The sequence below is a fragment of the Epargyreus clarus genome, unplaced genomic scaffold (genome assembly GCF_041222505.1).
Source record: "Epargyreus clarus isolate Ecla_fem2 unplaced genomic scaffold, WU_Ecla_fem_2.2 ptg000035l, whole genome shotgun sequence".
Taxonomy (NCBI): domain Eukaryota; kingdom Metazoa; phylum Arthropoda; class Insecta; order Lepidoptera; family Hesperiidae; genus Epargyreus; species Epargyreus clarus.
In genome coordinates, this window is record NW_027332240.1 from 8,687,956 (window position 1) to 8,758,798 (window position 70,843).

The window sequence follows — 70,843 nt, forward strand, 5'->3', positions numbered from 1 at the left end:
AATGGAGCAACAAAAAAAGTTACCATAATTGTGCAGTGGACGGTTGTTTAAATTCAACATTAAACTGAATTTTTATTTTCATGAGCTACCAATTTTTTAGAGAGATAAGTCGGTTTTTGCTGTTGAACCGAGCCACTAGGAGTTGATGTTTTCGGTGATCATGGCAAGAATATATTTTAAAGTGGCTATCTAAGCTCGATTATTGCAAAAATAATTGTATAATTAGGGTAATCCGTTTAGAAGTTATTAGGTATTTTCCATTGTGAACATTGTGTGTGAAAATGTAAAATATTGTTTTAAAATTTTTGTAATTTTTTGTTGTGTAAACTGTTTGTATTGTAAAACTATGTTTTAATATTGTACAATAAGTTTTTTTTTGCTTTGTTTGGAGTATGAGTGTATCTGTTAAAGTGTGAACCCTAGCGCGGTCCCCGAGCGTAGGTATCAGAAATAAGGTACATACATGAGTTTGACTTCTGTCCTTTTTTATTTTGTTTTTAATATAAAGGAGTAGCAGACGAGCATGCAGTCCACCTGATGGTAAGTGGCCACTGACGCCCAAAGACATCTGTAATCAACCCCAGATAGGATTAGATATTCCTACCTGAGATCGGCCACAGATGCGCCGGACTAAGCCGGAACGCCTCGGAAAAGTATGTCTCCCTTACCACACCCTTCAAAACGGAACACAACAGCGCCCAACACTGCTGTTATTAGGCAGAAATAGGTGTGGCGGTGGTGTCACCGGTGTCAAACCACAAAGGGTTCTACCACCTTCAAATGGTTACTCCCGAAATTCAGTCAATTTCAACGACAGCTTTCGAAAACCACGGGCACTGACAAATTTGTCGGACTGTAAATAAGAATAAAGGACCACCACGTGATCCTTGTCAAAAATTGCCTTATAGCCTTAAAACAAAATGCGAGAATGTGAGATTAACTGGGTATATTGCGCGACTATGAATCGTTTCTTATATACATCTCCCAGCGACCATTCGTTAGCGTGATTCAGAAATTGTACAGCGACATCTAGTGATACTGGCTGTGTTTATTTTCATGCTTACGTCACAGGTCTCCACTCCCTAAAGCCGTTTAGTTCGTAACAACAATCACTAGATGTCGCAAGAGGTTTGGTGGTATTTAAGTGGGTGAGGAGTGTTCGAAGCAATGCCAAAATAGCCTAGACATTTGAAATTCTTTCGTGCAGGTCTGGAATTCGAATCCCAAGTCGCAGCTCAGATGTTGCGAAGTCATGAGCGAATATGTAAATAAATGAACATTTAAAGGACGTATGAAATCTTTATGCCGTTTGGTTTGTCATCATCATCATCCCATTACAGTCCCACTGCTGGGCACAGGTCTCCTCTCAGAATGAGAAGGATTAGGCCATAGTCCACCGCGCTGGCCAAGTGCGTATTGGTAGACTTCACATACCTTTGAAAACATTTTTCTAAAGCTTTCTTAGGTATGCAGGTTTCCTCACGATGTTTTCCTTCACCGTTTAAGCAAGTAATAATTAATTTGTAATAAATATACGATTTTAATATTTTTATCCTATTCTCATCAGGATCGTCAGGAATCAGGATTTACGATTTTCCTAGTGCGATTTAAGCGTGTTTTTTAGTTTTTAAACTAAACTATTAACTTTTTTCATCATTGTTTACCTGTCATCATCAGCTTCGGAGGGCGGTCGGTCCGAGGGCGGGCGGTCCGAGGGCGGGCGGTCGGAGGGCGGCCCGCGGGCCGGGTCCGGCGCCCGCTGGTTCGCGGGCCGCACCGTTATGATCAGGTTCGACGAGTTCGCTACCATCATGTCTGTCACCTGAATATCGTGATTTGAAAGTTAGTAAGCAACCAAAAAGTTAGAACGCAAATTCAAAACTATAGGGATAGTTTATGAAGTTCCCAACTTGAATGTACAGTTGAACATATCCTATACAATAATCGATAAATTAATCGATATTTATGAATGCCATTATTGTAGCGCGGTCGTCTAATAATTAAATTTTTAAATTATTGATGATTTAAAAGGACAAATTACAAAATAATGAAAAAGAAAGGGCTGGTTAAAGTTGGAAATAAGATTTTTTTACATTCATAATATATGTAAGTACTAGTACTAGTAATAAGTAACTATACTTTAAGTACACAATTTCCCTATATTATACTTATTTATTTCAACATGTATACACGTAAATTTACTGAATATCATAACATTTTCATAAATAAACAATAAACATGACGAACCAGAATAATGTTGGTCCTTCGAGTCGGATACTCTATATATCCATACCTGATCCAGGGTCTTGTTGGAGACATCGATGCCGTTGACTTCCAACACCTCGTCGTTGACGCCCAGCAGCCCGGTGGACTCGGCCAGCCCGCCCGGCACCAGCCGCGATATGAATATACCCGGGGAGCGCTCCACACCGTTCGGTGTCACCCTTACTGATGTGCCGTCTCTGGAACGTACACAATAAATATGTTTAGTACGGCATATAGATTTTAAATATAAGCGTCGGAAGGTCCTTGTTAGGAGTTATCACACCACTCTCCTCAGGAATCTACACTATCTATCTACACTATTGACCAGTTAATCAGTGTCGTGGGTGAACCGGGAATGGGATAGATGACCGCTGGTGCTTTTTCAAGAGCGTTTCTTATGCAACATTAAGCTTAGAAGTAGGTAAATCCTTGTTGTTATTATTTGACAGCCTTCTTCAAACTGTAACTTATGCCTTTTGAACAGTTTATAAATATACAATATAGCTTGACCGCTAACTTGTATCCCTCTTAACTAATTCGCATTAAACCAACATAGTGGTGTATGCTTCAGGCATTTCCCAGTTGTGACGGCCATGCTCAACAGTAGAACATATAAAAAATAAATAGGTATATTAAAATATGTTCTTATTTGCATTTATTATAATAGCAGTTATAATAGTAAACGGATTGTAAAATTTCAAGTGTCTTCCTAGTACGGTTTAAGAGTAAGATCGAAAAATACCGATTTGTTGTATGGAGTCCCCCTTTAATATTCAACTTTATATTATTTTTAGTATTTGTTGTTATAGCGGCTACCATTATGCATCCTCTGTAAAAATTTCAAGTGTATATTTATTACGGTTCCGGAGATAGAGCCCTGTGACCCTGAGACGGACAGACAGCGAAGTATTAATAATAGGGTTCCGTTTTTATCTTTTGTGTAAGGAACCCTAAAACTAGCATTTCTAGCGATACTTCGTGACGTCACTTGCCTATGAAGAAAATAAGAAACCGATTTTCGACTTATTTATTGGGAATCTGACTGAATTTGAGTCCAGCAGTTCGTGCTTACCTAATAAAAAATCCTAGCGGTCTATCTGATCCGTGCTTTAGTAACTTCACTCTTCTGCACGTTTCTGGCACTATGTCCACGTCTATGATGGCTGACACCTGTAAAGTTACAAAAAAATATTAGTACCAAGGTTTGAATGTGGTAGAACCCTTTGTGGTTGCACTCCGGCACCACCACCGCCACACCTATTTCTGCCTCATAACAGCAGTGTTAAGCGCTGTTGTGTTCTGGTTTGAAGGGTGTAGTAAGGGAGACATACTTTTCCGAGGCGTTCCAGCTTAGTCCTCAGAGGTAGCGGCGCATCTGTGGCCAACCTCAGGTAGGAATAACTAATCCTATCTGGGGCTGATTACAGATGTCCATGGGCGGTAGTTGCCACTTACCATCAGGTGGACTGTATGGTCGACTATAGCCTACAATCCTACATTATAAAAAAATCGATCCTTGGTAGGCAAAACATTGCATAGATTGATTATTAAACTAACGGACGATAAGTATTTGCATTTTACCATAAAGTAATACAATTCAATTTAAAAATCCATCTCTAAATTTTATTGAATTTTAGATTTTTTTTACATTTGCAATAAATGTTCGCCTGACTTTATCACATGAAATAAAATGGCAGCTCACCATCCTAAAGTCGTGTGGGTTGGAGATAGCCAGCCCCTTGTTCTTGGCCGGCGTTCCGCTCAGGATGGAAGATATTATGTTCTTGGGCCGCATCGTGCCATACCCGTTGAGCTCCTCCAGGCTGTCTCCTGAAACGAAAGATATAAAAAGATAAGATATTGTACATTGTTTCCATATCATGCGACATTATCACGTCATCAACCCATTACTGTCCCACTGCTGGGCACGGGTCTCCTCTCATAATGAGAAGGATTAGTCCATAGTCCACCGCGCTGGCTAAGTGCGTATTGGTAGACTTCACATACCTTTGAGATTTTTTTTTAATATAAATCTCTCAGGTATGCAGGTTTCCTCACGATGTTTTTCCTTCACCGTTTAGCAAGTGATAATTAATTTGTAATACGCACATAACTTTGAAAAATCAGAGGTGTGTGACTGGGATTTGAACCTCGGACCCCTCGATGAAGAGGCTGAGTCTTAACCACTAGGCTATCACTGCCGCGGACATTCATCAGCAACTTATTCACCTGTCGCACGTATATTAGAGCCCTTGGATTATGTGATACTATATCGGTGTAAGCCAGCAATAGTCAGCGATAATCGTTAGCGACTGCTACAAACTATCGGCACCTGGTTTCGTACCACGACCTCCTTAAAAAAGTATTGTTTTATTCCTGCCGAGTGATGTAAAAGAATATCTTTCGCACCACGGTCTTGATTGTATGCCGTCATACACAGTTAACAAATTTAAACCCTTATTCATTTTTCGCTTATCCATTGTATAAAACCAACTGAAATTGTCATATTTTGCTTAAAAAGTTGAATTTCCTGCAAAAAAAGAATGAATAATTTCGACTGACATAATATAAAACTGCTTATTGTAATATTATAAAACCAATCTTACTTAACGAGGCCGTGGTACGAAATTTCAATGTATGATTAAAATAATATTGTTTGAAGAGACGGTAGTAACCCCCTGTTGTGGGCGCGGACTACCGTGCATGTATTACCCTGTCACTCGTATGTTACTTCCCTTATTAATTAATTGTGTCGGAATATGTATTAGTAGTATGTGTAACTTTTGTTTGGACTAATCAATTGAATGACCAAGAATTACGCTTTGGATTCCGCCCACTATATTTGGGAACTGGCTTTGATGAATGAAATCAACAAACTATTACCTATAATAAGTAATGGGCCAGTTGCAAACCGTGGAAATTCTTTGTTTGTTTATAGTCGACTAGCTTTTTCCCGCGGCTTCGATCGCGGTCAGAGGTCGATGTAAATAGTTATTTTTATCTATGTTTCGAGAAAAGTACTCTTTTTCCGGACCGTACCTTATGTTTTATCTGGGCCCCTGAGAATGTATGTACAAAATTTCATGATAATCATAGTGTAGTGTAGTATAGGGTTCATAGTAAGGGCTTGAGAGCGTAACAAGCAAACTAACTTTCGCATTTATAATGTTAATTTTTATTTTGTCACTGTCGCTCATATGTTACATGTTACGTCCTTTAGATTCATTATTTGAGCCCGTACCTATATGTAGTAGTAATATGTGTAGCTTTTGTTTAGATTAATCAATTGAATGACCAAGAAACCCACAGTAGGTAATGAGTAACCAGGCATTACGCGTTGGATTCCGCCCACTATATTCGGAAACTGACTCCGATGAATGAAATCAACAAACCATTACCTTATAGTAAGTACTGGGCCAGTTGCAAACCGTGGGATTTCTTTGTTTGGACTTGTTACTATTATGATACAGCATAGATTAATTTTTAAGCGATAGATTACAGCCGTTATTGATATTCAATCTCTCCATATTTTACTTCCCAAAAATAGGAAATTGCCAATGTCTGGTACGAAGAAATTGTCAAAATAAATTTGGCAGGCAAATCCTTGGATAGATTGATTATTAATAACACGTGTTAATGGTTTCAAGTTCACTGAAGGTGCGGTGGAGGATCGGGGTTGAAACTAATGCCTGTTTTTTATCAGTACGAATTAGGACTTGATTATCAAATTTTATCGTTGGGAAAAATACTGCGATAAAATCTACACGCCTGAGTTTTTTAAAGGGTGTCAAAAGTGTGTGACTCGCTTGGTGAACGTGTTTAACTCTGGCTAAAACCTATTCACTCTGAGAGGAGACCTATATACTCATCAGTGCGACATAAAACTGGTTACAATTACAAGTATGTCGCAACCTTCCAAACTACCAAACCAGTCCATTTTTAGGGTTCCGTACACAAAGGGTAAAAACTGAACCCTATTACTATGACTCTGTCTGACTTTGACTCTGCTGTCTGTCCGTCCATCACAGGGCTCTATTTAAATAGTTGGTCAAGTACAAGTCGAACTAGCACACGGAGGGTTCCGTACCATCTTTTTTATATTTAGTATAAAAAGTAGTTATCATATTATCCATAGAAGTAAATGAATTATTACAATTTTACTGTCGACTTATTACGGTGCAAAAGCGAAAATGCCGAAAAATAACGGTTTCTCGAATTTATTTTGAATATATATTTTTATTTTTAGTAGTTGTTGTTATAAAGGCCACCGTTATACATACCTACTCTGTAAATAATCAAGTATCTATTACGATTCAAAAGATACAGCTCTGTGACAGACGGACAGACAGTGAAGGCTTAGTAATAGGGTTCTGTGTTTACCGTTTTGGGTAGGGAACCCTAAAAAGGTACACATTTATCGAAATTTATTTAGAGAGATAGACATAAACAATTCGGTAACTTAGGAGCTATCGTCTTTGAAAAACAGTTAGGTAACCTAGGAACGTCTTTGAAGACTATAATATCGATTCTGAAGCTCTTCACCTTGAACTTGCAGAAACGTCTCAAAAACAGACAAAAACAAAAACCTCTTCGAAAACAAAGACACAGAAGTGATGAGTCACTTCAGAGCCATTGTTATAAAATTTCTAACTGGAGTATGTTGTGGTAAGAGGAAAATTATTTGTATCAGCGCCGCGCTGGGTCAACGGAGCGTGAGTAACGAACAACATCGTCAGTTTTAGTAATTAATTAAAACTGTTTATTTTCCAAGCTCTGTTAATAGTGTTAATATTCCCGAGTATTCATAGAATATTTTTTCAGCATAGCATGCTTTCGGATAGTGGTTTGTTTCGTCTGTAATCAATTAGATTCCCGCCTGAGATCGGTCACAGATGCGTTGAGAGTTGAGACCCTTAGGACAAAGTTGAAATGCCTGGGAGAAGTGTGTCTCTTTTATCACATCCTTCGAAGCGGAATACAGCAGCGCTAAACACTACTATTATTCGACAAAAATCAGTGTGGCGGTGCCTCCGTATTCGAACCACTACTTTTCAAAATTTAAAACATATTAACAAGAATACGCAAAATGAGTATTGTCTCTACAATTTCTATTTTCATATCTACCGCGTTCAATTTTGAAAGTAAAATAAAAATAACAGGTAAAATTTTGAAAAATATAAATTAGTACAAACTCTGCAATTCTTTTAGCTTCGGACCAGTTATGTAGAATGCATTATTTATCGCCCTTATCTGCTATAATATCAAACTATGCACGTAATAGCAGGTGCATCGCGTATGACCACTGATGCGCGGTGGTTACGTAGCTGGTTTTAGATGACAATGTGGTGCATTTTATTTTAAGTCTATAGGCAATGCATGATTTTCCGACTTTCGTACTGAAATTCTAAATGTAATCAAATAAAAATTATATTTAACGATGACACTTTATGTAAATTTCTTTATCTTTGTAAAAGTCCTATTTTCTTCTCTTGTCAATAGTCAATGAAATATATGTTCAGCCATTCCAAAGGTACAATTTACCCACACAACTGATCACTGACACACTTTAAATAAACAAATTGTGCGCAATTCTGCGTTAATCCGCCTGTCTAGTTGGTTTTATAACCAGACAAGTACCTCATATTATTATGAGGATACTACTAACCATCGTACTGATAATCTCAGGGGTATATCTACTAACCATGGGTATCTACTATCTACTAACCATCTATATCTATGGTTGTTTGAAAGTGGCAAGGTTAACACATAATCGTAGCGTGGCTGTCGGACACGGTTCGGTAGTTACGAACGTAGTGGGTATAGCAGTATAGCACGTATAATGTCTATAGGTACAAAATCCCATGACTACTGTTATTGACAAGTAGTAGTGTCATAGGGGATAAATGTATTTTTATTGTCGTGTTAAGCGATGATGTGCTATGTGTGTACGACGTTGTGGATACACGAGGCTAACCATGGTCGTCAAGAGTAGCAACTCATTTGTAACCACATATAGGACTCGTTTGTTTGGTATTGGCAAGATCAACCAGTCTAGCAGTCCATCTAATGGTGCTTTATTTAAAAAAGGGGTTCAACTTGATGTAAGTCGATCACAATTGAGTTCCCGCTCCTGGGGATTAAGATGGATTAAGCTTATGATATGTTTTAATACAGAAATAGGTGTGAAAGTGACGCCTTCAAAGGCTTCCAACGCCCACTATGCAAATAGCCTATATGCCCCATAATAAGTCTATCAAATACAAACTTTGACAAGTGACAAGGAGTGCGGACCGTATTGTCTACAATGGTCGACACTTCGTATGGGAGTGTCGCATTCTATGCTAATTCACTTCCGTAGGCCGTGTGCACACGTGGCGGTTGTATTTTGTATGTTTCGCCGTGGTCATGATCCATGCATAGTATTTGAATATGCATGTTTCACTGCGGCTACGATCCATGCATTTTATTTGAATATGCATGTTTCGCCGTGAACACGATCCATGCAACTGGGTTTAAATATCGTTAGTAAAGATTATAACAGAGTGAGCATCGTGAGCACCCGTTACATATCAAAATGTATCAATTCCACGAGTCTAAAATCATATATTTCGAATCAACTTACTATGTATCAACATTTTTATAAACTTTATTTTTTTTTACTTTTAAATGGTCACCACCGCCACACGATACCTGCTATTAACTAAAAATAAAATTAGATTCTTACTTGCCGCGTTACTAAGACACTTAAAACACAGAATTAGTCAAGTCATCGCTCGCTTAACTCACTCAAAATGATGTCATTAATTATTATTGTTTCTCCCTACCGTAAAATCAAACAGTATCTTCTTGGAATTTAAAACACTTAAAATTACAATTTCATTGCGGTTCAAGGTTGATGTAATTTTGTACTTCTACGGGTACAATTTTGATACAAGTTTCCTCAACTTACTACTTATTTCTTTTAAGACACAAGTTAATTTTTTAACATAAAAGCTAAACAAAATTCGGTGATCGAGTGCTATTTATTAAACATCTATTAGTTATTTCAGAAAGGTAGTATTTCTGTCTATTAGACAAAATAGGTCTGTCTGTTGGTAGGCAAAATAGTGGATAGATTAATTATTAATAATACCGGGCTTAATGTTACGTTATATTGGAAATTCTTGTGAAAAATTTGACGCTTCAATTAATTTAGACCCATCAGTTTTAATCTTGCCATGCTTGTGAATCACCTTACATTAATCCACCGTTGGTTTTCCGAAGACACGTTATTTGATAGTCAGTGAATATTTTAATGAGTAAATTATGTTGGGTATGATTCGTATGTTGGGTTGAAAAAAAACCTGCAACGCTAATGTGTATCAAGCCTTATATTTACAATGGTCTGCCGTAGGTGGTGATGTGCGCAAGAGCACGTCATTCAAAACACGTATTATCATAGGGTATGGTTTTAATTGTGCGTCAGAATATTATGGACTGTGGTTGCAGGTCAGTAGCTTCAAAGATGTTTATGTTTTGGGAGTTCCACAGGGAAGTACTCTATGTCCACTGTTTTTTATTTATGCCTAAATGTAGACAAGTAATCTAGATATTATTAGAGTAAGACAAAAATCATACACTTAATGCTAAAATACTACTTTTATTTCTACTGACCCAATTCTTAATTCATTCGACGTTCGGATAAATTGCAAATTTTGTAGCACAAACTAGTAATATAACATTATAATCTGCTTAAGGATCTATATCTTACTGTTTATTTTAAAAAAAAATGTATAGACGAATGAACAGAGTAGACTCCTACAGTATCATTTTGCTTATGAATAATTCCGAACTGCTGAATGAATAATTCAAATAATACGCTGTATAATGAGAACAAATACGTAAGAACGCACAAATAAGATCAATTTGACTAATACAAAACCACTAATATCAAAAAGTCTTGTAGTAGGAGTCTATTCATTTACTCGTCTAAGGTCCACATAGACATTGAAAAAATCGTTAGAACATAGAAAGTTGAACACGGCAACGCTTTCTATGATTTATATGAATTTTAATAGAAAGGATGTGCAAATAAGAATTAATTTTTGCCGATTTCGAAAAAGGAGGTGGTTCTGTGTACGGCTGTGTGTATTACTTTTTTGCTTAGCGCAATAATAATAACGGGTTGCTCAAAAACGTAAACTTTGTATATGATGCTTGTGATCAAGGTTTGAATCTATAAATAGTTCAAAATGCAGTTCACCTGATGGTAAGTGATCATTAGCTACCAACTTCTGGCGGCATTTGCTGGCGAGCTTTGCTGCACATAATTTCGAAAAATTAAGCCTGGCATTGGAACTTTGGACCTCCCGATTGAGAGTCAGTTTTAACTATTCGTTTTTAATCACTGCTTTTGATTTATGTTTTTTTTTACTTTAATCAAAAGGGTTAAGAGTACAACAAAAAGACAATATAAGATACGAGATAATAAAGATACTAAGTCAAATTATTTCATACAGTATAGAATGTTAATTCTACAGCATTTACGCATTTGCACTACATCCGAGCGGTCAAGGCCTGTACTGTAGGCTTACTGTAGTTAACACAGATAGTTCTCTGTTTAGCTTGGAATCAATTATAACTTGCAACTGGAGTATTTACGTTCTAATGTTCGTGTCTTCTTGTACTATGAATCCTAATGTCCTTGTGTTCTGTATAGATTGATGGATCGATAGGATTGATTGATTGGATTGATGGATTGATCGGGCGCTAAACACACCTACGCCTATATTTGTAGGTTGTAGAACCATTCGTGGTTCGACTCCGGCGGCACCACCGTCACACCTATTTCTGCCTAATAACAGCAGTGTTAAGCCCTTCTATGTTATGATTTGAAGGGTGTGGTAAGGGAGACAAACTTTTCCGAAGTTTAGTCCTCTGGGGAAGCGGCGCATCTTTGGCCGACCTCAAGTAGGAATATCTAATCCTATCTGGAGTTGATTACAGATGTCCATGGGCAGCAGTAGCCACTTACCATCAGGTAGATCACATGCTCGTTTGCTATTGTTTCGGTCGACATTATAAAATAAAAACGGTTAGACAACCCCTCGCGGATCGGTCACCATACCGGTCTGACGCGCAGAGGGTACCAGGTTCGATCCCCGGCCAGACCGATATCTAAATTATGAATTTGGAAATTCTAAATTTTATATTCTAAATTTTGAATTCCTGATCTGGATGCGTGTGTATTCGTCTATGTGCGTGTCCAAGGTACCAACGATACAGGGAATCCTATTGTAGGGCTATGAGTGTGGAAATCATCATTAAAGTTTTAAAGGTACAATATTATATAACAATCCCTTACCTTTCCTTTGTATAATAACCCTTAACAAGGGTCTGGCCGTGAGCAGTGCCCTAGCGAGGTTGTCATCATTGTTGATCGGCAGGAGGTCCCCATCTCTAGGGTCGGTGTAGCTGATGAGGAAGGCCACATCGTGGAGCCTGTGCAGCTTCTCTATCAGGTCCTTGAAGTCATCGTACTTCAGCTTTTCCGTTCTACTCAGTGAGAATCTTCTGAACTCTGCATCAAACTGTGTGGAATAAACGAAAACTTAAAATAAAACCGTGTTAAAAGCAAGACTATGTATAATTTTCCTTATAACACTAACCTTAACTAAGCAGTCCATCTGTGGACATCTGTAATCAATTCCATATGAGACTGGTTCTACCTAAAGCTGATCATGAAAGCATTTTGACTCCTACTAAGGACTAAGATAGTTGCCTCATAATATGTAAGTTACCCCTTTTTGTTTTTTGTTTTCGAGGGGGAAACCTTCAAAACCCGTTGGTTGGCTGCTTTGAAGGTGGTAGAACCCTTAGTGGTTCGACTCCGGCGGCGCCACCGCCACACCTATTTCTACCTAATAACAGCAGTGTTAGGCGCTGCTGTGTTTCGGTTTGAAGGGTGTGGTAAGGAAGACAGACTTTTCCGAGGCGTTAGCTTAGTCCTCAGGGGTAGCGGCGCATCTGTGCCTGACCTCAGGTAGGAATATCTAATCCTATTTGGGGTTGATTACAGATGTCCATGGGCGGCAGTAGCCACTTACCGTCAGGTGGACTGCATGCTCGTCTGTTACCCATATATTATATAAAAAAAAAACTTTATTATTCAGATATACTCAAAATGTTTGCATAACATATTATGCTTATCAGTAAGCTTAACCGATGGTATTATACTTTGCTTAGCCATTAACAGCTATTAAGTTGTGTATCTATTTTAACTAAAGTAAAGATTGCTGACTTCATAAGTAATATGCAATATATTTACATAATTACATTTTATTTACATTTTAAATAACTATCCATGGTTTTACTATGGAAACACTGTTGTAAGTAATTTATTTATTGCAGACGTCATTTAGCTTCTGTGTTCTGCTTATACATTCTATTTGAAGATTTTGTCTAACCCAACTCATTCACCAATGATCAAACAGGGGTGCATTTTCTTCATTGAACATATTTCTGAGACTACTTGTTCCAGATTTCCTTGGCATATCGTCTATAAATTTTAGAGAACAGCCGATATATTTTTTTTGCATACTATGCCATTTCTCTTGGGCCCTCCACTAGCCCTTAATAAAGCTGAACAGCTTTTCGGCGCTGAGTAGAGGACTCCTGGATCTCCAAAGGAATGCAACCGGAGTCCTCTTAGTGCCCAGGTGAGCATGACGCTCGCCACACCGTCTGGTGTGCACGACAATTTGCAACCACACATACCGCCGTCCTTCCCAGTTCAAGCCCACTCTTACCACCTGCTACCCCGAAAGCACCCTTTTAGTCGCCTCTTATGACAAGCAGTGGATACCATAACCCTATTCTGGTCCCAGAACTACAGGGACATCATATCACCTACCCTGCCATTACCCTATGATACAAACACTATTTAGTAGTTAAAAATAGATACAAAAACTATTTTTCAACAAGATTTTGATCTAGAAAATAATATCTATGCTTAGATTCTTTATATTATCACACAAGAGATAAGCATGGTATGAATGTTGACATTGAAATTTTTTTCACTATCTATAAAGCAAACATTACGACATGATGCTGTTAAATTCTTTGTAAACTTCTTGCAATAGTTAGTTACTTAATTGACATAAACAATGGAAGTGGGAATTCTTGATACTAAAGTTAGAATAACGGAAAACAGCCTAATTCTGAAAAAAGGCCAAATTTTAGAAAATCAAAACTCTGACAAGTTAAAACTAGAAGTAATGAAATGTCTATAATAGTAAATGATAGTACAATTGTAGTAACAAATTCTCATGTTATGTACAAACTTTAAGTTCAAAATTAGGTCGATATTATAACATCTTTGGATCTGTCTACATCTTTGTGTTTACTAAGAATTATCTCTGATTTATCAAGCAGAGGATAATCTCATATGGTTTATCAGCGGAGAATTCAAGATCAGTCAAGTTTGGAGTATTGTAGGGCTAACTCCTACCTATTTAATTATTAAAAAATTGTGCCCAGCAGTGGGACGGTGATATAACAATAGGAATTATCAGGATAACATCATGATAGTTACTACAATTTACTTCAAATCTCACGATTTATAAAAAAAAAAACGGGTATTGACTTCTCAAATAGATAGATCTTTCTAATTGAGAGCTAAAATCAACTCATTAGCGTATAATTATACTGTTGTTTCGTATCACAAAAACGACTTTATTACCTGCACTTACTATGGACATTATCTATCGTTTGTGTCATTTAATTCACATATAAAGGGTCTTGAGTAAGTATATAGGAATTTAACAACAATAAAGGGCTTTGTTACTTTACAAATATGTACAGGAATTAGAAATTCTTTCACATACCTTAGTCTTCACTTCCACACTCTGACTATCTATACGAGCCGCAATTTTGTTTTTCGACATCTCGAAAGCATTTAAAACATTAACACTAGCACAATAAAACTATATTTAAACTATTTAGGCACTTGATTCGCGGAATAACATTGTAAAATATCAAAAAATTTAAATAAATGTTCTGTTCAATCGACACCAACTCTCGCGTCGTAATTTTAATAAGTTCTATTTATTTTACGAAATTACTGAAGCATTAGTAATAAGTGACCAATAGTGGACATCGTTCTTTTTAAGGAAAATCATTTCATTGGTTATTATAAAACTTATAAATAATTGAGCAATAGAGAACTGTCCTAAGGCTTTTTCATTTTACGCATTATTTCGTCGTAAAAATTACGTTGCAAAATATTTAAAAAACTTTTTTTAGGTGTGGCTAAACGAAATAATAATATATTAATTAATTACTTGTAAACATTTGTATTTAAAATATATAATATGTAAAATATGCTGCTATTTTATTAAAGCAGCTGTTTTAAATAAAAGTATAATAGTCTGTGCACTTACCAATGTCATTATTAGTGACAAGTGACAACTGACAGGGAAAAATTGACATTTGACAATAACCGCAAATGTCAAATGTCAATCAATCATATTTATTCTAATAATATTACTATAAGAAATATTCAGAAATAAATATGAGAACCAAATCTCAGAATTACGATGCGGAACGAGCTAATCCTTGTTTAAAGGTAAATTTTGAAAACTTTAAAGAATACGTCATAAATATTTAAAAACAAAACTTATATAACCTTTTTATTTTTAAGGAACAAAACCAATCGTATGAATGTCTGAATAAGAATAATTTTGACCATGAAAAATGTGAAAAATACTTTGAAAATTATAATACATGTAAGAAGTTTTGGGTAAGTTTTATATGCAACTAACTAACTAGGAGTTTTCAATACAGCAAAAGTTTTAGAGTTACTGTTATCAAAATAGCAGTATATTATGAAGTATTGCATTTTTAAATTATTAGTGACAGATTTCTAAAATGTTTTATTATTTATTTCACCGCTTCGGCGAGTTACCTTAAGTATTTGAAAACATTTTTAATATTAAAAAGTACCAGGGTACCAGGAACTGCTGTAGTCAATTGTCACCGTTTGCAATTTTGTATTGAATTAGAATAAAAAAAATAGAGAATTATGCTATAAGTTTGTAATTTTTCAATTTAATTTTAATTATGGAAAATAATTTTTCAGGGAAAAGTCTACACGGATAGAAAAAGGAAAGGATTATACCCGTACTTACCCGATGTGGAAGAAAGGGACAAGATTAAGAAGGAATACCTTGAAAATGTTAGATTTACCTAATAGCACGGTTACTTAGTTATAAGGCATAAGTCTAGTGTCCACCAAAGTAAAGATAGATAGATATATTTGACGAAACAATCATAGCACATATTGTAGTCTTTGCAAAAATATGTCTTATATTACATATAGCTACATACAAATCATCATGTCATCACCACACTGCTCCTCAGCCCATCTTTGCTTTGGTGGATTCATGTCTTAACCCCAAGATGTATATATTTTGTAATTAGAAGAAATATGATATAGATGTAAACTAAACCTTGTTACAATTAATATTATTGTATCATGTTCCTAAATATGTTGAGTTTGGGGAACAATCCATAAAAATGATACTAAGTGGCAGTGGCAGGACTATTTTTTTCAAAAACAGTTTTTCACAGTGACCATTTTGGGAAATAAAATAGTTAATGTAAGTTGGTGCTACATGGAGTGGGTTAAAATATTTATTTGTACTAACAAGACCAACATAACAATATTGTCTTATTTCTAATGTTTTTATAACTACAAAATGTATGAAGTCTATATTTTGTTGTGTAATTTATACTCATCAGCATTTATTTTTTAATGAATAAACTTTGTTGTAAATAGTAACTGTTAGAAATAAATGAATGAGTTAAGATTTCTTCTTTTATAAATACTACCTTTTTACAAAATATTTCCAACTACCGTCGCCGGAGGCCCGGAGCGGAGTTGAATGGAGGCCCCCAGTGGATAGATTTTTGTAGCTGTCTCATACACATTTCATAGATTGTTTGGTTCTGATGACCTTATTTTAGCAACTGTGTTTGGAGGCCTCCCAGGATCGGGAGCCTGGGGCGAACCGCCCCGCCCCTTAAGCTGCTAGAGCGTGTAGGCCCTATGTTAATCCGGGTCATAAAATACCTGCATGCCAAATTTAATTTAAATCTGATCAGTATTTTTATGTGAAAGGGTAACATCCACATGAACGTTCTTATTCATACTATTAGTATAAATATGAAGTAAGATAGTGTAACTCTATAATGTTGATTGAATACCACTTTCAAAACAGTAACGAAGTATACCTACACCACCACCACACCTATTTCTGCCTCGTAACAGCAGTGTTAAGCGCAGCTGTGTTTTGGTTTGTGGCGTGTGGTAAGGAGATATACTTTCTCGTTGTAGCTTAGTCCTCAGGCGGAGCGGCGCATCTGGCCGACCTCAGGTAGGAATATCTAATCCTATCTGGGGTTGATTACGGATGTCCATGTGCGGCAGTAGCCACTTACAATCACGTCGACTGCTCGTTTGCTACTCCCATATTATAAAAAATATATAAATAAAAAAATATGACAGAAATAGATTAGGTGCCTTCACACTGAAATCAAGAAATTTAACCTTTCAATTTTGCTTGAAATTCCCTGTACCTTTAAAAAGGGTTATTTTAATAAAACTCAGATTAGCGTAAACCATTTATTCTCTGGTGTTACATATGAGAAGCGATGTGTCGTGTAAAGCATTAGTCTAGCTATTCGCTACACTATCACAATGAAGGCAATCGGGAAGAACACGTTCTTTGTCAATTTATAACAATAATATATTGGAATAGAAATATTTTTATGAATTTACTTGAAGCAGTATCCACGCCGAGACTTGTGCCAAAAAGCAGAACAAAGCTGGCAGGAATTTGGGAGTATTCGTTATACTGATGGTAACCCTAAAGTAATAATGTATTACAACAAAATTTCTCTTTTTTGTTATTAGATCTATCAAATGAGGTAATTACCAGTCAAATATTAAAAGATTTTAGAGTAGGTGGAGTTGAGGTTGAGTAGGTGTTGTAATATCAAAAAATATAAGTATGGTCTGTTTCTCAAATTGTCACTAAACATTTCTCATAGAAATAGGTCTATTCCAATATATTTATCATCAATATTTGGACACAAGGTATTAATTTTTACCAAAATATTGTTTTGATTTTTGACTATTAGAATTCAGTATTGCCAACTCCAGCTATTTCGGGAATAACTACAGATCAAAAGAATATAGTCTTTAGATAAAGAAAAACGAGGCGTCATCTAGTTACGGTAAATTTTAATTTAGTTTCACTTGTAATTGTTATGGGCAAATTTTACAACATTGTTGGCAACACTGAGCATGACACTGTCACCATAAGTTGTCAAGCAAGATGGGATTTCATACCCACCGGTCTCTCATATGCCGCGTCTGCGTTTGCAATATGGGGGTGGGTAGGGATCATTCGGGTCTCGAGGGTGCCCTCTTTGCCCGGGCAAATTCTCAAGGGGGTGAATACCCCCCGGTTTTTTTTAAATATTCTTTCATAATAATATAATATTATTAATAATATCATAATATAATGAAACAACATTAAAATTATACCAACACCGCTGTTTAGCGGGGGGTACGGGACTCGGTCAAATTACCAAGCTGGCAGTCCCCCTCCTGATGGTCGGAGGGAGGAACCAACCGTGGGAGCTCCCGCGGAAGCGGCCCCCTTTAGGTGGGAGTGTGGTCCGGCCACAGCCTGCTCGTACATCGAGCGAGCGAGGCGGACTACACCATAAGTTGTAGTAAGTGCAAAAAGATCAAAATACCTTGCGTCCCATTACACAATACAGACACCACATTTCCAAACCAGTACGTACAAATACACTTAAAATATATAAATTGTTGATGAAAAGCTCAAATGGGCGTGTATATTTGAAATGCAAAAATATACTTTTATTTATTTTATTGTATGTCTTAATATATTAACTGTTTTTTTTCTATTTTAATGCTGTGTCAGAAACACGGTTGACAATTTATAGATGTAGAATGAATGATCAAGCAGTTGGTAAAAAAAAATCTAAAAGGTGTGTGAACTCTACCAATACGCACTTGGCCAGCGCGGTGGACTATGACCTAATCCTTCTCATTCTGAGAAGGATTAGGTCATAGGTCATAGGTCTCATTCTGAGAAGGATTAGGTCATAGTCATAGTCATATATTCAGCGCCCCAAGCAGACTGTATCAGAACTGATTGGAAATGTGTGGGAAATACGTAAATAAATACAAAAAAAAGTCATTTTTGAAATAATGTAAAAACTCATACTAGGGGTACAGGAGACCTAATGTCTGCCACAAGTGCGTCACCACTGAGGACTCGGTAGTACAGTGATTCCATTTTCAAAACCAGACCTCAACCGAGCTATGCTTCTATAGGTATTGAATTTTACAATCAAAGCTTTGACTCCATATCTTACACCCATTCGTAATAATCAATTTTAACCAATATTTGCCTACAAAATTTCGAAAATTGACGTTTCTAAGTACTAATTGTTCAATTTTTTGAACTTTTGTAGACAAAAATGGTTCAAATTAATTATTATTTAACCTTAGATCAATTGTCGACCGTGTTTGTGGCTAATATTTTTTTTCTAATTTACATATTTTACAATGGCAACCCATAAGTTTTTCATCAACAACCCCGTTGTATAGTACAGACAATCGATCAGTCTATGTCGTAACTAGCGGCCGATGGGACGAATATGACTAACATGTCTCCGTTGGAAAATTCAAAATTTAGAATTTTAAACACATTTACCATCAACGCGTAAGTCACAACCAATAATAATAATACGCAGTTGAAAATACTTTTTGTAAAAATAATTAAATTAATAAATAATTACAAGTAATGTTTATTTTAATATTTTAAGCACTTATGTAATTTTGAATCACTTAAATCTCAAGAGACAATCCATAATATGCTTGTAGCTCAATTAAAATAAGAAGTTAAAAAGCACAACCAAAATGTAAATTAAAATAATTGTCACATTCAAAGTTTTACGCGTTGATGGTGTTAAACGGACATAATATAAAGCTCCGTCCAAACCACTAATTTTACGAGCGCGATAGACGCCTTAGATTGGACAGAGCTTTATCTTGTAACGATTTGGCAAACATACATACATACTATTCACTACCAGATCTATTATTTCAACTACATAACAGACTATTTCTAGATCAAAAGGAACTGTTATTTTTAATTCGATTGTATTTGCTGCAAAAATGCATGTACTGCAATTGTACGCATAGTTTTTATCTCACGAAAACAACAATCTAATCTAAGCATGGATCGAAGTTTAAAAATCCGAAATAAAAATATAATGTATTTTAAATGTAATTTAACTTTGGCAAATATACCACTTGTGAAGATCTGCCAGCGAAGGCGATCATGCATAGGTAGCAGACGTGCTTTTCTACTCTTAGTTGGCACTCTTTATATATGAGAGTTTAAAAAACTTCGATAGCGCAATGCAGGATACACGTGGCGCCATCTCTTATCAATTTGGGACTGCAATTTTTACAGCAAACATTAGCAAAGCAAACATTAGCAAAGTACTTTTGCCAAATCGCAACAAGTGGCTACATAACATTACTAGAACGAGGCACTTGACTTTGTATGTATTCGTGATTCGATTCTTAAATGGAAATAAACATAATATAATTATAATTAAATCAATTATAATTCACAATGTCACATAAGAAATATAATATTTTATCGTCACACACCACTTGAAAACTAAAATATATTTTTAGTGAAAATAATGCAGTAAATGCACATGGGATCTTCAAATGCAAAAAGCATTGAAATATACATTTTTTTCTAAATTATACAGAAGGTGTGACCGCATCTTAAAGTAATTAAACATCGAAAACACAAACGACAAACAGATTATACATTACACTTAAAAGTCAACAACGATGGGATAGTTGTTAATATACACTTAACTTATACGGTAAGTTATACACAAGTATACATTTAAATTATACAGGGCTGGCCAAATTATACAGATTGATTTTAAATGTATATCAATAAAATGTATAATAATATTATAAATAGTTATATATTATATAACATGATCATAATGATGAATGTATTGGGTAAGGTGTATCGATACCTTAATCTTAATCAGCCAAGTCCACTTTGAAAATAAATGGCGTTGAACGAAATCAAAATAAATAAAAAAACATTTTGAAAAAAAGTGGAGTTGACTGATTTGCGAATTAAGGTATCGATATGTATATCGGTAAAGAATAATTAAGACCTTCCGCATCGGTCATGTTTATTTTTTTGACGTCATATCAAGAACGCCATATCTGTACTAAGACGGGCCTATAGCAGAGTTTCTTCTTCAAAGTTTATTATGAAATTGAATAGACTAAGACTAATCGCGCGACTGCAGCGACTGATTCGGTGTTTTCTAAAAATATATGCTAAAAATATTGATATATGTTTGGCGGATATGATGTCATAAAAAATGAACGAATGTTATGAGAGAAAAACAGCCGCATGAGATAGCAGAATACGAGATGTGGTAGAGACAGAGTTTTATATTTAGGTAAATTTAAATATGGATTTTCTTTCGAAAAGTCATACATTTAACATAAGTCACGATAAGTTGGCCCACCCTGTATAAATACCAAGTTAAATAATTGTATGATATAATAATGGTACAATAACATTAATAATGCAATGGACTTTAATGAAAACTTGAGATTCTCATTAAAAATATAAATTATAATATAATTTTTACAATTCTTCTTAAATGTGACATTTCTATAGGTGACGTTTTTGTATAATTAACTAAAAATAAGAATAGGATTATTACTTAAAATATAACTCAATTTAAAGTTTTTGTATAACTAATCTCCTATTTTTTTTATTTAATAATCTCATTAATTGAATTAAAATAAATTCAGACGTCAATGTTAAGTCTTACATCGAATAAATCAAATTTTCATCAATTAAAACTGAATTATTTTTTGTTTTAAATAAAGTGGATTTAAAATATAACATCTGACGTGTATATAATATAAATAATTGTCACAATAGTGTTGTCACTTAAATAATGACAAAATTATCGCATCAACATTTGTCATATTATAAAACAATATTATTTTTTTATTTTTGTAATGTTACGACAAATATGTTACAAAATTTTAAAAATGTGATGTTTAAATGAAATTTGTAACTGTTATAACTCGACAAAATGTGTCAATATTATCGGTCACCGACAAAATATACATTAAAATTTAATTTAATAAAATTGTCACAGTTAATATGTGACAAAATGTGACAAATTTGTCGGTAGATAACAATGTATGTTAACATATTAAATTTGTTATTAAAATTAAACATTAACGTTACTGGTAATAAAATCACTGTACATGAATGTTCTAACATTCTGTGTTTAAAATTAAAACTGGCTGCATTGATATAACGTGAAATCAAATATCTAACAAAAATAGTATACTTAATACAAAAAGAAATGCATTGTATATTAAATTTTACTTTGAATAATTCATTTTCTCAATTAGCAAGAAATAAATAAAATAAACGAAAACTAAAAGTATTTAGTCTGTGATTCAACAGATTTGTGATTTTACTAAAACTTAACTAAAATAATGATTGATTCTATACAACATAAAATCGTTTTCAGAATATAATAATTATAATGGGATATTACATTACATTTATTTTGCACAGTAGTGAAGTCTAGCTTATGACTGTGTCTATTCTAAATAAAACATAAGCTGTGGACGGTCACATATATTTTACTTCTTTATCTTTTAATTTTAATAAAATGGTATTATTTGACAAATAGGTATAGTCCGCATCGAAATGCTAGTCCGCTCTGAAGTTGTTGCGAGCAGGTGTATTTATACAATTTGCTATGGCGACGCGATTCATTTCTATATTCAGAGCGGACTAGTAGTTTTAAGCGGGCTATAACACTGAGTAATCATGACAATGTCGTCACGTATTGACAAATAAATAACATTATTTTTATAATTACTTACGGTCAATTTTGTTAAATTTAAAATAGGGCAAAACAAATTATTTTTATAAATTATTATGTGATCTAAAAAAATATATGACACAAATCTTCGTCCACAGCCTATAAGGGCAAACTTAAAAATAAGATTAACATTAAAATAAAAAGCATTAATTATTAATTTAAAATTAAAAATAAAACTTAGACAATGCGTGCTAAGATTCCTTTAAAATAAAGATGTGTACAGATTTAATGGGATTTGTTTTAATTTCAAATGTCAATATTTTATTAATGAAATACAATTTTTAATTAACATTATTTTTGGTGACTTTAATAGTTCACAAAATAATCAAATGTTATAAAACAATACGTTAACAATACGTTTATAACGTTAAAGAGAATGTGCTGGAAAATAATTATAAAAATATATATATTTCTTCAAAAGTGAAAGAGAAAAAGTTTTCGAAAATTTTGATTACAAATAAAATTTCAAATAATTTATTATTGCGTACACAATCTTTAAAAACATAACATAACATTTAACAAAACAAACATGATTGGGTGCTAGTGTGTTATAAAAAAAGAAATATAAATTGACAATATAAACAATTTTTCAAAAATATATAATAAGTTTTGTTTATTTTTTTTTTCATTTCATATCATATTAGTTTTATGAATTGATTTGCAAGTATCAATTAGAACAGTTATCACATGGCGAATTTACAATAATGATAGTTAAATAAAACCCCAATAGACTGATATTATATATCTAAGAATTGGATAGGTTAGTTTAGGTTAGGATTTAATATTACGAAAAAAATTATGTTTTAAAGTTGTGGGTGCAAATTCGCCATACAATATGTTGCGGGTATAATGTATTGGTATACGCATGTGGTATATGCCATTTGATATATGATATTGGTATGAAGTATGCCAAATATTCCAGAGCCTCATACCAAATGACATTATTGTTATGGTATATGCTATTCGGTATACAGATGGGTTCGAATAGTTCAAATGTCATACGGGCTAGCACTTCAATGTTTCAATGTTGTTACCGTAGGTCATAATTAACCTTATCACAAAATAATACAAGAGTAATATAAGAATAAGACGAGAACTATTAATTTGTTCAATATATCATTTTTGAAAAAAAAAAGAAATCCTTGACTGATATTTAATAATTGTCTTCGGTGATATTTATTTTATTTCAACATAAGTGGTTCTATATAAATTTGGTAGACAATTATTCTTTTTTAATAATGTTGTGTCGCCGATTTTCTATTGAATTTAATATTGTAAATAATATTATCTAAAAAAAAAAACGCTTTCTACACTCACAGCCCCACACTAGGATTCCCTATATTGTGGGTTCTATGGACACACACAGAGACAAATACACAAACACCCAGACCCAGAAACAAAGATCTAAATTTATCATTAGATATCGGGACCCTCTGCGCGTTATTTATTGAGATACTTTATTTCATATCAGATAAAATCACTGGTAAAAAAAATGTGAGCCGTCACGGGACGCCTGGCAGATGTGAAACATCGACATTATTTTGTAAAAGTAATATACAGAAAAGAACATATTGTGATAGGAACTAAATATGTCATAATGATAAAATAAAATATTACGATTTTTTTCCAGATAACGATGACTATTTATTGAATAAACATTTATTTTCATTAAATACAAAAAATTACGAATTTATTTCAAATCGTGACTACTTAATTCGTTTAATCAGTGACTTCGGTAATAGTTATTGCGCATGGCCACACCGTACACACTACTGCATATAGACTGTATATATATACCATCGTATAGCGGCATGCGTCGCCACGCCAGAAATCGGTTTTACGTGCGGCTATAGATGTTTCACATCAAAAATTACTCATATTTTTACGATAAGGTTAATTATTTTATACATAATAAAATCATGTTGTCTACGGTTTAGTGTTATGTTATTTAGCACGCATTGTCATCTAAGAGTCAATCGGAGCGCTGCTTTATGTGGAAACAGCTTATTCGGAAGTGATCGCACATTTGACGTACCTGGAGAGAAATGGAAACGATTTTAAGTTTATATCTTCATATTGAATAGAATATAGTAACCTGCTACTAGCATTATAAGTGTAATTTTACCACGCTTTTATTAGCTTGACTTGTATGTAGGTATGTAACAGAATCTTTGAACTTAATTTTTAACCACTTTGTACGGTGATTAACTTAAAATTTTGAACAATCATCAAGAACCGATTATAACACACGATTTTAATAGTTTTGTCCCATTTTTGTCGTCAGGATTGTTAGGATTAACGGTTTTCCTTGTGCGAATTTTACGTGGTTTTTAGTTTTCAAACTATTTATTTTGTAATATATTATTGTTATATTTAAGTACATTTAATTATTTACAATATTAACGTAATAAAAAAAGTACAAAATAATATATGAAACAGGCTATAAAAATACTTATAATAAAATAGTTAAATATAATAAGCTTCATCCAAATTGTTGTCTCTTGGAAGAGTCCCCAAAACGCTGGCGACATTACCTCGCTGAATAGCAAAGCTAATTCTTTGCCCGAGGTAAGCGCCAGCCCTTTGGTCGTGGGTGCACTCGATCAAACGCCTTGAAAGGTGTTTAAAAAAAGATCGAGCGTCAGAACCCCACGGCCCCATCGTCTCTACACCAAACGGCAGAAATATATAGTCTCGACTGAGACTAGCATATTTCTGCAGTTTGCGTATTTCCGCATCGGTAGCCACAACACCAGCTGCCCTAGAAGATAGTTGAAGATGGGATGGTGCCATTGTGTCGACACACGTTGCATCCCACACAAGACACCTCCCATTCTTCCAAGGAATTAAAGTCAAGCCGTCAGGCCTCCTACCATCGTCTCGTACAACACCGTTCGGCTCTAATTGTGCCGGTACGTTGACGGTAGCAAGAGCCCTGCGGATGACATCATTGAGGGCAGCATGGCGCGATTGGCGACCGGCGCTACGACGACAAGATAGGCCGTGGTGTCCCAAATGGTCTACCTGAACGCCACAAGGGCAACAATGTGGATGAATTAAAGGTAAACCTAGTCGCAAGCCGATAGCAATGGTAAATGATGTATTATCTAACACTGACCCTAAGTTGTTGGACGGTGTTGCATGAAGCCAAAATCCTGATTCCTTAACAGAAACGGCCAGGAGACGAGCACGCTCAGCAGAACTGACACTTGAGTTTACCAATGAGGTGTGTGTTATTCTGCAAAGCGGCTCGTCCCAAATTATTTTGTCCCAATTATTTTGTGCTATAAATTATCCATGTGAAGCCGTCGTGTTGTGCTATGTAGGTTCCCTAGTGCTTATCAATGTACCAGGCGATCATAAATCCATAAGAGGTTATCCCATACCTTGCCAGGTGAAAAATACAAGTATGTTGGACTAATCGATGTACCAGGTGATCATAACCCTGCAAAAGATCACTCCATACCTTGTGCAACCCAAATGAGCCATCCTTTCAGCGATCAGAGTATTGAATGCGGGCACCAGGTACCAGGCGATCATAACCGTAGAGGAGGTGACTCACCACATAAGCTCCATAGTGTAGATGCGCCGCTACGCACACAGCGGTGACGGCGTAGAGCGAGGCCACCTCATACCGCGAGAATTGTACCTCGTGCCGAGTAACTATGGGTTATCTATTTATGATTGCAGGCAACTAGTACTAATATTATTTTACCACGCGACTGTCCTATAAGGTTACTCCGCATTGTGCACTGTAATTTTTATTATTCAAACCCATGCACCGCCATTATGGAGAATAAAGTTGGCATCTCGTACTAACAACGTACCAGGCGATCATAAATCCATGAGAGGTTATCCCGTATCTTGTCAGGTGAAAAATACAGGTACGTTGGACTAATCCATGTACCAGGCGATCATAAGCCTGCAAAAGATCACTCCATACCTTGGGCAACCCAAATCAGCCATTCGTTCAGCGACCAGAGTATTAAATGCGAGCACCAAGTACCAGGCGATCATAACCCTAGAGGAGGTGACTCACCACACAAGCCCCGTAGTGTAGATGCGCCGCTACGCACACAGCGGTGACGGCGTAGAGCGAGGCCACCTCGTACCGCGGGAAGGCCAACGCGTGGCCCATCGCGGCCAACAGGGGCCATAGCTAAAAGTTGACATTTTAAGCGTCGTCCGACTAACTATTTATGAGTGCAGGCACCTAGCACTAATAAAATTTTACCACGCGACTATATAATAAGGAAGTTATCGTGCACAATGCAATGTAATTTTATTGCTATTCATGCCCAAAACACAGCCATTATGGAGAATAAAGTTGGCATCTCGTACTAACAACTTACCAGGCGATCATACATCCATTAGAGGTTATCCTGTACCTTGTCAGGTGAAAAATACAGGTACGTAGCACTAATCGATGTACCAGGCGATCATAAGCCTGCAAGAGAATCTCCATTCTTTGCGCAGCCATTCTTTCAGCGATCAGAGTTTGCAATTCGGGCATCAAGTACCAGGCGCTTATAATCCTAGAGGAGTTGACTCACCACACAAGCTGCATAGTGCAGATGCATCGCCACACACACAGCGGTGACAGCGTAGAGTGAGGCTACCTCGTACCGCGAGTATTGTACCGCGATTAACTATGGGTTCTATTTATGATTGCAGGCAACTAGTACTCATATTATTTTACCACGCGACTGTCCTATAGGTTACTCCGCAGTGAGCACTGTATTTTTTTTATATTCATACCCATGCACAGCCATTATGGAGAATAAGGTTGGCATTTCGTACTAACAACGTACCAGGCGATCATAAATCCATAAGAGGTTATGCCGTACCTTGCCAGGTGAAAAATACAGGTACGTTGGACTGATCGATGTACCAGGCCATTATAATCCTGCAAGAGATTACTCCATCCATACCTTGTGCAACTCAAATCAGCCCTTCTTTCAGCGAACAGAGCATGCGATTCGGGCATCAAGTACCAGGCGATCATAACCCTAGAGGAGGTGACTCACCACACAAGCTCCGTAGTGTAGATGCGCCGCTACGCACACAGCGGTGACGGCGTAGAGCGAGGCCACCTCGTATCGCGGGAAGGCCAGTGCGAGGCCCATCGCGGCCGACAGCGGCCATAGCAACCAGTTGATAACCTCGCAACGCTGGTTGCTCATCTGGCTCACTATTAAGCGGCACTGGAATTAATTGAAAGATAATAAATCGTTAAAAAAATATAAAATCCCATTAAAAAGACCGCAGCAACTACCGTACCGTACCGGGAACTAGGACAACACAACTGGCAAGAAATTGCACAGGATCTGGAGAAATGGCGACTTTTCGTATCGGAGGCCAAGACTCACTTCGGGTCGACGAGCCACCGTAGTAAGTAAGTAAGTAAGTGTTAAAAAGACCGTAAACAATGTTAAGTATTGAAAACAAAAAAATAATAAAATATAAGCAAAGTTTAACAAATTACTTCCGTTTAACAATAGCTTTTATGAGCTTACAACATAAGTTGTGTTTTAAGTTAATTGTTAATGTCTGCATTAAGTTTAGTAGCAGTAGCGGAACCCATTACACAATGAAGAAGAGCCTAATTTTCAGTTTATAATTTGTAATAGGCTTTAAATTTGGCTTTAAATGAGGCTTTTTGCTTCAATTTAGTCCTCAGGGTAGCAATAAGACTTCAATATTATTTAGAGTCGACTACACAGTAGCCAGAGTTGAAAAAGCATTGATAGTGGTTAAGAAACTCGGTCTCTTTATCCGGGGGTATTTCTAGAGGCATGTCCGAGAAATCTTAAAATATATTTTCAAAGATATGTCTACCAATTCGAATCCTTCTCACTCTGAGAGTTGTTCATGGGCTACGGTTGCCGCTTACCATCCGATTTGCTTGCTCATTTGGTACTCAATGGCTATAAAATACTGGTCAGTAGATAGATAGAATACTCTTGATTGCACACTTACAGTTGAATTTAAATAATAGCAAAATACATACACAGGTCAAACAATATGCAATATCGCTACTTAGCGATAAGACTGCCTTATCGCTAAGTAGCGATCTCTTCCAGACAACCTATGCATGAAAAAGAAAAGAGATACAAGCGGAGGAAGAAGGTTAGTGTGCGCGAAGTTAGAGAAGGAATAGGTTATGAAGGACAGGATACATGTAGTATATTTAGTGTTAAAACAATAATATGTGAAACATTAAATACCAGCAACAGAAAATGATAAAAGCACACATACAAAACTGTGACAAAGTACATATGAAAACGACGAAAACAAGGTGGAAATCATAATTTTGATTAATATTTAAACAGCTGGTTTTTAAATGAATCAAGTGATTCAGCACGACGTATGGCCATGGGTAATTTGTTCCATAAACCAACAGCAGCTGTAGAGAAAGAGTTTTTGTAAAAGGACGAAGAATGAGCGGGAGTTTGGAGGGAGAGATTTACAGAGGAGCGAAGACGACCCGCGTGGCGGAGCGGTCACCATGCCGGTCTGACGCGCAGAGGGTCCCGGGTTCGATCCCCGGCCAGACAGATTTCTAAATGATGAATTTAGATTTCTGGGTCTGGATGTTTGTGTATTCGTCTTTGTGTGTGTCCATGGCACCCACGATACAGGGAATCCTAGTGTGGGGCTATGAGTATAGAAAGCGTGCATAAAGCGTGTACTGGTCAGTAAGGCCCACTCACCGCCACGTTACTGAACAGCGTGCCAACAAGCAGGAACAACACTCTCGGGTCGTGGTCCGCGAGCGACGAGCGGTGCGCCCATAGAGAGCTGGTCGCGAACACGGTCAACAGCGACCATAGCGGCCGCATCGCCTCTAGCGGTGGTCGCATTTTACCCGTTCGCTCCTTGTACGATCTGCAAATTCCAATGTATTAATTTATTTATTAAATAATATCACTTACATATTATACATTTAGACTGTAACTTAAGATGTAACATTGCTTGATATTTATTTTATATTTAAATATATTTTATAATAATTCTAGTAATTATAAGAACAGTGAACCAGCAGGTACAAAACTAAGGTAATTAGAATTAAATAGGTAAGATTATTACAATAGGTAACATCAAAACAATCTATAAGAACGTCTTAGCCAATTTATATTGAATTTATCTTGATTTTAATTCAAATATTAAGTATATCTACTTGCTTTTTAACTGAATTTAGGCTTATTCTTAACTAAAAAATACTGCCTATACTTATGAACAGTTTGATAATAGTTGATACAGCAATGTCAACAATATTTACGTGTTTTAAATTATTAATAATAAGATATGAAGTGTACAATGACATAATCAATTAACACTACCCTCCGTACTAGTGATAACTGTATGACGGTCGGATAGCATTCCTCAACTCCGCACGGTTATACCCTCTTGTTTCGTGTTTACTACATAGTATAAGAAAAAACTTCCGATTATTTGCACTATTACTATTATCTTAATAATTGAAGTTAAAATAAAACAACAAATGTAAAACAATTAAGTAAAAAAAAAATACGTAAGTAAAATATAACTTTAAAAAGAAAAGCGAAAAAAAAACAAACACTGAAACAATACCTATAGTGACTTATAAATAAAATAAGAAAATAATAATTAAGCAAATAATTATATGATTTTAAAAAAATACAATTTTCATGGTGGTAGAACTTTGTGTTTCGACTCCAGCGGCACCACAGCCACACCCATTTCTGGCTCATAACAGCAGCGGTAAGCGCTGCTGTGTTCTGGTTTGAAGGGTGATAAGTGAGATACTTTTCCGAGGCGTTCCTGCTTAGTGCTCAGAGCACTAAGCTAGAACACCGCATCTGTGGCCGACCTCAGGTAGGCATGTAATATTATCTTGGGTTGAATACAGATGTCCGTGGAGGAAAACGGAGGAAAGAAAGAGGAACCTAAAGAATTATTACAATAGGCTTAAAAATGCCTATATCACTCCCACAAGTTAGAAGATTCCAACGACACTTCATATGTGAAACATACATACACACATACACTCGATAAACATTACGCTCCATAGACGGTGTTACAGACGCATATAATAGCATTATGTGCTTTTTTTGCAAATACTCGCTCACGTTCGAAATATTTACTACATAAAATGTCTGAAACAAACATGTACATACGCTCGATAAGCATTACCCTCCAAAAACGAATAAAAAATATGGACGCATATAACAACATTATGTATCTTGTCTCAGCAATTATTCGCTCCTATTTGAAATGTGTATTAAAATAATCTCTCATAAAAACACGAAAAAAATAAAAAAAGTATACTCACAAATAGGTATTGTACAACGCGACGGGCAAGTTGGTGAAGACACCAGTGCCGTAAATAAGCCACTCGAACCCATTAGCAAGGGTATACCCCCCGAACAGTTGTCTCTTATAGAACCCTGTACCATTCAACCCTGTCCAGATGAAGAAGAAAGTGGAAGCCTGGAATAGAGCGAAAAGAACTTCATCATCATCATCATCATCATCAACTCGTTACTGTCCCACTGCTGGGGACGGGTCTCTTCTCAGAATGAGAAGGATTAGGCCATAGTCCACCGCGCTGGCCAAGTGTGCATTAGTAGACTTCACATACCTTTGAGATATTTTTTTTTATCTCTCAGGTATGCAGGTTTCCTCACGATGTTATCCTTCACCGTTTAAGCAATTGATAATTAATTTGTAACACATAACTTTGATAATCAGAGGTGCGTGCCTGAGATTTAAATGTCGGTCCCCTCGATTAAGAGGCAGAGTTTAAAAAGAGTTAAAAAGAATAATAATTGATTATCCGGACTTACCCACATACTAAAATCGTAACCCCAAGGCAAGAACAATACGCCCGTATTGTATTTCTCCCAATGACTCAAGTAGAAGTTGAACAAAAGGTTCCACATTACATAATACATTCTGGAACAAGTGATAATAAGCATAATTAATATTTGTAGGAATTTATATGAAATTTGTATTTTACCACCACGGCTGAGCAAATCTGACTACTGAGCTGAGAGTGTGAGTATGCGATGTGGTAAATGACAATTATATGAGGCAATATACCCTATAATAATAATAAAACCAGTGTTAAGCGCTGCTGTGTTCTGGTTTGAAAGGAAGTGGTAAGAGAGACGAACTATTCCGAAGCATTCCAGCTTAGTCTTCGGGAGTAGCGGCGCATCTGTGGCAGTAGCTACTTGTCACTTTCGAGTATAGTCTGTACAGTATAAAGTTTCATGACTTAAATAGAGAGCGAAATTATTATCTTACCGTATTGGCGAAATGGAGTAATCCAATCTACCGAATATGGAGTAAAGGCAAGCTGGTATGAAGAAAACTGAGTAGGAGTCCAGGCCGTGATCGAAGAGCTCGCCCAATGGTCCGGAGGTCTGCGTTCGCCGCGCTTGCTTACCATCTATGCCATCTGGAAATTAAAAAGTTTAATAAATAAAAAAGGTGTTACTTATTTTCATTACGGAATTTCTCGATTCGGTCGCCGCGCTCAAAGCCCGCGATAAAAGCTATGCAATAGCTTGTGCGTATTAGAAATTAATTATCACTTGCGGTGAAGGAAAACATCGTGAGGAAACCTGCATACCTGAGAAATGTTAAAAAAAAGTTTTCAAAGGTATGTGAAGTCTACCACCAGTAAGGTAAGTGCCCAGCGCGGTGGACTATGGCTTAATCCTTCTTAGAGATGGGCAAAGAACCCGGTTTTAACCCTGTGCAGGGTTTAAACCCAATAAATACCCGTTTATTTCCTCCCACTGGGTATTTATTTGGGTGTTTATAAAATGAGTTAATAAAATCTACACAAAGCTTTTAAAATAGTTTAAATGTTTATTTAATAGGTTTTTACCGTATTTCTAATGTTTTTACATTTTTAAATATTACATTTTTAGGGGTTCATCTATTTTTATTACATTTTTAATTATTATTTGTTTGACGAAACAAATAGCGCACAACTAAAACAAATAAATATACCTCTCGTATACTATTGCACAGGTGGTGTGGGAATATGGGCATATAATGTAAAATGTAATTCTTACGTAATATCTTAATAATTATAGCTTTAAGAAAAAAATATATAAACATTATTTTATAGAAAATTTTAAGTGCTACAACTTTGGTCCAAGGTACTTTTCGATAAAATTTACCGTTTTCGAGAAAAATCCAGAAACCCGAAAATTTTGACGTTTGATCCCGAATAAGTGCCGACACACACATCGATGAGGACTTTTGGAACTTTACTTGTGATGGTAAACCCAAGGTCTCTACGGAAATTTAGCTTTATGTTATTTGATTACTATTTTTATGTCTAAATTGACCGGACTATAAAAACTCCTCTATCAAAATGTTTCGATGTCATTTTCTGTAAATTAAGTAGAAAAAAGTTAAAAAAAGTCTTCCCAAAGTTTAATCTATTATTGTTATTATCTTTGTTATTTTTGGGTTAACGACAAAAAGTTATAGAACTAAAATTATAGATAAATCAATTTGAAACCATAATTGTTTTTACTAAATTTCTGTGCGACAAATAGTTTGCCTGGTAGAGCGTAAAAACGCTTTGTGCCCCTTTTTTCAAGATGGCGGTCGAAGGACAACAGTTGGGACTCCACAAATTAGGATTTAACTGTACACTAAGCCCTTTACACTAATCATTGACATCTATAAAATAAAATTGGGTCTTCGAAAATTGCAACCCAAATGTAACACATCCGAATGGACTATAACATGACTATAACAGCGTAGTTAAATGAAATATGTGCTTTTAGAGTGCATATTTAGTGAATTGTTTACAATATTATTTTAAAAATGATATTACACGAAGAAAATAAAAATATGAATGACAATAGTTTACACCCGCTGTTTGGGTGTTTATTTGGGTTTAAACCCTATTTCACCCAAAATACCCGGTTTAAACCCGTATCCACCCATTGGGTTTAAACCCTCTGCCCATCTCTAATCCTTCTCATTCTGAGAGGAAACCTGTGCCCAGCAGTGGGACAGTAATGGGTTGATGATGATGATGAATAAATAGATACAATTATTTCAAAAAGAAACAACAAGACTGCTTAAAATGTAAATATAGGTTTTTGGACTAAAATTATCACGGAATTAAGACAATTTAATAGTTACTGAAACATTTTTCGCCGTGACCATGATCCATACAACTGATTGACATATTGGCCATAAAGAAATTAAACCGCGTATCATGAGTACCCTTTACATATTAAAACGCCTATGTAGTTATTCGCCCACAGTCTCTACAGGATTCGTTCCAATCGAATATTCAATGGAGGTTGTTCTTCAGTCTCGCTGTGCGCCGTGGAGCTGACTATTGTGTAGTCATTGTACTCCTACAAACACTGACACAACTTACCTAATGTATACGCGAGAAACAGAAACACAGTCAGCACGAACCACAGCGACTGCGGGATCCGCTCCGTATGTCCGTTCAGCGGGGGTTCCACTGCAGTCTCGTTGTGCACGGTGAAGCTGGCTGCCGTGTAGTCGTAGTATTCCTACACACTAAGATAACTCACCTAACGTATACGCGAGGAAAAGAAAGACGGCCAGCACGAACCAACACGACTGCGGGATCCGCTCCGTATGTCCGTTCAGCGGGGGTTCCATTGCGGTCTCGTTGTGCACCGTGGAGCTGACTACTGTGTAGTCATTGTATTCCTACACACACTAAGATAACTCACCTAACGTATACGCGAGGAACAGAAACACGGCCAGCACGAACCACAGCGACTGCGGGATCCGCTCCGTATGTCCGTTCAGCGGGGGTTCCACTGCGGTCTCGTTGTGCACCGTGGAGCTGGCTGCCGTGTAGTCGTAGTCATAGTATGATAGCAACGCGAAGTCTAGCACGGTGAGGACGAAACCAGCAAACGTTAATACGTTCGGCGCGACCCATCGTGGTATTAACTGAAATAAAAGAAAATTATACATTTTTATGAATTTATGTATATTAAAAACAACAAAACCAGATTGCTCAAAAATACAACCTGCCAAAATGTAGCTAAATGTAACGAAACCTTATTTGTTAAAATTCGTTAAGTCGTTTAGGGCGCAGGGCTTACCAAAGAATATGTATTATGTACATATTTACAACGGTATGCGACGACACACACCGCCGTTCTTCCCGCAGAGGCTGACAGCTCGACTTCTCAATCTTGCCGCCCGCAACCTCGGAAGCCCCCTTTTAGTAGCCTCTAACGACAGCCAGGGGATACCGTAGCCCTATTCTAGTCCCGGGACTACACGGACAAGCCAATCAGAGCCTAGTCAGCCATATTGACTATCCTGATGGCCTAGTCATAGTCAAAAAAAGGGATAGAAATTTTGCCTTTGGCATTGTGCTGGAATGGCGTGGATATAGGATAACTTACACAGGAGACGATCGATCAAAATGGAAAGAGTTACTAATATGCATGGACAAAGTCAACCCTTACCATCAGGTGAAACGCTCGTTTGCTAGCCCGATCTTGTCCAAAAATGCAACAAGCTGATAACTCCGAATTTAAATGTAGGCTATCAGGTGGGGTCATGGACCCGTTGTCTACATATTTACCTAAACGATTGTATAAATTAGCACTGTGATAATGATAAACCACCACTCGACACTTGGATGCGAGTTGGCTTACTTTTTATCATTTACATTTAAAGGTCGTATCACGTAAGTCTTCAGACTTGTGTAGATAGTATTTTTAATAAGATCGAACTAGCGAATTAGCTTGCCGTCCACCTGATGATATATGCATACTCCCGCCCATAGACTATACAAAACCGGTTCCATCTGAAGCCGAGTATTTTTTTATATAATATATGAGTAGCAGATGAGCATGCAGGCCACCTGAGGGTAAGTGGCTAGTGTCGCTCATGGACATCTGTAATCAACCCCAGATAGGATTAGATATTCCTACCTGAGGTCGGCCACAGATGCGTCGCTACCTTTGAGGACTAAGCTGGAACGCCTCGGAAAAGTATGTCTCCCTTACCTATGACTATAGACTCCGGCGGCACCACCGCCACACCTATTTGTACCTCATAACAGCAGGGTTAAGCTGCTAGTTCTGGTTTGAAGGGAAGGGAGACATGCTTTTCTAAGGCTTTCCTGCGTTCCTCAGGCGTAGCGAGGTATCTGTGGCCTATCTCAGGCAGGAATAATTAATCCTATCTGGAGTTGATTACAGATGGAGTGGACTGCTCGCTTGTCTGCTACTCCTATATGATAAAAAACGTCTGCAATACTTGTGACATTTACAGTTTATAGCGTGTTGTGATAATCCATTTATCATTTTTTCTGACAAAAGTTCAAAAACCCTCTAATTGGATCGGCTTAGAAGATTTACATAAGACAATGAGTCAATGCACCGCTAACACATCCGCATCCGCTATCTGTGACAAACATAAGAATGTTTTCAATACATAGATACGTTATCATCGCCTCATATGTTCCGATTAAGCCCCGCCTTCAGACGGCAAGACCGTGATTTCGATATCTTTATGGTTATACTCGCATATTGTTTTTGCAAGATTGATGGCAACTCGTGGTAAGTAATCTATCCACGGACGTATATAAGGGGGGTCCAGACCCCCCCATTCATATCCATCTTACTTGTCCAACAGAAAAAAATACATGGACCGCGCCGATTGTAGAAAACGATAGTTGCTGAGGAGCGTGCCCATAATACCTATGCAGGAATAGAACTTACCTAAGAAATAAAATGGGCGTTGAAAGACTTACTGGTCTGGCTTGTGAGCGTACACCAAGATCTGGCGGTGCAACTTGATTCCGAAGAAATTATTAATCAGTTAGTAATGAAACGTAGACAAAATTAATTACTTTGCAGTTTCAACTTTAACTTAACTTTTGTTACTGTTTCAACGCCATTTTTGAATAAATATTGCAATACATACATAACACAAACTTTTTATTTGAAGGCACCTAGTCCTACATATAACCTAAGTTATATAATATAGATTACTCGCGACTATATTTGCGTGTTGTAAACGCAACGTTTAATTAAATAAGTGATAGTTTTAATTGGCATTACAGCTCTGTTTTTTTTTTCATCGAGGATCCCCCCCCCCCTTGTCAAAACTATAGCTACGTCCGTGGGTCGCAGTCAACCTATATCAACCCCAGATAAGACTAGTTTTCCATCCAAGGTCGGCCACAGACGTGCCTCTACCCCTGAGGACTAGTTGGAACGCCTCACATAAGTATGTCTACCTTCAAACCATAACACAACTGCGTTTAACAGCTGCTGTTTCTAGGCAGATATAGGTATGGCGGTGGTGCCGCTGTATTCGAACTATATAGCGTCCAAAGATCTATATAGAACAGACGTTCTGCCTGAAACCGATCACAAATGCTTTACCATCTTAATGAGTAAGATGCTCACCTAATGTAAGTAATCTATACATATAAATAAAATTTGAGTATCTGGTTTTAATATTGAAATGACCGCTTTTTACTACATGCATATGAATATACATACGGTACATACACCAAAATAACATGATTTGCAATTTGTATCGGTCTGTCTGACTGTCTGTTTGTTCTGGCTAATCTCTGAAATGGCTGGACCGATTTTGACGGGAATTTTATTGGCAGGTAGCTGATGTAATAAGGAGTAACTTATTCTTATGTTTTAGAACTAGCTGTGCACCTTTTTCTTTTTAATGCGGGTGAAACCGTGGGGCACAGCTAGTATAATATAAGGTAAGTCAGCCGGCATCCAGAAGAGAAGGATTAAGCCATAATCCATCTTCACATACCTTTGAAAACATGTTTTTAAGATATCTCAGGTATGGAGCTTTCCTCACAATATTTTCCTTTATCTACCGTTTAAGCAAGTGATAAATAATTTGTAATACGCACATAACTTTCAAAAATCAGAGGTGCCTGGGATTTGAACCTCCCACTCCTCGGTCAAGACGTCGAGTTTCTTAACCACAAAGCTATCATTGCTTTATGCACTCTTAATTCGTTTGTCCACCGCACCGTCACCGAGCCGATACCGAGAACGAGATTATTGGGCCGATTTTATTATGTCGTGACGGCGATAGTTCGATACTCCAAATATCGGCGGCCGGGATGACGGTGCTCGGGTGACGGTCGTGCGGTGGACAAACGGCTATAGTAAATCTATGTACGCTACTTCGGCGCCGCCATTAATTATCGGTATCAGCTAGGTGACGGTGGCGGTGGACAACCAGCGTTATTCCAAAATGCAGAACTGCTTCACGCTATAAATAGGTCAAGCGGTGGTAACTGAAGCCCTGATCAAAATGTATGGCAATGTAATGTTTTTGGCAGCCTTTTCGTTCACACCGATGACCATGAAAGAATACTGCAGAGACACCAATATTAAATGACCTGTTTATTCAATGGTGGCGCGTGTAAGTCTAGGTCAAGATATTCATGTGCTTCTCGATCGACTTTAATCAAACTAGCTGCATTATTTAGGGCAGATTTTTTAAAGCAGTTTTATCATATACAGGGTGAATTTTTAAAACGGGCCTTCAGGGCCAAATCCGAAACTATAAGGATTAGCGAAAAATGCTGAAAGGAGTTACGAGGCCGATTTTGATAAAAACTAAAACCGCATCATTAGTTTTTTAAAATATCTTTTTCCCTAGCCGGGAATCGAACGAGTTCATTTTAAAAAAAATTACACCCTCTATATTATTCCACCATCTGATAGTGTCGCTTATAAGGATCAAATTCTGGGAAGTAATGTAATGTGACAAATTAAAGTAAAAGGAAAATTTTGAAGAAAATACATATTTTTCCATACATTGCCATACTAATCCTTAAGGATTATACATAACAAATGATTTATGTGTAATTCTTCAGAAACATACGTAAGTCATAACATTGAAGAATTTGTTGGTTAATCAACTAATTATTCGATGTTATAACCGTGACATACGGCTTAGTATGAGAAAGTAATAGTTTGGCAAGTAAATTACCGCCGTTTTTAGGTTTTATTTTTTAATAAAAATAGATAACTGATTAAATAGTAAATTCTTATTGTTTGTTGTTTATAACTACGTTTCAACAGTAAATATAATTTTCTATATCTCTTTGTTTAGTTATCACTCGGATTTGACTCGAAAAAGACATTCTCGGAAATTGTCAATATTACATCTGTATTAAACGAAACTCCGCCCATAGCAAGTTAAATCTATTATAATGGTCCTAAAAGTAACCTTAACTAAGTCGGACATAAAAATATAAATTCTTGAAGAACAAAACGTCCATTTCGAATGATTTGAAACATTGAGCCAAAAAATTGTTAATACGCGAATTGATGAATGGCGGGAACTTAACTGCCAAATTAATATCAAAAAGTATGTATTTTCTTAAAATTGAGGCTTTTCCTTTAGTTAGTCATTTATCATTACTTCCCAGATTTTATTATATTATCCCTTATAAGCAACACTATCAGATAGTGGAATAATATAGAGAATGTATTTTTTTTCAAAATGAACTCGTTCGATTCCCGGCTAGGGAAAAAGTTATTTTAAAAAAGTAATGATGCAGTTTTAGTTTTTATCAAAATCGGCCTCGTAACTCCTTTCAGCATTTTTCGCTAATCCTTATAGTTTCGGATTTGGCCCTGAAGGCCCGTTTTAAAAATTCACCCTGTATATAAAATTCTCGTGTCACAATGTTAGTTAGCGTACTCCTCCGAAACGGCATACAGATTTTCACCAAATTTTATATTTATATTCAGTAGGTCTGAGAATCGGCTATCTATTTTTCACCCCTAAGTGATAAGAGTTGTTTACCATTAACATTTTTTTATTTATATGGCAACACAACGTTTGCTAGGACTAGTTTTTTTATAATATAGGAGTAGCAGACGAGCAAGCAGCCCACTTGGTAGTAAGTAGCTACTGCCGCCCATGGACATCTGTAATCAACCCCATATAAGGCTAGATATTCCTACCTGAGGTCGGCCATAGATGTGCCGCTACCATTGAGGGCTAAGCTGGAACGCCTTGGATTTTTTTGTTCTTTTATATTATATATATTATTAGTAACTATTACTAGTACTATTATTAGTAACTGTATATGAATAAAAATAATGTCGATCGATCGCGGCACATATTATACATGACAAATAGATACGAGTAAACGCCGGTAGACATCTTTCTTTTGGGAAGTCGGTAAAAAAGAACTTGAAAGAGGAATCCTCCTCAATTGCAAATGTCAATTTGGAACATTAACATCCTGATTCGCGAAACTCTACTGTTCTCTACTGTACCGTTGTACCTATAAGTCAGTATTTTTACACCAAAAAATACATACACATTTTGTATTTTTAAAAATATGTTCCCAGTTCAGTTTGAATACAACCACAATAGTAATTAGCTCGCTACAAAGGCTTTGAACTGTTTGCGGCTTAATCAGCCTGTGAACAACACAGCTGTGTTTTATCGCAGTCGTATTTTCCCCAGTAACACTTCTGCTTTACATTACATGACAAGCAATCCTAACTAATATTATTCCCACTAATATCCCTAACTAATATCGTTCTCACTAATATTGCTAACGAATATTATTTTCAGGAATATTCCTGACTAATATTATAAGAGCGAAAGTACGTTTGTTTGTTTGTTTGTTTTCACAACCAATTTACCAAACAGATCGTCAAGAAATTTTGCCCACGTTGTCAGGGATCTAGAAAAGGATATAGGGGATCTTATATCCCGAAAAAAGCATTGTTCCCAAGGGAAGATAAAAACAACTATTGTCATCGACTTCTGTCCGTGAGCGAATTCGGGGTTAAAAGCAAGTGTTTTAATTAAATGGAAAAACAGTGTTATGTTTCTGAAATAATTAACAATAGTTGTTATAAATTATTACTCATATAGGAGATAATTGCAGTATCCTTTTGGTTAGTTCATTGTGTACTGTAATCATTATGGTCTGACAAAAATAATAAGGAATAAACAAAATAATTAATTTTATGGAACATCATAGATAGAATTGTCATCTTTACGTTTTGAAGAAAAATAATCTTTCTAACAAATCCATTGCAAAATAGTAGTGCGTACTTTAGGAAAAAATATAGTACGATATAGATTTGAAGGTGGCAGAACCCTTTGTGGTTCGACTCCGGCGGCACCACCGCCACACCTAATTCTGCCTAATAACAGCAGTGTGGTAAGGGAGACATACTTTTTCGAGGCGTTCCAGCTGGTCCTCAGGGGTAGCAGCGCATCTGTGGCCGACCTCAGGTAGAAATATCTAATCCTATCTGGGGTTTATTACAGATGGCCATGGGCGGCAGTAGCCACTTACCATCAGGGGGACTGCATGCTAGTCTGCTACTCCTATATTGTAAAAAATAAAAATCTCTGAAGATCTTGATTCTTTTGCTGAGTCCTGTTGTCCTTGTTTTTTTTTTTTTTTTTTTTTTTTTTTTTTTTTTTTTTTTTTTTTTTACGAGGGGGAAACCTTCAAAAGGTACCCGGTGCCGTGGGAGCGACACGGGGTTATGTGGGACTCTTACCGCACTAAAACCCCCCCGGTGGCCGTCCTCGGCGCTGCGTAGAGGACTCCGGGATCTCCAACGGAACGCAACCGGAGCCCTCTTAGCGCTGTGCCCCGTCGGGCTCCGCCCAGGTGAGCTTGATGCTCACCACACCGTCTGGTGTGCACGACGGTATGCGACCACACATACCGCCGTCCTTCCCGGGGTCACTGGCCGGGCGGTTTGAGCTCCCACTCTTGCCGTCCGCAACCCCGGAAGCCCCCTTTTAGTCGCCTCTTACGACAGGCAGAGGATACCGTAGCCCTATTCTGGTCCCGGAACTCCATCAAGCCGACAATAAAATTTTCCTGACCTTTTTCGATGACCTATTTCTAAATATTGAAGGCCGCTGATCATGAGCAAACGATTTTGGGGAAGAGCCGAACGATATCTGAATTATCGATGAGAATGTAGTGTTTTTCATACTTAACCATAAATATAGTTCAAAAAACTAAAAAAACACGCTTTTATTATAAAATCAACTAAAAAGTAGAAGTTCGAAAAGCGCCCCACACTTTTTCCACAATTATACTATTTAATGTTTCTTAATTAATTCCTAGATTGAAAATAATTTTCTATTTTTTAGTTGATTTTTAACTTTATAACTTTGCGATTAACTTTTTCTAAGGCGCTCGAACAATCTCGCCTCGAAAATCGTTAATCCTGAGAATGTTGATAAGGACAATGATACAAAATTATTAAAATCGTGTATTGTCATCGGTTTTTAATAATTCTTCAAAATTTTGAATTAAACTGAACGTTCAAAGTAAATAGAAATCGGGTTTAAAGATTCCTTTACATAGTTACATACATACATACATACATACAACCCAAGCTAATAAAAGCGTGTTAAAAATATAGAACGTAGAACGTAGAATACGCATAACTGTACATGGTACGAATGGTAACCGTATTCATACATGTGTTTAGTTCGGATTGGTAGATTCCAATCACTTTTGAGATAGTTACATAGAAGTGTGAGTTACATATTTTCCTTATATTATTTTCCTCTACCGTTACTAAGCGATAACCAATTTTTACACATATAACTCCCAAGTATTTTTTGGTGATTTCGTTAATTTTGAAAGGCGATAGATCTTCTTTAGTGAGACCAGAAAGGTACCACCGCCATATTTAATAATAGAGAGAACAAACGCAACTAGGTTTCGGTGTAAGGACGCCGGCTGTCTTAAATTTATGAAGCAAGTTTAGAAGGTGGTAGAACCCTTTGTGGTTCGACTCCGCCGGCACCACCGCCACACCTATTTCTAACCAATAACAGCAGTGTTAAGCGTAATCTACCACTAGTACTTGTCAACGGTGTCTCCCCGCCACCGCAGTTTCGCCGTGACCACGATCCATGCAACTGGGTCGAAATATCGACAATAAAGAAATTAAAAAACGCATATCGTGAGTACCCGTTACATAATAAAATGTCTCAATTCCGCGATAACTTTAGTCTAAAATCATATATCTGGTACCTTGTGAACAATAGGGTAATAATATGTCAATACAGGCGAACAAACAATGATATCAGAACAAGGCCATTCACTTCAGATGACAGGGGATAAGATAGGGTTGAAACCGAATAGATTGAATATATATTGATGTAGTAAAGCAGTCCTACTAATGGTAAGTGGCTACTGCTGTTCATGGGCATCTGTAATCAACGCCAGACAAGAGTCCTAATTGGGCACAGATGACCTACCCCTGAGGACTAAATTGGAATGCCTCGGATAACTATGTCTTACGTCATACAGTAATACCCCGACTTACGCGAATTCAGAGTTACGCGATTTTCAAATCTCGTCGATTCTCCTATGGTTTGAGTGTCCCGCAATTCCCGAGTATAAAAAATAAGTTTACTAACCCTATAATTATTCATGTAAACATTTGTATTTGTTGCGCGAAGTCAACACATTCGAAATCATACCATACGATGGTATGTACATGCATACCCAGACTTACGCGAATTCGACTAAGGCGGTTATAACTCGGTCCCACCAAGCGTGTAAGTCCGAGGTATCACTGTATATCAAACCAGAATGCAGCAGCATTTAACGCTGCTATTATCAGGTAGAAGGTGGGGCGGAAGTGCTTCAGCAGCCGAGACAGAAAGGACCTACCACTTTTGAATGTAGGGGCTATAGAGCGGAAATTGCCAAAATTTTCATACAAAACATTTCATACAGCTTAGTCCTCAGGGGTAGCGGCGCATCTGTGGCCGACCTCAGGTAGGAATATCTAATCCTATCTGGGGTTGATTACAGATGTCCATGGGCGGCAGTAGCCACTTACCATCAGGTGGACTGCATGCTCGTCTGCTACTCTTATATTATAAAAAAAAAAAAAAAAAAAAACAAAAATTTTCACCCCCATTCACACTGACACCACCTCAGATTAATTATTTGATGAAATCTGATAAAAAAAATGATATTAACAGCAGTAGCAGCAGTAACAGCAGTGTTAGGCGCTGCTGTGTTCCGTTTTGAAGGGTGTGGTAAGGGAGACATATTTTTCCGAGGCGTTCCAGCTTAGTCCTCAGGGGTAGCGGCGCATCCATGCCCGACGTCAGGTAGCAATATCTAATCTTATATGGGGTTGATTACAGATGTCCTTGGGCGGCAGTAGCCAATTACCATCAAGTGGACTGCATGTTCGTCTGCTACTCCTATATTATAAAAAAAATAATCTAAAAACGAGATTTTTTTTTATATTTTCCAAACACAAAAATAGATGACAGTGACAATGTCAATTGTCAAAACTGATTACATTTTCTTGTTAGGAGTGATTAATCTATGGACACACATTAAACATCAAAGTAAGAGTGCTACATAATAAAATAACTAGAAAACAAAATAAAAAACTACAAAATGTAACCAGTAACAAAGTCCACAAAGTGTATGTAACAATGTATGATAAAACTGTAAAAACTACATAACATACATTTTTATGCGTTATTCTTGACGACTTAATATATATATGTTAAAGTCATCACATGTTTTCTCTGTACTGGGTATGAGTTGGCTTCTTGATATAAGAATTCAGGGTCATATTCGACTATATTCTGAGGCATACCACCGGCATTCCTATTTCTGCCTCATAACAGCAGTGTTAAGCGCTGCTGTGTTCTGGTGTGAAGGGTGTGGTAAGGGTGATGTACTTTTCCGAGGCATTCCTACTTAGTGATCAGGTGTAGCGATGCATCATGTAGAATGCACCTGATAGTAAGTAGTCACTACCGCCCGTGGAGGTCTAGACATAACAAAACTGATGTCCTCAGGTAGGAATATCTAATCCTATCTGGGGTTGATTACAGATGTCCATGGGCGGCAGTAGCCACTTACCATCAGGTGGATTGCGTCCTCGCCTGCTACTCTTATATTATAAAAAAGGCAAACTAACTTAGGCTAATATATAACACAGGTAAAATTTTAGTCTATAGAAAGCATTTTTTTCCTTTTCTTTTTTATAATAAAAGGATAGCAGATGAGCATGAATTCCACCTGATTGTAAGTGGCTATTGCTTTCCATGGACATCTGTAATCAACCCCAAATGATTAGATTCCTACTTGAGGTCAGCCACAGATGCATGAATACCTCAGAAAGATAAGAAAAAACAGATATATGTGAAGTCTACCAATTCCATTTCATTTCACTTTTCCAGCATGGCCTATGGCCTATGCCCCTCAATCTAAGTGTCCAGCAGTGGGACAGTAATGGGTATATTACTATAATAATAATCTTTATTTAATATCAATTACATAATTTTCATGTCAATGTTATTATTGGCAGCCCTGCAAGTATTTATTCATTAATGTCTCTTATCAACACTTGATTTATTATACCTTTTTCACCTGTCCTTTTTATGTTATTTTTATTACTCCACAACATGTAATGAAATTTTCAATCATGACGACCCATGTGGCGGAGCGGTCACCATACCGGTTTGATGCGCAAAGGGTCCCGGGTTCAATCCCTAGCCAGACAGAAATCTAAGTGAGTAATTTAGGTTTCTGTTTCTGGGTTTAGGTGTTTGTGTATTTATCTCAATGTGTGTTCATGGCACCCACTATACAGGGAATCCTAGTGTGGGACTGTAAGTGTAGAAAGCGTTATTATGACACAGGCTAAAGAATTTTAATTCCTATCAAGGTCTGGGGTTTAAATCCGGGGCAGGAACCTTTTCCAAAATTGTGCAAGTATTCTTTGCTTTTGAAGAGATTTGGCCATGAGGAGATTTCTAATATTATTATTTTTAATGGTAAATGAATTATTTTATTTTATACTCTGCCAAGATGGCAAATTATAGTCTTTCTTATTTGACAAGGATCCTAGGACAGTCCGCACCAATCTTCTAGTCCGCTCTGAAGTTGTTGCATGCAGGTGTACTCAGAGAGTCAATGTCGTCGAACACAACTAAAAGCATATACTCCATAACAACATTAAGGGCACACTAATGCATCTAAGTACCTGTGGGTGAGAGCAGATAGCAGAGCGGGCAATCTGTGTTCATCCCGCTAATATTTACAATTAGCTGTTGTAATGGGACTCGTTTTTATATTCACAGTGGACAAGCAGTTTGGCGCGGACTCTACCATTGTGATAGTACATAAATGAGTTCAAAGTTTATTAAGAAACTTACCTCAACAACCTTATTCCAAAAGGGGTGCATAACATATACACTCAGCGGGCTTGTGTCTTTGGCCATATACTGAAAAAAAAATATACATTGTTATGTCTCTTGGTCGAATTTTTAATTAAATGTTCATTAGTATTAGAATACTGGTTGCAAATAAATAATACTCTATTTTTTAAAGACAAAATTATATTATTTTGTACCGAATATAAAAAAGAAAATATTGAAATGCTTATTTTAAAATATAAGAAACGAAAAGGAACAGGACATAAGATTTTTAGAGCAAACAATAATTAAAAATTTTAATTCAATAACAGTAAATTTGTAGTTTAGTAAATTTGTTGCATTGAGAAATTGGAAAACCGGAAATTATTTAAGTCGATAGATAGAGCGTAAAGTTGTTGCGTAAAAGATCGATTTATTTTTATAGGTTATACCACTTTTTGCAGTAAGTGTCATAGTTACTCGGTAAGGCAATGTTATTAATTAAATCTATATTCAATAAGAAGAATGATTTAAGACAGAAATTACCTTATAATTATCGAACCCTTCGAGGTGTTCGCGACTTAGATATTTATAATCAAACATTTTCACTGATGTTTCGCTACACAGAGAAAATCGAAAAAAGAACACTAAAAATGTAGAAAACGCACGCACACTCCCCTACACATTTTAGTAGTTGCACTAAAATCACAATAAATATAGACGGACCGCTATCCTCGCGGTATTTCAATGATGTCATAAAACAACCGATTTACCGATATAAACTAAAGGAAGACTGGAAGACAGAATCGCGCAGTGTTACCTGCTCCACTTACAAAATTTCCCCAAAAGTATAAAACTAAAATTTTGTTACAGTCTATCAAATCCTGACAACACTATTGAGTGACAAAAGGAAGCTTGTATAATATAATTATATTTTTCCACTTTTAAAAAAAGTAAATTTCGATCACAAAGTTGCTTGCTTTTTATTTTAAAACGAAATCGAGTGGTTAATATTTTACAATAGTCTGGCAAACTTTTGTGTAGGTATATGTAGCAGGGGTGCTATTGACAATCATAAAGTTGTCAAAACTACCTAAGGAGTAGGAATAATTTAATGTTCATATTTTAATGAATATTTAAGACATTATTACATCTTTCCATTCCGTTCCCTGTCAAAAAAATATTACGCATTTAATTGAAAATGAACACGAGATCTAGCCTTTAAGATCGTCATTTTAATAACCTTTATCTGTGAAATTAAAAAAAAAAAACATTGATGAAGCTGACAAAAGTTTCGAAAACTGCCTCTTGCTCATAAAATACTCAGACTATACACAATTTTTTTTTTGCATGTATAAAGTACCGAATGAGTATGGGGCCGTTCAAGTATTACGTAACGCAATTTTTGAAGATTTTTGACCCCCCCTCCCCCCCTTGTAACGCACCGTAACGTTTTTCTATACCCCCCCCCCCCCTAACGTTACGTAACACTCAAGTGTCAATTTTTACCCTAAACTCGCTAAAAAGTTATGTTATAGTTTTTATCCTTGGGATACTTTTACTTACATGTTTACTTTATAATACTAAGAAATAAAACAAGAGATTTTTAATGCGAATAAGAGTAAAAATTAATAAAACATCAACTCATGGGCAGGCAAAAATATACTTGTCCTTTTTAACTACACCTAGTCGCTGTCGGATCAAACAGACGAAACGAACTCGATGCGAATTAAGTATGAAAAGTCAAATGTGTGAAAATTCGGAATTGTTCAGTCGTGCATCTATTCCGAATCTATACGAATGTCATTTAGGTGGACGCCGCGCCGACTCACGAAACCTTTAAAATGATAAATCAAACTACTATTTCGATAAATCTAACGTTGACAGTCCTAAGCCTGTATAAAGTATGAAGGATAGATTACAATTCATTATTACTAGTGAGTGCGCGTGCAAACCTTACCGCCCTTACGTATTGATGCAAGGCATGAATGAACTAGCTTCTTAGTCCAAGAATAAGTACCTAGTCCACACCAAATTGTACTAACTAATGAGACTTTATGGGACTAGGTGGAACAGGTTTCTGGATCACGTATTTTTAAATACTAGGAACAGGCATACCTAATCCCAAATTTACCTAGTACAACCTATCTCTACTTGTCTTTAAACACTAACGAATACTGACAACGGAAACAACATTAAATGACGTACAATACAATCTAGGATTCCCCGTGAAATATGAACGAAAAGATTTGCCAACTTGCGAGAACCAATTAAAAATGACAACCAGACTATACAAAGAGTGTGTTCAGCCGAACTAGGTCTCCTGAGTATTCTAAGTTAGTTTAAGTATAGTCAAAGCATACATACTGCTATACTGTACTTTGTCTAACTTAGAATACTCAGGACTTAGTTCGGCTGAACCCACTCATTCAAGGGATTTCCCGTAAGACGTAAATGAAAAGGGTTGCCAATTTAGGAGTTTTAATTCCCTATTTTTTATTAAAAAAATGTTACGTAACGTGTATTACGGAAGACCCCCTCCCGCCCCTGTAACGCATCGTAACGTTTTACAAGACCCCCCCTCCCCCCCAAATTGCGTTACGTAATACTTGAACGACCCCTATTAAGGTACTTTATATTAATTACAATCTAGCCTATTATAAGACTAATGGGTAATTTTACGCTAACTTAAACTGCTAAATAATCATATAATCAAGGCGGCGTCCTCTGACACTACACTTCTTTGTCTTATCACATAAAGGAGTGGACACATTGTTCTTATGTTATATAATGTTCACTTATCACTATTTCACTAACACTACACTGTGTCATGTCACTAACTCAAATGGTTTAGTCCTTTTGATACACAATTATGAATGTAAAATATTCCCTTCGTAGTCGGTTAACAACAGTAATATATTATGTTCTAGAATATAATTCCAAAAAAAAAACATTCGCACATTATACCGTATTAACCTGACAGGTACCTGTACCTGTATAATACGTTAAAATTGACATAATGTTATTTTATGATACATTTTGATATTTTTACACAAGTTCTAATAGTATACCATTTTTATTATTTTTAAATAGAAATGCGGCATAAAAATATTATTTCACTTTTATTAGGGCAAAAGATTTGTATGTAGCAACACAACAAGAGATGCGCAGATTGGTAGAGTACAACAATACATTTAACTACCTGTATATACACGGTATAATACTCTATGCATTTAACTAATTGGTATAAATATTATTTTTAACAATTTATAGTAACCTGACATGTGTTGTAGGCCTTTCTATTTTTTTCTATAAAAATGTCGGAGAAAATATTTAATTTACGCAGTTTATTAAATTTTTATTTCATCCTAATTTAAGATAGATGGAAATGTTGAAGTTGTGAAACTTTGCTATGCTAAAATTTCAGGCGTTTAGAATTCTATTAGTGACAATAAATAATAAAATAAATAAAATAAATTATATAATAAGCCATATTATATTACTGGTGGCAATTATTTTTGTTGATCTGCTTCAAGGTTCGGTGAAGGTTATATAATGCATTAAAAATATGATTAAAAAAGGAGGTTCTATATTGGACCACTTTGTACGAGTATCTGTGTCTGCGATTCAATTTTATAAAAAAGGCGCGCAGCTTTATGCGCCTTCACTTCTATTTTAGGTAGTTACTTGTACCTATATCGTATATAATTAACTTTGATAACACATATAATATTTTTTCCCGCCGCCTCAGTTTGACTGAACGCGATAAACTCAAAAAGTACTGAACGGAATAAAATAAATTTAATGTAGATTTCATCATTAATGTAGATGTAGATTTCATTGTAGATGTAGATATAGATGTTAATGTAGATTTTGAAGGTGGTAGAACCCTCTGTGGTTCGACACCGGCTGCACCACCGCCACACCTATTTCTACCTATTAACAGCAGTGTTAGACGCTGCTGTGTTCCGGTTTGAAGGGTGTGGTAAGGGAGACAGACTTTTCCGAGGCGTTCCAGCTTAGTCCTCAGGGTTAGCGGCGCATCTGTGCCCGACCTCAGGTAGGAATATCTAATCCTATCTGTGGTTAATTACAGATGTCCATGGGCGGCAGTAGCCACTTACCATCAGGTGGACTGCATGCTCGTCTGCTACCCTTATATTATAAAAAAACTATATTATAATTTATTAAGATTTTGGTAATTTGGGCCAAGTTAGGTGATAATTGTTGACATCTGAAAAAAATATGCTGATTGCATACATAGTTATTTATGTTTGACTGGGAGCTTTATTTGTGTAAATCAATAGTGGTCTAGCGGCTTAAGGGTCGCTAGGGGCGGTCCGTCCCGGGCCCCCGATCCTGGGGGGCCTCCAAACACAGTTGCTAAAAAAGGTCGTCAGAACCAAACAATCTATGAAATGTGTATCACTCAGCGAAAAAAAAATAACACATTTATTATTTTGTAAAATCAATAGAGCTAAGTACATGAAAACAATGTCTGATCAAATTATTCTTTTAAACTTTAAAAATATTTATGGCAAGATTCGCGGTGGTAGGTACCTATATGTAACCGTGTGAAGCGTGTGCGAAGTTCTAGTAAGTACCATATACAAAATATTGATAAAAATAAGTTACCTCCTTGAAAATGCATTGTAAATTTAGAACAAAGAATTTATAATATTGCATTGTAATAACAACGTGATCTCACTCCTTAAAGCTATCGATGACACCAGTTATCAACGAGATTAGATAATAGTCAGATTGTCGCCAATAACATTGATACAAGCATTTCATATATTGCTCGTGGTTAAGTAACTTGTACAGAATAGTAAAAAGATTAGCATACAAAATGGACGACACGTGGCGAAATGAAAAACTTAGTGCCAGTGAAGTGGATTTCGAATATGCTCACCGAAAAAGGGGAAGGAGGAGAAAAGGCAAAAACCCTGGAACAGGAAACACCCAGGCGAGAAATACCCAACCTGTTGCTACGGATGCAAGGAATAGCGATGAAGAGTTAGTAGAGTCTGAAGATAGCACAGTGCATGAGCCAGAAGTCTTCGAAAACACCCCAAATGAAGAACCGAGTGCAAGTCTCGCTAGCGATTATAAGAAGAGGCTATTATTAGATGCTGTTATGATAACTCCACCTAAAATAGTTGCTTCCAAGAGCATAGACGAAGATGTAGTAGAACCACAAGGGGATTTTGGACTATTGACCAACACAAAAGCTTTACATAAAGAAGCCAGAACGTACGAGTTAGAGAAATTTCAGAAGAACTGTTTAATTATTTTCAACCAAGAATCCATTGAAGGGTTCGAACCAAGATTAGGAACTAAACAAGACGTAGACGTATTAACAGCTACTTTTGAGAATTATGGTTTTGAAGTAATCGAACATAAGAACTTTACTAAGGAGCAAATCATTGAAGTTCTTGAAACATGTATGTATACTTAGTTATTTTATTTTTACACTTTTATATTGCATTCACTTGGGATATAATCAAATCTTGAAAGTCGATTATATTCCTATTTTTTTTTATAATAATATAGGAGTAGCAGACGAGCATGCAGTCGACCCGATTGTTAGTGGCTACTGCCGCCCATGGACATCTGTAATCAACCCCAGATAGGATTAGATATTCCTGAGGTTGGCCACAGATGCGCCGCTACTCCTGAGGACTAAGCTGGAACGCCTCGGAAAAGTCTGTCTCAAAACGGAACACACCAGCGCCTAATACTGATGTTATTCGGTAAAAATAGGTGAAATTCTAATTATAGTATCGAAAGGCTATATTTGTGTGATTTGGATGACAATACAATCATGTATTTGGAATCTTAGAACACAGTTGTGGTGTGATAGTCGAAGCTATAATGAAACTTCAGTCGTCGTCAACACATAACTGTCCCTATCCTGGGCACGGGCATCCTCAGAGTGAAAAGAATCAGGCCACAGTCCACCGCGCTGGCCAAGTGCGTACTGGTAGATTTCGTATTTGAGAGCTTGGTTTTTAGGATTTCTTAGATATGCAGGTATCCTCACTATGTTTTCCTTCACCGTTTAAGCAAGTGATAATTAATTTTAAATATGCACGTAATTTTGAAAGATCTGAGGGATGTACCTTGGATTAACTCTTCGTACACCTTGATCGAGAGGTGATTGATGAGTTTCAACCACTTAGCTATCATTGTCACTCTTCAGTTAGCTACTAGCAAAATCCCTCAAGTTTGGGCTCATAGTCATAGTTATGCTGAAAACAATAGTGTATTAGTCCATCCATCAATCCATCAGCCTTTTGAGGTCCACTGCTAGACACAGGCCTTCCCTAATTGGCGCCACTCCAACCGGTCTCGTGCCCTTTGAATCAAGCGGTTTCCCACCGTCTTCTTCAGGTGGTTGGTCTACGTGGTCGGGGGGTGGCCTACACTCCTGTTGTCTACACGTGGTCGCCACTCGACCTTTTTTCTCCATCGGTTATCGGTTATCCGAGCGATGTGGCCGGCCCATTGCCACTTCAGCCTTGTAATTTTGAGAGCTATGTCGGTAAGCTTAGTTCGTCTACGGATTTCATTGCGAATCATGTCTCGTGGCGAAATACCAAGCATAGCTCTCTCCATAGCAAGCTGAGCGACTCTGAGCTTCAATCAAATCAAATCGAATCATTTATTTGCAAGAACATAGTATTTTACAAGGATCTTAAATGTATAATAAGTATCTTACGTTCTACATTAGGCGTGCAAAATTTATGTATCTTGTTCATTTCGAAGGAGCTCAGCTTTCGAACGAGGCCTACAGTAAAGGACTACGTTTCGGCGCCGTAGGTCATAATTGGCAACACACACTGCTCGAATAGTTTCGACTTCAGTGTATTAGTACACGTGGTACGAGTATCTTAAGAAAACTATACCATTTTTTCTACTTGTATATTAATCAATTCATTTAGCAGTACAATCTGTACGTTAATATATTTCCAATTTGATTTTCGGTCACTTAAGTTACACACGTGTCATGGCAGACAAAATATAATGTGAATTAACGTATTTATATCTCCATTAGCTGCGTGGACGTTCATGACATAACTTTAGTTAAATCTTGCCACTTTTTTCAGTTAAAACAAAGAACTTTACGGAATATGGATGCGTGGCGGTGGCCGTTCTGACTCATGGCACATTCAACGGCCTACTCAGGGCAAAGGATCAGGTGTACAGCGAAATGGATATTATCAAGTACTTCAGGGTCTACGACAAGCCAACGCTCATCACGAAACCGAAGGTCTTGATTATTCAGGTGAGTAGTGACAGTGACATTGTGGCAACTTTATACAATTCACTAAGAGATGGCGCCACATGTATCCTGAATCACGCTATCGAAGTTTTTTAAACATCTAGTTTATAATACGTTCTGATCTCGGACTAATTAAGCACAGCTGTTACTTAGGCATCATTACGACATCTGGCGAGAGATTTCTCTTTACAAAAAACAAACGAAACGATAAAAACGATTATTTGTACTTTACTGGTATCATTTTCTGGTACACTTAAGTGTAGTAGACTATATGTCTCAGTAATACGGAACTAAGATTCCGTTAATACTATGAATCACACCGGATGAACCATATCGAGTTGTATCATAACAATATTGATAACAATTTACGTACACGATAAGATGATTGAAATCCCCTACTGGTATTACCTGTAAGTAGCCGACCGTTTGTGTCACACTGAACATTAAGCATTAGTACAACAACTACTTACTATAGTAGCCGATTCATAATTACTTAGGTGTTCAAAATGCAAACAAAGAAAAGTCATTGTCAAAATAAGATGACAGGTATCGTAAACCTTAACAAATGAACGAGAAACAAAAACTTAAAAAAGTCAACAAAAATGTCGCCACAAAAAATGTTTTGGATCCCGCTTATTTACCATTACCATTATCACATTTTAATTTTCAACCATACACGTTTTTTTTTATTATTATTACTGTATGGAACGAAATTGACTTAATATAAATATTGGAAAATGTGAATTAATCTTAATTTATTTAGATTATTATTTTATTATCGTTGTATTACTTTAATATTGTCAAAAATAAAAAAAAAAACACCAGTTGAAAAGTATTTTCTTGATACTTCAACACCTTTGTTTACATTTTGGATACCTAATTATGGAATTATGGAAACAAACGATTCTATAACAATTTTTTTCTATAAAAAATCTACGCCTACTTCCATTCTGAAGGAGTTCCTTGTTCGTTTGCTTAGTCTTCCACCGAAATGGAAGGATATACAGATGAACCGGGAATCTACGTGATCGTAACTGGTCACTGTAAATAGTAGATCTCGGGTACACTTGGTTTGACGGTGTAGAACCCTCTTTTGTTCGACTACGGGGGCACCACAGCCGCAACTGCGTCTGTCTAAAAACAGCAGTGTTAAGCGCTGCTGTGTTTTGATTTAAAAGCTGTGGTAAGGGAGACATACATTTCCGAGGCATTTGAGATCAGTCCTTGTCGGTAGCGCATCCGTGGCCGACCGGTAGGAATCTAACCTTATCTGAGGTTGATTACAGATATCCGTAGGTGGCAGTAACCACTGAACATGAAATGGACTGCTCGCTCGTCTGCTATTCCTATATAAGATGTTTTGGACCTTGATTGCCAATTGCTTCTCCGTGGATTTCATGCCAACATATATTCCAGGCTTGCAGAGGTACGAGGTGTCTTCCCGGGGTCCCTGTATTCCAAATGCAATCATCAAAAATCAGAAAGGACTTGGATGAAGACGTAGAACCCTATACCTTGCCGGTCACATCAGATATGTTGATCGTTCACAGTTCGTACGTAGGAGAACCATCTACCAGGTGCGTCAAGCTTCAATTGCAATTTAAAATGGAAAGTAGGCACCGTAAGTGTCATCATAGTCAACCTATTACTGACCCACTACGGGGCACAGGTGAGAGGATTTTGGGCAGAGTCTAATAATAAATAATACACAGGCCAACTGCCGATTGGTAGACTTCACTCACCCCTGAGATTTTTTTAACCACTTTCAAGTGTGTATGATTCTTCATGACGTTCTCCACTGTTTAAACCGCTCATAATTAATTTCTAACACGCACCTAGCTTTGAAAGAGAGGCTTCGTTTCAACAACTAGTCTGACTGCCTGACTGCCAGATTTCTCATATATTTTCGAATAATCGGAGAATTCACTGCCATAAATGTATATAAGGCAAAATACATGTGATAATTACTTACACATATTTGAGCATGATAAATCTAAATCTTCCAGAGATGAACTCCACGGTTCCTGGTTCATACAAACCCTTTGCCGGAAGATCAATGAGCTAGCCCTTTCACACGACTTGGAGTCGATCTTGACGGAAGTGAAGCGGGAGATAGCTGCAGACAGACATTGGGAGGAATACAACAGATTGACCAGAGAGATCGACAGTTACAAGCAGATGCCAACGGTTACCTCCACGCTGATAAGGAAGCTGTTCCTCCGGAGGTTTGGTGATGAGAATCTCCCGATGACGTTCCTAGATTCGCCGGGAACTTCAAGGAATACTGCTTTGGATACGGCGCCGACTACGCCCATGCTGGTGCAGTTTGGACCGTGTTCCTGCTTCCTGGACCATTTCGATTACATCAAGAAATGTTTGCTGTAAGTAGTTTTGGCTTTTTAAGTCATGTACAGTTCTATTTTTAGCGAGTCATCAAACAATTCTAGTCACAATCCCGTTACGTAAATCGAATTTTGTTGATGCCTTGATTTTTTGGCTGAAAAAAGATTGAAAATGATTAGAAGCTAGTGGACTACTTACTAGTAGCAAAGAAGCAGTTCACTTGTATTAAGACCCTGCAGTGGACGTCTGTAATCAAGTCTAAGATGGTAGATTATTGAATAATAAGACGGTTACGTCACATAAGGATTAAGTTAGTATCCACATCCGTTAAAACAGAACTGCTTCGCACTAGGAATATGTGTGACGATGGTACCTCCCCGGACGAATTATACTCGTTCTACCTTTGAATCTAACTAATAACACTTTACTTTATCCGGTTTCTCCACATATCTTATTAATATTAATTCAATGTTTATCTTTTATCCTGATATGGCTTCATATCACTTAAATATAGATTTCTAAGCAGTGAAATATTATCTTTTTATACATGTCTCATTTCTACAGTAATTATATTGACTTGTCTGATATGTACGATGTCTGTAGATATGAATATGTAGGATGTCATTCGATTCCGACAGCACCAGCGCCACACCTATTTCTGCCTAATAACAGCAGTGTTAAGCGCTGCTGTGTTCTGGTTAGAAGAGTGTGGTAAGGAAGTGGTAGCGGCGTATCTAAAGCCAAGCTCAATTAGGAATATATAACCCTATCTGTGGTTAATTACAGATGTTCATGGAAGGCAGTACCTACTCACCATCAGGTGGACTATATGCTCGTCTGCTACTCGTGTATTTATGAAAAAAGGATATAACTGTCCTTATCATTCATATCATAATAATATATACACATAATTTATACATATACGATACGTAAGTGTATAAATGTATTTATATCTTCCATTACACGACGGCTCAGTACCCTAACCATGAGTTTTTACGTTTTGACAAATATAACTGTTTTGGTATTTGTTTACGTATTTGCTCATACAATTTCCAAATTTCCAAATTGTATGGGCAAATACGTAAACAAATACCAAAGCAGTCATATTTGTCAAACTTAAAAACTCATGGTAAGGGTACAGACATGGGCCATCCAGTCTAAATATTATGATAAAAAAATATGTTTTTGCCTGATACCACACCTCTAATGTTTGTAAATGTAAATGGGGCTTTATGCGGTGAATATGTAAATATATGACATAATTGTTGGCACAACTGTTCGTCCCGAATAATATGATCGATGCGAGTAACTTTTGACCTCAACCCATTTCTTCGAGATAGAAACGAAATTTCACCTCCAATAATTTAGTCAAGGCTCGAGATTTTGATTGATGAAGACAAGACGATCTGATCGCTTACAAGAATGACGTATTAAAATATATTCAAAATCTCCACTAAGTAGCTGAAAAACATATTGCTATTTTCTACTAACTTCTCCGATGACAGAATACAATTATTGTTATACATCATTTGGATCATATCGGGGTTGATTATAGATGTCTTTCGGCAGTTGCCACTTACCAATAATGACCAATGGACTGCGTAGCAAATGAAATAAAATAAAGTTATAGAATAACAATATGTTAAAAGCCTTCTCTGGAGTACCTTTTGAAGGTGGTAGAACCCTTTGAGGTTCAACTCCGGCGGCACCACCGCCACACCTATTTCTGCCTAAGAACAGCAATGTTAGGCGCTGCTTTGTTCCGTTTTGAAGGGTGTGGTAAGGGAGACATACTTTTCCAAAGCGTTGAAGCTTAGTCCTCAGAGGTAGCGGCACATCTGAGGCCGACCTCAGATAGGAATATCTAATCCTATCTGGGGTTGATTACAGATGTCCATGGGCGGCAGTAGCCACTTACCATCAGGTGGACTGCATGCTCGTCTGCTACTCCTATATTATAAAAAAAATATATAAGAAATTTTAGAGGACTTTCCCATAATATCACGAGTTATTTCATAAAATCGATGCAAGGATGCATCCGAAGTTGAGTACGGAATCGTTAATAATAATGGCTTACACCTGACCATTGTAACATCCGTAACAAAATATTTGTAAGCTATTCTGGCAACGATGCCGAGGTCTACCTTAACGCACCGTTGGGAATTGCCTGTAAATCTATTCTCACTGCAAATAAACAGGCTGACAAGCTACTAAACATGAAAATATAAGGCCGAGTCCTTGTTTTCGTGTAAGCACTTATGAATAGACTGCTGAATGCAGAAGGTTATTTATGTATGTAGATGTAAATAGATTGAACTAAGCTGCAGGATTCTACGCCAAGTAAACGTAGAAGTCGTGGTCGTCGTGGTGGATAGTTAAGAACTTCTTTCCATTTTGAAAAGTGTAGGATAAAAATGTTTTGTCTCTGTAGTTCCGGGACTAGATAGGTCTACGGGATCCCCTGCCTGTCGTTTCCGTAGCCGGAGGCAATAGTGGGAGCTCAAACCGTCCAGTAAGCGACTCCGTGAAGGACGGAGGTATGTGTGGTCGCATACCATCGTAAACACCCGATATTGTGGGAGGAGCGAACGCTCCCCCAGGGCAGCGCTCAATCGGGGCATCGCGCTTGGAGGACTCCGGTTGTGTTCCGTCGGAGATCCCGGAGATCTCCAACAAGCGTTGAGGGCGACCACCAGGTAGTTTTACTGCGGTAAAAATCCCACCGACGACGTGGGAACGACGCCTGGTATCTTTTGAAGGTTTCCCCCTCGTAAACAAAAAAAATTGACCTCAGAAGTAGAGTGTCTGAGGCTGCCTTAAGGTAGCATTGTGATTATAATAGCAGTTGTTGGAACGTAATGATACGATCTTACTGTACATACATGTAGAATTCCTTTGTGACTTTCTTTTATATGGAAGTAGGGAAGATCCAGATAAAAAAATGAAAATCTGTATTAGTGATAATTGAAATTCCTATTTGTTTAAATTGGCATCAAGCTATCTCTGTTTCCCCTCAAATTGCAAAATATAGAATTTGCGTACCGTCCAAAAAGCCCAATTCAGTTTAAGAATATTCTAATATTATTCTACTTTGTTTCAGGCACTTCCTCGAAGAACATCCAAGTGATTCAACAGCACGCACTTTCCTGGACATCTCCAATACTTTTGAAAACGAGGATAAGTTTAACGCAGCGAAGGAAAAAATGGCCAAAGCCATTTGCGACCACTTGACCAATAATGCGAGGCATTGCGAATACTTCAAATATCTGTATTTCTATAAACATTGATGAGGAAAGAGATAGATCAAATGTTTCTTCGTGATTTCGATAAATCGGCATCGGCACGACTCGCGTGGCGGAGCGGGCATCATACCAGTCTGATTCGCAAAGGGTTCCGGCTTCTATCCCCGGCGAGACAGATATCTGTTCCGGGTGTTTGTGTGTGTTCATGGCACACACATCCCAGTGGGGCTGTGAATGTAAAACACACCTTTTTCTGCTTTCTCTGCGTTTTGGTTTTAAAGGATATGATGTAGGAGATGAGAAGTTCCAGTTTAGTTTTGCGAAACTACGGTGGCGGGGAGAAACGGCTGACAAGTACTAGTACTAGTACTGCAATCTATCCCCAATAGGACTTTTTTTATTGTTTAACCTAACGATTAAGCAGACGCGCTACCTGATGGAAAGTATTCAACGCCGCCTATTGACATATGCAACACCAGAGGAGTCGTCAATCCATCGCCGGCTTTGAAGGAGAGCTGGTAGAAGGCTTCTGAAGGTGGTAGAACCCTTTGTGGTTCGACTCCGTCGGCACCACCGCCACACCTATTTCTACCTAATAACAGCAGTGTTAGGCGCTGCTGTGTTCCGGTTTGAAGGGTGTGGTAAAGGAGACAGGCTTTTCCGAGGCATTCCAGCTTAGTCCTCAGGGGTAGCGGCGCATCTGTGGCCGACCTCAGGTAGGAATATCTAATCCTATCTGGGCTTGATTACAGATGTCCATGGGCGGCAGTAGCCACTTATCATCAGATGGACTGCATGCTCGTCTGCTACTCTTATATTATGAAAAAAAGAGCTCTTTTTGCACCTTTTTTGAAGAGCCCCACGTCATACCGGTCCGGGAATACCTCAAGAGGACGGATTATTTGGTGTAAAGAACAGCCCCAGAATCTTACTGATATTTCCAAACCGGGCAAAACCTTGACTTTTGCAGCCCTTTCTAATGCTGGAAGTATTTGAAATTAATGATTTTAATATGTCATAACACTTTATAATCCATTTGTCAATGTTCCAAGTGAGATATTAATAATATTTTGCTCAAAACAAGTGATCAGAGCTGGGTATTGACAATAGTAACAATTTGTCGTAGCAACATTAGATTCGTATGAATCATTAGCAACTTTTATTACATATTAAATCAGTGTGTCTATGTTTAATTATTTTGTTATCATGTATTAAGTTTGTCATTAAATTATAGTAAATTAAGAATTTTTGTAGAGATGTTTTCATCTCAGGTAGATATTAGTTTTCAGCTTGTGATACTGTTTCGTAAGTTTTGAAATAAAATAAAATTATGCGAGTTCTGTCTGTTTTATTCTCCGATCCCTTTGATCCGGGTGATATTAATAATTGACCAAGTGCAAGTCGAACTCGGATACGAAGGGTTCCGTAGCTCCAAAATGTTCATATGTTGTATAGTTTAATTGTATATTCTCTAACTATTGATTTATTTTTAGTATTTGTTAGGAGTAAATGCAATTAGAAAATTAGAACTGTCTACAATTTACGGTTCAATAAATAAAGTGGAAAACACCGAAAAATAGCGGTTTCTTTCGTGAAGACTCCCAGTTGCTTTTAAGATTTTTTTATTTTAGTGTTTGTTATTATATCGGCTACAGTTTTATATGCTCTGTAAAAAATTAGTGTCTATCTATTACGGTTCACGAGACACCGTTTTTACCCTTGGGCACCGAACCTCAAAAAGCAATCATCATCATCAACTCATTAATGTCCCACTGCTGGGCATAGGTCTCCTCTCAGAATGTGACGAATTAGACCATAGTCCACGCTGACTAAGTGCGACACGGTAGACTTCACGTACCTTTGAAAATTTCTCAGGTATGCAGTTTTCCTCACTATGTTTTCGTTCACCCTTTCAGCAAGTAATAATTATTTCTAATACGCACATATTTTTTGAAAAATTGTCCCTCGGATTTGAATCTCGGACAAGCGGTCGAATTTAACCACTATGCTATCCCTGCTTAAAAGCAATAGGTATACCAATATACAATGAAATTATGTTCAAAAATGTATCCAAAAATAGGATCCATGTTGTGCAGCAACAGTTTATTTCCACAGCACTCGACTGACGATCGGTAATTCATTGAAATTAACCAGAAGCAGATTCTCAAGTTCACAACACAATTAGAACTGAAGCATCCAGTCTGGGTGATGTCATGGTGGTGCTGTATTCATAAACGGTACACCATATTAGATGCACCATGGAAATAGAAGCAGTAACCGCCTATGGTTGAAACTCAGCCTCTCGATCAAGGGGTCCGGGGTTGAATCCCAGGCACCACTGATTTATCGAAGTTATTTGCGTATTCGAAATTAATTATCATCATCAACCCATTACTATCCCACTGCTGGGCACGGGTCTCCTCTCAGAATGAGAAGGATTAGGCCATAGTCCACCGCGCTGGCTAAGTGCGTATTGGTAGACTTCACATACCTTTGAAAACTTTTTGTATTTTAAAGATTTCTCAGGTATGCAGGTTTCCTCACGATGTTTTCCTCCACCGTTAGAACAAGTGATAATTAATTTCTAATACGCACATAAAAAAACAGAGACCTGGTATTTGAACCCCGGGGCTCTCTATCAAAGGCCGAGTTTCTTATCCACTAGGCTATCACTGCTTTTTTACTAGGCTACTGCTGCAAGTGCAACATATTCACGACATATTCTATCTAAAATCAATATCCGATAACTCCATCGTGTTTCGAGACTGAATACGGTAAATACGCCCCCAGATGCACGGAAACCTCGGCGTCACTTTGACTTCGATATTAACAGGTGTGTTGCATTGTTTTGCGCTGACGCCATTTGCATACACCAATTCTGCCAAAATGTGCAAACATTCATCATAATAGACTGACTGTGAAAAGTTTCACTGCCACAATATCGTTTTTACTGTTTAAAAATTTGAATACAACGATTTACTTACTTAAGTATGCTTACGTATTAATGTATCACTGTTGTGTTTTTAGCATTTACAGTTAAGAAGCATGATTTAAGAAGCATGCAGTGAACCTAAAGTAACTGGCTACTGTCGCCCATGGACATCTTTAATAAACCTCTTATAAGATTAGTATCCTCGAGAGCCCACAAATGCGCCGATAACCACGAGGACTACGTTGTAATGCCCCGGAAAATGTTTCTCTTAACACACACTTTGTTTTTTTTTTTTTTTTGTTTACGAGGGGTAAACCTTCAAAAGGTACCCGACGACGTAGGAGCGACGCAGGGTTATGTGGTATTTTTACCGCACTAAAACCCCCCCGGTGGTCGTCCTCAACGCTTGTTGGAGAACTCCGGGATCTCCGAGGGAACACAACCGAGTCCTCCAAGCGCAATGCCCCGATCGGGCTCTACCCTGGGGGTCTCTTAACACACCCTACAAACCAGAACACAACGGCGCTTAACACAGCTGTTATGCTGCGTGGACTGCTGGGCACGGGTCTTCTCTCAGAATGAGAAGCATTAGGCCATAGTCCATCACGCTGAGCAAGTGCGCATTAATAGACTTAAAAATAGAAAATACGTTTGGGATTTTCATTTTTTTTAACTGTTAAAGTAAGTGATAAAAGCACATGACATTGATAAATGACGTGCCTGGGATTCGAACCTCGGATTGAGAGGTCAAGTTTCCACCACACAGCTATCAGTTATCACTATATTTTTAATACACTATTTATTTATTAATAAATAGTGTATTAAAAATATATTTTTATTTATTGCAAAATACACACACAACTTACAACAAAATATAAGAGATATGTGATGCCCTGAGAGGGCGTCGCAAAATACTAGAGAGCAGCATTAATTTATATTAGGTTACATTACATACATTACATTACATTACATTACATTACATTACATTACATTACATTACATTACATTACATTACATACGTTACATAGGACAACATACAATTACTGTTAACATTTATTGAAACTTAACTGGAATTTAATAAATGCATTACGTAGTTAACTGTATCAGGCGTCACTGCGGAAATCCATGCTATTAAGTTAAGATTAAAACTACTTCGCAATAATCTGCTACTAATCAGTGTTGGTGGTGGTATGTATGGTGGTGTATATTTTTAATTTTTTGTATCTACACGCATCCTTTGTGGTAGGGTGGTACATACTGCATGATTTAAAATATATACCATCATACATATTTGTGGCGGATTCTTGCGAAGTAGTTTTAATTCTAATTAAAATGCATTACAGAAAATCCTTTTATTCTTCATCATAGAAACTGGTCATCATCTCAAATTGCAACTGTCTATAGAAAGTTTTATAGAAAGTTCTGGTGTCCTTTTACTCTCCATTCAGCTTTGTTGGGGACAATGGGGTTTTTTGTTATACAATGTCATTCGGGTTCTGTACAATGGGGCTTTGTGAGTTAATTGTTACGGTTCCGATGTCGACGTTGTGTAGGTACGCAATTCGTATGCTCTAAGGATTTATGTACAGAGCTTTGGAAGTAGTGGAATCCACGTCACACATCACATGAGAGCCTACTAGAAGAAGGAACGTGAATTTAAAAAAAAAATGGTATAGAGACATCTCTACGAAACCTATTTTGACTGTCAACAATATAAATTATGAAGGTGATAGAACCCCTTGTGGCTCGACTCCGGCGGCACCACCGCCACACCTATTTCTACTTAATAACAGCCGTGTTAGGCGCTGCTGTGTTCCAGTTTGAAGGGTGTGGTAAGAGAGACGGAATTGTCCGAAGCGTTCCAGCTTAGTCCTCAGGGGTAGCGGCGCATCTATGGCCGACCTCAGGTAGGAATATCTAATCCTATCTGGGTTTGATTACAGATGTCCATGGGCAGCAGTAGCCCCTTACCATCAGGTGGACTGCATGCTCGTCTGCTACTCTTATATTATAAAAAAAAATATCAACGCTTCAGAAGGAAATGAAGTGTGATTAAGAAGAGGAAATTGTGATCTAAAATTGTTACTACTCTACTGTCCATGGTGATTAATTTAGGGTTGCCACCCTTAATTCAATAGGAATAGTATTGTACCACATTTTAGTCAATTTTACCGTCAATAAATATGCCAGTAGCCCTTTTTTGTTTTTTGTTGACGAGGGTCAAAAGGTACCCGACGCCGTGGGAGCGACGTCGGACTATGCGGGATTATTACCGCACTAAAACCCCCCGGTGACCGTCCTCGGCGCGGCGTAGAGGACTCCGGGAGCTCCAAAGGAACGCAATCAGAGTACTTTTAGCGCGTTGCCCCGTCAGGTTCCGCCTAGATGATCGTGAAGCTCGCCACTCCTTGTGGAGCGTACGACGGTATGAGGTCACACATGTCATCGTTCTTCCCGGGGTCGCTGGCGGTTAGAGCTCCCATTCTTGCCCCAACCCCAAAAACCCCTATTGTCGTCTCTTACGACAGGCAGAGGATACCGTAGCCCTATTCTGGTCCTGGAGCTACAGGGACAATGACAGTAGTCTTGCATAATTTCCATCATCGATACTTACTTAAGGGTTTAGTTGGAACCCTTCAAACTAGAACACGGCAGCTCTACGCCGCTGAGTTAGGGAACAATTAACCTAAGATTGAATTGCCGTGTGTTATTATTCTACATTAATTCTTAGTAACATAATAATTAATTCTTAGTATTTATCTATTTATTACTCATTATATAGTATACTTCAGTACAATTTCCTTTAATAGACACATATTGGGCCTGATTCATTGGAATATTATTTTTATATTATTATTATCATGTTATTATTATGTTATGGGATGACTAAATTATTACTCACAATGCACTCAGTGCGACAAATAGTTAATTCATAATAACAATAATAATAGAATAATAGAAACTATATATGAAATACTTACTATGTAATAAGCGGTTTGATTCTTGGAGCTGTTGATCCTACATAATATTTGTCCATATATATATAAAAAACCACAGACCTATATCTAAACGAAACAAATACAGGTCTGTGAAACAAACACTTTTTAAAGAAGGATGAATGAATGCTTAATCGAGAATCGAACCCAGATCACTGTGACACACTTCAGGTGATTGTGTCAAATACGTCAGCAATATAGCTAGGAAATGGGGGTTTTTTGTATTTTTTTGTTTTTTATATAGCTATCAGCTAAAATCAGAACCACTATGGTTGATGCTTAGTCATTACCTGACAGACTCTCAATTTTTTTCCGCTTACATCAACCACTTGTAGCCTACCCCTCGTCGTCGTACCCCTAGGAGTCCATATACACTTTGGGTATCATTGCTTTAGTACCTTAGTAGGTAACACAAGAATCATCGAGACGGCGTGTGGCTAAGTGGAATCTAGCTAAATGCTTATAGCAAATGAACAGAACTACATGGCAGGCGACTTACGTTTATAAAGCTCTCCCTCAAGCATAGCTCTATCTACTAATAAAATAACTATGTATATATATAAATCTTAAATAAAAATTCTCGTATAACAATGTAAGTTACCGTATTCCTCCGAAACGTTTTTACCGATTTTCACCAAATTTTATATGCATATTCAGTAGGTCTGAGAATCGGCTACTATCTATTTTTCATATCCCTAAGTGATAATGGTTGTTCACCCTTAACATTTTTTTATTTATATGGTAACACAACGTTTGCTGGGTCAGCTAGTGTCTATATATAGATGAACTGTGTTTTTGTACACTCAAATTGTGTAGAGAATTCAAGATTTAGGTACTAATGTGTAAGATTCGAAAATGATTTTGAAACGACCAGTTTTAGCTAATGGACCTAATTTTGCAAATGGCTAAACTGTTTTGGTGTAATTTCTAAGTAATATTTTAAAATAGTGTTTATGGAAGTTAATACTTATAACTAAATAATATAATATGTAATAAATAATATTAGAGTTCTTAAAAAAGCTTATAAAACTGCCAAATGAGGCATGTTACATAAAGCTGAAAATTTGTATGTTACAAGTATTTCATTCCATCCAATTCATACAAACGAAGCCAGGGAAAGAACTAGTATGTTGTCACGGGTGTCTATGCCAGTGGTGCTTGTATCGCCTGACCCCAGCTTGAATACACGAAAGGGGTCAAATATACGCCAAAGGCACAAACATAACCCAAATATGAACTAAACAACAGTTAGGAGACAAGTGGCTGGTACGAAGCAGTTGTGAAATATACTGCTGCTTATTTTGGATAGAAACGCCGAGGTTTTTTTAAGCTTTTTTCTGCTATCATTAAATAAATAAAACGCTTTTTACACTCACAGATATACTAGGATTCCCTGTTTCGTAGGTACACAAATTGGGTGTTTGTGTATTTGTCTACGTGACTACCAGAAACCACGTACTACCCAGAAACAGAAATGTAAATTTATCATTTAGATATCTGTCTGGCTGGAGATCGAACCCGGGACCCTCTCTGCGTCAGGTCGTTATGGTGACCGCGCCGCCACTGGAGTCATCATTCAATGTGAGTTTAAAATCCCAGGCACACGTCTGAAATTTCGAAGTTATATGCATCTAAGAAATAGTTTTATCACTCGCTTTAACGGCGCAGGAAAACATCGTGAGAACATCTACAGTCTACACTCCTAAGTTAAAAAGAAAAGATTTCCGAAGATGTTGGAAATCTACCAATTCACGTTCCGCCTGTGCAACATAGATTAGTAAAGATTACTCACTCCTAACAAGAAAATGTACCCAGTTTTGAGAATTGAAATAGTTGCGTAAAAAAGTTTTGACACGTCTCCGTGCTAAAATGTCCCTAAAATATTTGATATACCTAATGATTTGTTTATTAAGTAAATTACGCAGTATTAGTTATTTATTCGTAACTTTTCTCTAAAATGTTTTTATTTGTCAAGAATTAAAAAAAAGAACTTACTAATAAGCCGTTTGTGGCTTCATTCAATTTCCAGGCGGCGAAGTATCTTTACTAAGCTATGCTGTGCAATGGACTGTGGCATAACCCTTTTACTCTGTGAGGAGACCCATGCCCAGCAGTGGGGCTGTAATGGGTTGATAATAGAATAATAGAATAATTAAAAGTACAATTTTAATATAACATCATTTTAAATAATAAATACTTTAAATAAGATATATGATGTTATTTGGACGCAATGAAGTCATGTCATGATATCTAAATATATATAACTCAAAGGTGACTGACTGACATAGTGATGTATCAACGCACAGCCCAAACCACTGGACGGATCGGGCTGAAATTTGGCATGCAGGTACATTTTAATGACGTAGGCATTAGCTAAGAAAGGATTCTGATCAATTCTACCCCAAAGGGGATAAAATAGGGGATGAAAATATTACTTCGTAACGCGAGCGACCCCGCGGGCAAAAGCTCGTAATTAATAATAATGCAAGGTTACATTTATTTGATAAAATACCTACTACTTCTAAATGTTAGCTGGTTTTGCTTTGCCAAAAGGTCGACTGTTAGAGAATGCTCCTAGCATTCATTGTGATTTACAGCTCTTAAAAATTAAATAAATAATATAACAGATATAGCTTTTAAAAAAGAAATAATTTATAACAGATCAAGTGTGAAAGAAATATTAATTGGTTTACTGTAGTGTAATCTAAGAATTAATGCTAAAGAATATGAATTAAACACTTGTATTAACGCTTTCTTCTCTTGTTATGGGTGCTGTGAGCAATACATTTATACCCAGGATAAAAATAGAACGAAATCTAGTCGTATTTTTTCGATTTTAGATTATGGCTGGGTTCGAATCTAAAGCCTCTGTTTGCTGGGGCATGGGACATAAAAAGTATATGTCCTGAAAGTTCTGGAAGGAAGGAAGTTCCGCCACTTCCTTGATCTAACTAAAATAAACACCAGATCATAACACGAATCTCCCAGGGAAACGCTGTGAAAAAGCGCATTATAAATCTTGGTTTTTTGACCAAAAAATTGTGTGTCCTGAAGTAGTCCCAGCGGCACAAGCCGCATTTTATTTTTATTCTTATACAATGTTGCTGGCTACACGACAGATATAACCGTGTAATGAACAAGTATAAAAGCGTGTGTTTCCACCCAAAGACAAGGTTGTCTCTTCGAATACTTGGGTGACGTCTGGAACCTACACTACTACTTTGATCTAACTGCGTGGCAAGAAAATAGATAAAGCGGTGTAATGCACAAGTATAAAAGCGTGTGTTTCCACCCAAAGTCAAGGTTACAGTGAAAGCAGATCGGGGCGCGCGATGCCCCGCTCTTAACCCTGCGCTGTTCATGCGGTATTTACAGTTCGCCATACTTGTTAAGCATGCAGTAAGTAAACATGAATGTTTCATAATAAATATGCATAAATTTACCACGTTTCTGTTTCAAAGTTATTTTTTAATTTATTATTTTTCAACCACCCAGTACCCACCAAATACCAAATAAAATTAATTATATGCTGCTATTAATGTTCTCTACTCTCTTGATGGGTGCCATTAGCAATTGAGCAATCATATTATACAAGGACCGCAAAACACAGAATAAAAATATAAATCTTAAGTCAACTTTTAGATGCCTAGCTGGGATTGAATGTAAAATCTCTGTATGAAGCATAATAACAACACATTACTGAGTATACACTTCTTCGAATGCTTATGCTACTGCGAGTACATTGATATAACTTCGTAGCTATAGAATACAGAGTCGTGTACTGAACAAGTATAAAAGCGTGTGTTTCCACCCAAAGCCAAGGTTACAGTGAAAGCAGATCGGGGCGCGCGATGCCCCGCTCTTAACCCTGCGGTGTTCATGCGGTATGCTCACAGTTCGCTATACTTGTTAAGCATGCAGTAAGTAAACATGACGCATTTTTGAAAAAAAAATGTTTTTTCTTTAAAAGATAATTTGGATCTTTTTTAAAATCTTGGATTAAGGTGAGTGATATTGTTACTAAGCATGCAGTAAGTAAACACGACGCATTTTTGAAAATGTTTTTTTCTTTATAAGACACTTTTTAATGCCTTTTTTAAATTCTGGATTAACGGAGATAATATTTTTAAGCACCGATTAGGTCAGATCTTGAATGGAATAAAGGATGGACTCTTTCCTGCTCTGAAAGAAGACTAAGAAAGCAAATTCATTAAATAAATTATTATTGACATAGAATTAAATAAGTAGATTGAATCAGCAATAAATCATGAAAAAGTAAATAAAATTTCTACCACACAGCCGTACAGGCGTAGTACCTTTTTTTTTTGTTTACGAGGGGGAAAGTTACCCGACGACGTGGGAGCGACGGCGGGTTATGTGGGATTTTTACCGCACTAAAAACCCCCCGGTGGCCGTCTCAACGCTTGTTGGAGAACTCCGGGATCTCCGAGGGAACACAACCGGAGTCCTCCAAGCGCGATGCCCCGATCGGGCTCTGCCCTAGGGGAGCATTTTTCGCTCCTCCCACACCATCTGGTGTTTACGACCGTATACAACCACACATACTGTCGTCCTTCCCGGGGTTGCTTGCTGGACGGTTCGAGCTCCCACTCTTTTTTTTTTTTTTTTTTTTTTCTCTCGAGGGGGAAACCTTCAAAAGGTACCCGACGACGTGGGAGCGACGCCGGGTTATGTGGGATTTTTACCGCACTAAAACCCCCCCGGTGGCCGTCCTCAACGCTTATTGGAGAACTCCGGGATCTCCGACGGAACACAACCGGAGTCCTCCAAGCGCGATGCCCCGATCGGGCTCTACCCTGGGGGAGCAGTTTTCGCTCCTCCCACACCATGTAGTGTTTACGACGGTATGCGACCACACATACCGCCGTCCTTCCCAGGGTCGCTAGCTGGACGGTTCGAGCTCCCCACTCTTGCCGCCCGCAACCCCGGAAGCCCCCTTTTAGTCGCCTCCTACGACAGGCAGGGGATACGTAGCCCTATACTAGTCCCGGAACTACAGGGACAAGGCGTAGTACCTACTACCTATTATTAAATTTTTGGCTAGTATTTTCTATTTAATTCTATTCTAATCTATTAAGGCTAATGAAATATCATATGATTCGTCTGTGGCGTCACAGACCTAATTATATCGAATCTGAATAGTAGTTCCAGTTAAAAAAGTATTGCAAATATTAAAATTGTACCAATTTAGATCTTATAAATCTATCTAGATTAAGGGTTAAGATTATCAATACACGAGGTCGACCTAGGTAGACCTGGCCTTAATCTTGTTATTTACATCATCATTAAAGGAAATGTTATTTCCTGCACAATTAATCAACATTTAAATATTCATATCGACAGGTTTTTAAAGCGCTTCGTTTATAATTTACGTCAACTGAGTATGTATAAATCTAGGAAGTAAATTTTAGTCTAGTTGTTTCTAATTTATATGATTTGACTAGCTGACCCCGCAAACGTTGTGTGGCCATATAATTAAAAAATGTTAAAGGTATGAACGATGTATGAACAACCGTAAAATGAATGATGTATGAACAACCGTATGAAAAATAGACAGTAGCCGATTCTCAGACCTACTGAATATGCATATAAAATTTGGTGAAAGTGAAGCAGTTTTGGAGGAGTACGGTAACTAACATTGTGACACGAGAATTTTATATATAAGATATGAGTGAAGTTCTTACTTCCTAATTTAAGTGCTCACTGCTATCCATGGACTGTTGTAACCAACTTCATGCAGAACAGGTATTTTACTTAAAACCGATCACCCTAGATAAGTATAGATATCTCACCGCCTTGTAATTGAAGAAAGCCATTAAATGGCTGACTATGCGTCAGCCTATATGTTACAGTCATGGTGTAATTTACGTGAAACCATGCCGACATGTGCAGTTATGTGGTGCAAAAACACGAAATCGAAAAAAAGTAAATGCTCTAAAAATGTTTTTTTTTTTTATATTTTTCAAACACGAAAATAGATGACAGTGAAAATTTGAATAGTCAAAACTGGTTACATTTTCTTGTCAGGAATGAGTAATCATTACTAATCTATGCCGATCACAGATGCTTCACTAATCCTGAGGTCTAAGAGGTTCGGCGCATATTTAAGTTTATTTTTTATATTTTTAATAATGGTCTATATCATCTAATCATTTCCAGATAAGATTACATTCCTACCCTGAGGTTGGCTACAGATGCGAAGCTGCCCTTGTGGACTAAATTGGAATGGCTCGGAAAAGTATGCTCCCTTACGACACCATTCAAAATATAACGCTGTGTTATAATTTGAAGTGATAGCCTAGTGGTTAAGAAACTCGGCCTCTCGATCGAGGGGTCCGAGCTTAAAATCCCAGGCGCACCTCTGATTTTTCAAAGTTATGTGCGTATTAGAAATTAATTATCACTTGCTGAACGGTGAAGGAGAACATCGTGAGGAAACTTGCATACCTGAGATTTATAAAAAAAAGAAATGTCGAAGGTATGTGAAGTCTACCAA

At 37.2% G+C, this 70,843-nt stretch overlaps 4 protein-coding genes and 1 long non-coding RNA gene across 5 annotated transcripts in view; 3 read left to right on the top strand and 2 right to left on the bottom strand.

Annotated features, from left to right (window-relative positions):
• The window catches only part of par-6 (partitioning defective protein 6), a 20,727-nt gene extending 6,378 nt beyond the window's left edge, over positions 1-14,349 (bottom strand). The window contains exons 1-6 of the mRNA XM_073091817.1: positions 14,130-14,349; positions 11,609-11,834; positions 3,968-4,095; positions 3,338-3,435; positions 2,294-2,462; positions 1,665-1,822 (exon numbers count right to left, since the gene is read on the bottom strand). Coding sequence (XP_072947918.1) covers positions 1,665-1,822; positions 2,294-2,462; positions 3,338-3,435; positions 3,968-4,095; positions 11,609-11,834; positions 14,130-14,189 — 839 coding nt within the window. The 5' untranslated portion in view covers positions 14,190-14,349. The remainder of the gene's footprint in view (positions 1-1,664; positions 1,823-2,293; positions 2,463-3,337; positions 3,436-3,967; positions 4,096-11,608; positions 11,835-14,129) is intronic.
• A 385-nt stretch (positions 14,350-14,734) lies between these two features.
• On the top strand, positions 14,735-15,555 carry LOC140756415 (uncharacterized). Its single transcript, XM_073091911.1, has 3 exons — positions 14,735-14,869; positions 14,945-15,043; positions 15,383-15,555. Exons 1-3 carry the CDS (start codon positions 14,816-14,818, stop codon positions 15,491-15,493), a joined length of 264 nt encoding a protein of 87 aa, XP_072948012.1. The 5' UTR covers positions 14,735-14,815; the 3' UTR covers positions 15,494-15,555.
• A 2,548-nt stretch (positions 15,556-18,103) lies between these two features.
• On the top strand, positions 18,104-18,637 carry LOC140756357 (uncharacterized). Its single transcript, XR_012103881.1, has 2 exons — positions 18,104-18,405; positions 18,442-18,637. It is a non-coding gene; the product is annotated as an uncharacterized LOC140756357 (long non-coding RNA).
• A 5,551-nt stretch (positions 18,638-24,188) lies between these two features.
• Positions 24,189-46,343, bottom strand: LOC140756477 (ethanolaminephosphotransferase 1). The gene is made up of 9 exons (XM_073091990.1): positions 46,075-46,343; positions 45,550-45,618; positions 34,050-34,275; positions 31,609-31,762; positions 31,146-31,254; positions 30,632-30,789; positions 29,031-29,205; positions 27,345-27,521; positions 24,189-24,352 (listed from the first exon to the last, which is right to left on the bottom strand). The coding sequence occupies exons 1-9, from the start codon at positions 46,129-46,131 to the stop codon at positions 24,290-24,292; spliced, it is 1,188 nt and encodes a 395-aa protein (XP_072948091.1). The 5' UTR covers positions 46,132-46,343; the 3' UTR covers positions 24,189-24,289.
• A 4,006-nt stretch (positions 46,344-50,349) lies between these two features.
• On the top strand, positions 50,350-58,560 carry Casp-4 (caspase-4). The gene is made up of 5 exons (XM_073092050.1): positions 50,350-50,972; positions 52,638-52,816; positions 54,230-54,390; positions 54,820-55,194; positions 58,257-58,560. The coding sequence occupies exons 1-5, from the start codon at positions 50,378-50,380 to the stop codon at positions 58,441-58,443; spliced, it is 1,497 nt and encodes a 498-aa protein (XP_072948151.1). The 5' UTR covers positions 50,350-50,377; the 3' UTR covers positions 58,444-58,560.
• The last annotated feature ends 12,283 nt before the right edge of the window (positions 58,561-70,843 follow it).

Excerpts from the sequence above, each read along its gene's own strand:
- LOC140756477 (XM_073091990.1), bottom strand. The coding sequence starts at position 46,131 with ATGTTTGATTATAAATATCTAAGTCGCGAACACCTCGAAGGGTTCGAT. Across the intron at positions 34,276-45,549 it reads TTTGGAATAAGGTTGTTGAG|TTAATACCACGATGGGTCGC; the intron begins GTAAGTTTCTTA and ends CTTTTATTTCAG. Across the intron at positions 31,763-34,049 it reads GTTCCTCGCGTATACGTTAG|ATGGCATAGATGGTAAGCAA; the intron begins GTGAGTTATCTT and ends TTTAATTTCCAG.
- LOC140756415 (XM_073091911.1), top strand. The coding sequence starts at position 14,816 with ATGAGAACCAAATCTCAGAATTACGATGCGGAACGAGCTAATCCTTGT. Across the intron at positions 14,870-14,944 it reads GAGCTAATCCTTGTTTAAAG|GAACAAAACCAATCGTATGA; the intron begins GTAAATTTTGAA and ends TTTATTTTTAAG. Across the intron at positions 15,044-15,382 it reads ATACATGTAAGAAGTTTTGG|GGAAAAGTCTACACGGATAG; the intron begins GTAAGTTTTATA and ends ATAATTTTTCAG.
- Casp-4 (XM_073092050.1), top strand. The coding sequence starts at position 50,378 with ATGGACGACACGTGGCGAAATGAAAAACTTAGTGCCAGTGAAGTGGAT. Across the intron at positions 50,973-52,637 it reads CATTGAAGTTCTTGAAACAT|TTAAAACAAAGAACTTTACG; the intron begins GTATGTATACTT and ends CACTTTTTTCAG. Across the intron at positions 54,391-54,819 it reads GTAGGAGAACCATCTACCAG|AGATGAACTCCACGGTTCCT; the intron begins GTGCGTCAAGCT and ends TAAATCTTCCAG.